General features: G+C 37.6%; 2 protein-coding genes across 5 annotated transcripts; both read left to right on the top strand.

The window, feature by feature from the left end:
* Nucleotides 1–5,347: 5,347 nt before the first annotated feature.
* uimc1 (ubiquitin interaction motif containing 1) lies at nt 5,348–26,682 on the top strand. The gene is made up of 23 exons (XM_067608907.1): nt 5,348–5,465; nt 5,590–5,629; nt 7,878–7,990; nt 8,193–8,277; nt 8,636–8,754; nt 9,290–9,431; nt 9,582–9,748; nt 11,383–12,174; nt 12,977–13,040; nt 13,145–13,254; nt 14,122–14,243; nt 14,642–14,888; nt 16,941–17,045; nt 17,446–17,501; nt 18,827–18,996; nt 20,687–20,751; nt 21,279–21,393; nt 21,483–21,776; nt 22,184–22,256; nt 22,339–22,441; nt 22,594–22,642; nt 23,515–23,548; nt 25,333–26,682. The coding sequence occupies exons 1-23, from the start codon at nt 5,445–5,447 to the stop codon at nt 25,514–25,516; spliced, it is 3,270 nt and encodes a 1,089-aa protein (XP_067465008.1). The 5' UTR covers nt 5,348–5,444; the 3' UTR covers nt 25,517–26,682.
* Nucleotides 26,683–31,425: 4,743 nt separating this feature from the next.
* On the top strand, nt 31,426–64,841 carry LOC137196092 (hexokinase-2-like). 4 transcript variants are annotated; one of them, XM_067608903.1, is made up of 11 exons: nt 31,426–31,583; nt 38,805–38,921; nt 48,327–48,489; nt 50,515–50,663; nt 51,320–51,439; nt 51,527–51,622; nt 53,234–53,333; nt 55,993–56,176; nt 57,237–57,392; nt 58,821–59,054; nt 61,506–64,841. In XM_067608903.1, the coding sequence occupies exons 2-11, from the start codon at nt 38,805–38,807 to the stop codon at nt 61,699–61,701; spliced, it is 1,515 nt and encodes a 504-aa protein (XP_067465004.1). In that variant the 5' UTR covers nt 31,426–31,583; the 3' UTR covers nt 61,702–64,841. The 4 variants fall into 4 exon arrangements, with proteins under 4 accessions (XP_067465004.1, XP_067465006.1, XP_067465005.1 ...); XM_067608905.1 differs by lacking the exon at nt 31,426–31,583 and adding an exon at nt 32,311–32,331; XM_067608904.1 differs by lacking the exon at nt 31,426–31,583 and adding an exon at nt 36,160–36,258.
* Nucleotides 64,842–72,089: the final 7,248 nt, after the last annotated feature.

Genomic DNA, 72,089 nt, shown 5'->3' with positions numbered 1-72,089 from the left:
CTAAAATTGAACTGAAACTAGAAGCTGAACTCAAACTATGTTGTTCTTTAACTTTAAGGATAGTGCTTGGTAATAAGTCCCATAGATTCTGTACTGATATTTTAAGATGCTTCACTGGAATTACAACCAAGTGAGAAACTGTACGATGAATCGACATAAACATGATTAACTCAGGGATTATTACCTCACCTTTGCTTTTAATATGACTGTTAGTACAACTACTCCTGCTGCTACACAGGATGTCATGCTTCCTGCTACATAGATGTTGCCTAGCAACACAAATGTCAGGACGGTCTGAGGTTTAGGAGCTATATTTTAATTATGTTTAATACAGAAAAGACAGATTGAGTTGTCAAGACACTTTGATATATGTTGGATAATTATATCCTCCAAGTTTGTAGATTCATGATTTTAATTGATTATCCTTTATGTAAAATACAGTTATATATTTGCAGGTATGTAATATACAGTTATGTATGTGCACATTTATAATGTAAAATGATATACATACATATAAAACAGGTACAGGTGTATAATATACACATGAGCCACTTTTTACATTTGATGATTTTATTGCAAAATAAAAGTGTATTTGTTTCAAATAATAGTTACTATACATACCTCAGCTTGTTGTGTACCCAAGGAAATGAAAACAAGTTATCTAATTATTATGGTTTTAGAACAATGACCCATCAAAAAAAGTTAGTCTATGTGTGCCTATGGCACAACTTACCCCATGGTAGGGGTAAAATGAGCACTCTAGGGATAATTAGTGCTACCATTAAATACTGCTATAAAAATGACACAAAATCAAACAGTTTTGAGATAATTTTGAACTTTATTAATGCCATCAGATTAACAAAGGCAAAAACTCATCATACTTTTCAGTAAAATCATATGTTTGTGTCCTGTTGTTCAATATGTTATCTCAACATTTTCAGTAAAGATTAAAGTGTTAACAACAGAAAGAATGTGTGTGTAAATGTGCTTTTGTGTAAACAGACAGGTGACAAATTAAAGAAAAAACTGGTCCAGGTCTGAATGTTTGACCCCTACAGTGAGGGGGTCTGGGGGCTCTGTTATGCTTTGGGGAGCATTTTTGCTGGCATGGTTTGGCTCCACTTGACCCCTTAGAGGGAAGAATCACTGCTAAGCAATACAAAGTTGTTCTGAGTGATCAGCTTTATCCTATGATGAAACATTTCTATCCTGATGGGAGTGGTCTCTTCCAGTATGACAATGTCACAATTCACAGGACACGAGGGGTCACTGGATGGTTTGATGAGTATGAAAATGATGTGAATCATATGTTATGGCCTTCACAGTCACCAGATCTCAACTCAACTGAACATCTATGGGAGATTTTGAACTTATGTGTTAGACAGAGCTCTCCACCACCATCATCTAAATGAAGGAATATCTTTTGGAAGAACGGTGTTCATCCCTCCAGAAGAGTTCAGAGACTGTAGAATCAATGTCAAGGCACATTGAAGCTGTTCTGGTGGTCCAACACCTTACTAAAACACATTATGTTGGCTTTTCCCTTAATTTGTCACCTGTCTGTATGTACAGCATGTTTGTGTTTGGCTTAAACTTAACATTAGTCAACAATTAGGTATTTATTCATCAACATTGTAACGTGTAATAGTGATTAAACATTATCATGAACAGTGTCTCTAGTCTCTAAAATATAAAAATAAGAAAATCATTTTGGGGGGTAAATTGAACCATTAACTCAACTTGCCCCAACACCACTGGCACGTTTTACCCCACAACCTCCATTTTGACAAAACTGTTTCACACAGTGGCTCAAATCCACAGTTATGCTAAGTTTATGACCTTGTTTTGTAGCTTTAACTGACTTAAATTAACATGTAATAATGCCCAAAACATATTTGTTAATTAAGATACAAGACTGATAACTTTAGTAACATGATGAATTCACTTGGCATGACAAAAATCTTCTTTTTTTTTTCGCTCTCTTTTGCTGACCACTCTCTCCATGTGACTGAGTCCAAGATGGATTGAGTGATGTGAACTATACTTTCTTAATTTGTGGTCACATGATTACTTTTGTTTAGGGTTACCTAGATAAAGGGGGTGGCTCATTTTACCCACTGGCTCGATTTACCCCGTTCTCCCCTATATAATATAGAGCTATACTGAAATATCAGATAATAAAAACAATAATAACAATAATATGTTTGGGGGATTTTATTCTGTTTGTGTGATACTGTGTTTGGAAAAGATTTCAGTTCATTGAAGATGAGAGATATTCAGAGAAATTAAAGCAATAAAAATCAATATGAAATAAATTCTTCCATCAGCTGGATGATGTGAAGATGATCAGCAGGAATGTGAGCTGTAGTGAATAAATATTTGGGAAATTAAAGATTATGTTTGTCAAAGAGAAGGAGAGATGTGGAGAGAGGGAGGCGCTCTGGATCTCTAAACTGGGCACTGAGAGGGTTAGATGAGGAACTAGAGGCCATTTGCTTTCATTTACAAAGGATTACATTAAAGTCGTACAAAAGCCCAACTTTAATTATATTAAGTGTAACTGACTGTATTAAAATGGAACTGTTTTAAGTATACTTAGTAAAAAGCTGCTTTTTTCACCTCATATTGTCTCTCTTTCTTTTCATCCATCTGCCAAAGTTTCTCCAACTCAAGCTGCTTCAGAAACACTCAGATATCATTCATCAGCAGCATAAGGTTCATCATTGTGCATTAATATGTAGTATGTGAAAAAATATTATTTTATGCTCCAATTTTGCAACCAAAATAAAATGATTACTGTGAAAAATCATATGGGACAAATAAAACATTAATTTGCAGGCTGGATGTAAAAATAAAGTATCATCATCATCATCAACATGTTTTATGCAGCAGCGACACCTGCTGGACAAAACACTCAGTCACACCTACAGTCACTACAGGAACAAATACACAAACTACATGTAGTACTACAGCGTAGAAATACTTCTTTCACAGTAGTTGATGTTGCAGCTGAGTTACAGTACTGCAGTGTGTGACTGTGGAGGAAAGAAGGACGCAGCCAGGAAGAAAATAAAGAAGTCAAACTCAAGTGTAAATCAGGATTTAGATGCTTTTCTTCTATTTTAAATTAAATCTATAATCAGTGAAGTTTTAATTGGATTTCACGTTAATTGTTTTTCATTTCATCAAAACGAATCTTCCATTGATTATCATAAAGGTGAAACTATTCAAATGTTGTGTTTCTAGCTTGTTGTCTGTTGTCTCTGTGTGTCTGTTAATCAGTTAAAGGACCAGTATGTCGAATTTAGATGGAATTTATTGGCAGAAATGGAATATAATATTCATAATTATGCTTTCATTAGTGTATTATCATCTGAAACTAAGGGTCATTGTATTTTAATTAGCTTTGAATGAGCCCTTTGTATCTACATAAGGAGAAGGTCCTCATTCACAAAGCCTTGTTGCACCGCCATGTTTCTACAGTAGCCCAGAATGGACAAATCAAACACTTTTCACATTTTCTCAAGTTTTGTGGCCCGGAGGTTCTCTACATGCTCAGAAGGGGGTGGGGTATTCAGTTGGTTGCAATCTGTAACCTCACCACTAGATGGCACTAAATCTCACACACTGGTCTTTTAATGCAGCTTTAAGGTTTTGAGTTCACATGAAAATCAGATGACATTTTTAAGTTAATGTGGAAACATTTGCAGTATTTAAGTATACATTTATTTATTCAACCAGAAGTAACAAACATTCCCATTTTCAACAAAAGTGGACAAAGTTCTGATTTATGACAAAGTGAAAGCAAACTTTTAACACAGAGAAAAGACAGGGGGCCCTTTTCTTCTTTAAATGACACTTAAACTGAAAAAGTCAAACACATATTCAGGGATTGGACAAAATGCTTAAAGCATTAGGCAGGCATAGAGGCAAGAGAAAGATAATTCCGCACTGGATGAAACATACAACAGATGGTTGAAGTTATCGACGGCCCTTTACAACACAAAGGCACCCCCTTCCAACCTCATCATTCAGGAAAGGGAGGCTGTGATGTCACTGAGCAAGGACCAAAACATTACCATCCTACTGGCTGACAAAGGAAGATGGTCCTAAACACAGCGGACTACCATGCCAGGGTCACCACACTATTCAGTGACACTAATACATATGAAACACTGAGGTGAGATCCCACCAGTGAATACGAGAAAAAGGCCATAGAATGTTTAGGGCAGATACAGAAAGAGAAAACCATCAATCATGAACAATGTCATCTCTTGTATCCTGGAGAAGCCGTCCCATGCGTGTATGGGCTCTTCAAGATACACAACGAAGGAGCCCCCCTCAGGCCCATTATCAGCAGCATCAACTCAGTGACTTCCAATGTTGCCAAACATATAGTATCTACGATCTTAGCTCCCTTGGTTGGTAACACTCTTCACCATCTTCAAAACTCCATGGACTTTGTGAACAAGGTTTGAGGATTGACACCAGACCCAGATGAAATCATGGTGTCCAACCCAACTGGTCAAGGCAGATGGCTGCCCGCCAAGAGCCCGGTTCTGCTTGAGGTTTCTTCCCGTTAAAGGGGAGTTTTTCCTTACCGCTGTCACCAAGTGCTTGCTCATGGGGGAATTGTTGGGTCTCTGTGAATTAAAGAGTGCAGTCTAGACCTGCTCTATGTGAAAAGTGCCCTGAGATGACTTTTGTTGTGATTTGGCGCTATATAAATAAAATTGAATTGAAATGAATTGAATGATGTGACCTCATTGTTTACATGCATCCCAACTATGGAGGCAGTGGAAACCATAAGGAAACCACTGTCACATGACAACACCCTGAACAATAGAGCCAACCTCAGCCCAGACCAGATTTGTGAACTGCTGAACAACACTTATTTCCAGTACAACAAGGGGGTTTACAGACAAAAGCGTGGCTGTGCTATGGGCTCACCAGTACCTCCCATTAAGGCCAATCTCTTCCTAGAGGAAGTAGAAAGCAGAGCCCTGAACTCCTTCAGAGGAACTTTACCAAGCCACTGGTTTAGATATGTGGATGACACATGGGTTAAAACCCAGGAAGTCCAATGTCCTTGTAACGGAGTATATTTACATTTCTGTATTGGTACTTTTACTTGAGTAGAGGACATGAATACTTCTTTCATCAGTGATAAACGTTTGGTTAAAAACAGTCCGTGAAGGCAGCGTCCAGACATTCTGACAGTCCATTAAGGCATCGTCAAATACGCGCCTTACGTAGCAGTCACGTGATTGCGTCAACAGAAACAAACATGGCGCCGCGAAAGTGAGGAAAACTCCGCTGTGAGTGTTTTAAACTGACATTTGTTCGGTTAATTGTTGTGTTCGGTAGCACTTGAGCATAAAAACAAACAAAAAAATAGCCGCTGTGTTTTTTAATCATACGGTTAATCACACAGGCGACCGGAAATGCGACTTATTGACAGTTTGGTCAGTTTGTTTCCATATCAACCGATGTTCTCGTGCTGTGACCGTTAAATTTCAGCTGATTGATTTAATGTGTTTCCAGTGACTTCTGTTTTCTGATTCAACTGTCTCTAAAACTTTAATGTAGACGTTAGTTAGAGGAAGAGGAGGACACTCTTCATCGTCAGGTAAATACTGCTGAGAGTGGGAAGCTCAGTTTAAAGGACGGGTTCACAATTTTCCAAGTCTGTCTTAAAACAACAGTCAGGAGCTCAAATGAACAGTGAAACCTGTTTTTCTTGCTGTAATCATTCCTCCTGTTCATACTGACCATTAGAAGATCCCTTCATAATGCACTTACAATGGAAGTGATGGAGGACAAAATCCACAGTCCTCCTTCTGTGTAAAAATGTATTTAAAAGTTTATATGAAGCTGATATGAAGCTTCAGCGTCCAGATGAGTCAAATCAAGTAGATATCTTTCAACGTTACAGTCTTTTTAGTGCTAAAGTCCCTCTTTTTGTTACTACATTGAAAGCCTATTTGAAGGGGATCTCTGGGGTCTTAATGAAGTTTATCTGATATGCTTTGGTCAAAATACCACAAGGATCGAGCACCACAGCAGCCTTCTTATCTTGTCCAAACAGCCCTATTCAGAGAGTGTAAATAAACTTAGATTTTGCTGTGATTTAATTGCAATAAAGGGATCAAAAGGATGCTGAAATAACTACGTCATTATGTCTGTTTGTAAAAAGCCTGAATTCATCCTTGGTCAGGTTTTTCAGCAAGACGATAAGCAACAACTTTTAAAATGCTTGTTTTCTGAATGGAGTTCAGATCAATCAGAGCTATGCTAACAATGTAGCTGCTCCATCCACACTCAAAATAACGTCTAACGTCATCTCCGGCATTTAATATGTTTATTATTGATGACAGCAGCTGAAGTGGTGTGTGATTCTGGTGTTAACTTAGCTCTAGCTAGGTTGACAAGCGAGATCGAAGATAAATCCACTCAATCCAAAAAGTTTAAAAAGCAAACTCCTCCCGCCTGTAAACTGCACCGGATCAAAGCAGAATTAGGTGTTTATTCCTTCAGAAGATGAGACAGCAGCAGCCCTTAGCTTAGCTTCCCCCCATGTGACATAAGAAGAGGCATCAAATCTGAATGGCTTGTTGTTGGGTTGTCTTATTCCACAGCTTGTGTGATAGTAGAACATCAGAGACCCAAATACATACTGACAAGCACTAAAAAAGTGAGTTTTTCGTGATATAGCCCCTTTAATAGTCAGTATGAAGAGCACGAATGATTACAGCGAGGAAAACCTCTTTCACTGCTCATATGGACACTTGACTGCTGGTTTAAACAGACTTGAAAAATTGTGAATTTGTCCTTTAAGTTGGAAAATGATTGAGCCTGAGATTTTTTTTCTCCTTTAAAAACTGGAGACTAGATCTGCAACGATTAGTTGATGAATCAATTAGTCAATCAACAGGAGGTCGACATTTTTCACCATTTCCTGACATTTTATAGACCAAACAATTAATCAATAATGAAAATAATATTCAGTATAATAATACCGAAGACCAAACTTTAAACTGTTTCTGTCAACATGTTATTAAGTTCAGTACTGTTGGTTGTTGCCATTTCACTTTATCTGTGTCTTACTGCTCTGCATGACTAATGTCTGCAAAGTTTCTGCTTCATGTGCTGAATATTGGATCTGGTCTTTGTGCTGCTGCATCAGTGTTTGTCTGATGTTTATATTTCCTAATTTATCACTTCATTGATTCCAGAATAGAGCTGCAATTATTGATTTATGAGGTGATCCACATAAAATTAATAGGCAACTTATTTTGATGATTGAATAAACGTTTTAGTCATTTTTTTATTCAAAAATGCCAAGAATTTGCTGGTTTTAGCTTCTCAAATGTGGAAATTTTGTTCTTTTCTTGTCATACATGATGACAAACTGAACGTCTTTGGGTTTTGACTGTTGGTTGGACAAAACAAGACATTTGAAGATGGAACCTTTGACTCTGGGATATTACAACAGGCATTTTTCACTATTTACTGACATTTTATAGACTAAGAAACAAATCAATGAATTGAGAAAATAATCAGCAGATGAATCAATAATGAAAATAATCGTTGCAGCCCTGTTTCACAACATATTGCCAAAGAACTGCCACTGAACATGAGCCAGCTGGCTAACGCTGGCACGTTTACAGATATGTTGCACGTTGTCCTTTTAAATCAAGAAATTAAGTCATTTCCCAACAGTCATGAATTTACTGATACTCCCCAAATCCATCTGACGCTGGCAGGATACAAAACATGCAAGAATCTGAGTGTTGTGAATCTGGATTGAAAGCTTCTGTTATAGGCGGTTTTGAAATGTAACACTGTGAATCTTTTTTTGTGTCTCTGTTGGTCAGTTACTCCGGAGCAGAGCAGGATGGCTCTGAGGAAGCAAATCAACAAGGACGTTCCCTCTGAAAGCCAACAGATGGACGAAGACACTCAGGAGGACGAAGATCTTGACGACAAGGTGAAGAAATGTGAACGTTAGTGAAAATCAGCTGAGAGCAGATTTGATGATTCAACTGTAGCTGATAGTGAATTATTAGGAACATAGTTTGTTGAAGTGTTGTTAATATTTGTGTGTTTATATGCATTTGCTACAAATGGACCAAAAAGATCACTGTCTGGGAAATAACTGCATCTAAACTCACTTTTCTTTGTTTATCCAGGATGAGCTCTCGTCATCTCTTCTGTCATCAGTATCAGCAAGAGGAAAACGCAGGAAGGAGAGAGAACACAAGACAAAATCCAAAGGTTTGTTCACCAGCTAGCCTACAGCTGACTGTGTCTGTTTGCCGTTTGGTGCTGAGCAGGTAGTGTACAGCGGCTTTTTAGAGCTTTCTTTTGAGCTTTCGTTTTCAGCCACAGCTGCCTGCTGTGGCTGAAAACGACGCTATGAGAGCACTGACAGTGAACCAAAACAGTAAAGTTGCAGCCAGACGGATAAACAAGGAGCTGAAGCCCGCTATAAAGCTCCGTAAAGCCTTTAATAAACTTGTACTAATGAAATCACTGAATTATCTAACAAGCAGGATTTTTGTGAATCTGTAATAATAAGTTTGAAACCTGACCTTTGGTTTCTGTTTTGGTTCTGTGTCTGTGTTGTTGTCAGACATGACAGAGGAGGAGATGATGGACTTGGCTCTGCGTCTGAGCGAACAGGAAGCCAGCGTCTCTGCACTCAGGCAGCAGCAAGAGGAAGAGGCCATGATGAAAGCCATCCAAGAGAGTGTGAGTACAGAGTTTTTTCTTTCTTTTCTAGAGGACATGTTGGCTTTTGTGTCAACCAACAACAGTGAACACAACAGAGTTTTAAGGTTATTTTGTTTGTTTTTTACCCCCTTTAGCTTTTAGCAGAGTCACAAATGTCTCAGCATGTCCTACAATAATAGTATCAGGATTTATTAGGAAACTCAGCCTCATTAAACATGTTCTAGGACAGCTTTTATTTTAAAAAATCCAATTTTTTTTAAAGTTTATTGTGTCATTAATGCCAAAAAATATTTACTGATTGTGCAAAACAAAAAAACTTTCTGTGTGTTCTGAGTTTTGAAACTACAGTTCCCATAATACTTTGCGGTGTTGTGGAACTCAACAGCTTGTGAAAGACAAGTCTCTGTCAAAGACACTGACTCATTCTGCTGAGTTTCATCTCCTTTGTGTTTGCTCAGCTGGCTGTTGTGAAGCGTGAGGAGCTGCTGGACCCCGACGTGTTTTCCCTCGTTCTGTGTTCCTGTTTCTGACGTCGTGGTTTTTTCTCTCTCAGATGGTGAGTCAGACACAACCGTGCCCTCCTTCCCAGAGTCACAGCCTGCTCCCTGAAGCCGAGGCCTCGCTCAGACTCTGCTCTCGACGGAAACTCTCGTACTCGAACGGGGAGACGGCGTCCGCATCAGAGGAGAGATCAGGTGAGACGGCGACAAGTAGAATATGATTCTGCTGAAGTATCACAGCAGGAAAAGAAATATTTACTGAAAAGGAAAAAGAATGTGAACTATTTGACTCTTAATCAGATCAACTGAAATTTTGACAACATGCTTTTTTTTAAATATTTGCAGGAACAAAAGGACCAGGAGATGAAAACAATAACAGGAATAAAAAGCGTAAAAGGAAAGAAGGAAGTCCTCTGCTGGAGATGCCGGACTTGTCTCAGACTCAGAATATCTGCTCTCAGGCTTCACCCTGCAGCTCCGAGTCTCCGTCTGTGCTTCTGGACTCACCGCAGGTCAGTCCGACAGATTCCTGACGTCTTACATGACGTTTTACATACAGGTCTACAATTAACGATTGTTGTCAGAGAACAGTACTGGTCATAGTTTATTAGAGTCTAAAGTGGTTCAGTTTAGGGCAAGCTGTTGAAAAATGGGCAATCACCTTTCTCAGAGCCTAAAGTCATGTGTTTAAATCATTATTTTTTTGTGAGACCAACAGTTCAAAACAAAAACAGTGTCAAAATTACGATGATCTAAAACAGAAGAAATGAGCAGATCCTCTCATTCCCCCTTTCCACCAACTGGAACCCAGCGCTGGTGCTGGGATGGTGCCGTTTCGCAGTTGGTTCAAACTCACAAACCTTCGAAGAACCGGTTTGCTTTTTCCACGGGTTAAAGAGCCAAGTCGTTACATAACCGCAAACGTCTCTGGTTTCCTAGAAACACAACATAGTAGGTGGCGGTAATTCACCATAACGCTGGTTGCCACCCGCCTCAAAATGGGGAAAAAGGAGAAGAACTCCAAGCACAACAACAATGGAGGACTACAGAACCATCTATGTACATACGGCACACTGCCTGCTAAATGAACGATTAAGTGTGCCGTTACTAGCAGACTGATCACACTGAAGTATAGTCAAGCAAGACATGACCGTATCACATGACTGACGGCCGTCTCACCCGGTGTTACGCCATATTTGGTGACCCATCGATTTGTGTTACCTGCAGTGTTGGAAGAAGTACTCAGATCAGGCTGTGACTGATATATTAAAATGCTGCTCATGTATTATCTTTTATCTTCTTCCAACACTGCAGGTCACAGAATCTGATGGGTCACCAAATACGATGTAACACCATCCAGCGGCCCCTTCACATCTCTAATCTATCTAAACCTTAATAAAGTGACCTATTAACAGCTTTTAGCCTGACTTAAGATCTCTGCCACAATGGCGTCGATTTGTTTTTGGTTGGTCATGATAATCCCTGACGTAAGCAGTTCTTCCTTCTAGACCAGCAAAGAGTTGGTGCCGCTCTGGAACCAGTTTTCCTGGCTGAGAGCCGGTTCTTTGGCTGTCGAAATGCAAAGAACTGGTTCGAGATTAGGCACCGGCTCTGAACCGGCCCTCCAACTGCTTTGGGTGAAAAAGGGGGAACCGTGGAGAAGTTGGAACCAGCCCATTTTTTGCATTTTTCATAGTTTTTTTTTTTTCTCTTTCGACTGTTTGAGCGGTCGACTAATTTTTTCAGCTTTGATTCAATTTACAATCATATAAAATAGAAAAAAGTAACCAGAGAACGTTTGGCTTCTTGCTTGCTAAATTTATAATTTATTGATCATGAAAATAAGTTTTTATGTCTGTTAATTGAGTAATAATGTCAGCTCTAAAATGTTATTTACCGTGATGAGCCTGAATGAAACCTTACAGTTCACAACCCTGATCCTCCACTCCCCACAAAATAAACAAATTAATACATAATAGAAAAACTAAATAAAAAACCTTTAAAACCTTGGATATTCGTTCTTCTGGCGTTCTGATCGATGCTCCCATGACGATGGTCACCATCCTGTCCTGAAATCCTGTTTTCCAACAAGTATAAAGCTTTGTTGACACCTGTATGTATTCGTTTTCTCTCAACACTGAAACAGAGCTGCGACTCCACCCAGATCGACGACTGTCAGCTCCGTAAATCTCCCATCTTCCCGTCGACCGGCTGCAGAGCCGAGGTTCACGTCCCGCGGCTGAGCCAGAACCTGCTGGAGACCTGCAGAACTTCAGGGTTTGTGTTGTGCTCTCAGGACAGTTCAACCACGACCCAAAAGTCTCCGTCTGCTCAACACAAGAGTCCCACTTTTCCCAAAAGCTCCAGCGACCTCGCTTTGTCCGAGAGCACAGCGCGTCCTAAAAGTCCCGTCTTCTCAGAGACCGCTCAGGGAGACGACGGAGAGGTGGAACCGACTCCGGAGTTTTTTAAAAGTCCAGTATTTGGCAGGAATACTCAGCATGAGAAGCTTCCAAGTGCCTGCAAACCAACCAGTGAAAACTCAGGGTTCATGTTCTCCTCTCAGGAGAGTTTTTCCTCCTCTGGGATGCCCACATCCTGTCGGCCCAAGAGCCCGGTATTCTCAAGAAACACAGGCCTTCCTAAGAACGCCGCCCCCTCAGAGAGATCAGCATTCCCCAAAAGTCCTGTCCCCTCAGAGACTGAGCGAGGACAGGACGGACAGACTGAGCAGAGTCACGGACGCTCTACAAGCCCAGTGTTGTGCAGGACTGAAAGGAGACAAAACATTGATCCTGATGTGCAGGAGAAGTCTGTGACGTCTTCAGCAGCAGAGCTACGAGATTCAAGCAGTGATGAGAATCCATCGACTGGTTCACGTCATCGGTCCAGCAGCTCGAATGAAGGAACCGGAGATCCTGCTCTGTGTCTGAGGCAGGTCAGTCAACATGTGTGTTCTGCTAATTTATTTTGTCAGTTAATCATTTTTTCTATTGCTGCAAAATGTCTTCTTTTCAATCCAAAACCCAAAGATATTCATTTTACTACAGCGAATGACAAACAAAAGCAATAACAACAATTATCACAATAGAGAAGCTTAAACCAGCAAATGTTTTCTCATATTTGTTTAAAAATATAAAACGATTATTATCAGAATAGTTGCAGATTAATCTTGTCAATCAACTAGTTAATTGACTTAATTATTGTCAGGTCAGTGTTGAAGTCAAGCTGATGTTTATTTGTAAAGCCCAATATCACAAATCACAGATTTTTCTTCAGAGGACTTTACAATCTGTACAGAAATTCAACATCCTCTATCCTTAAATCCTCCATTCGAATAAAGAAAAACTCCCCAAAAAACCGTTTTAACAGGGAAAAAAATGGAAGAACTTGGAAGAGCAACAGAGGAGGACGGACAGATGGGATCAATCAATACACAGAGAAGGACGCTAGTTTCAGGCTCTTACTCCAGTTCACTGTGTGTCAAACCCTTCATTCATCATGTCCTTTGTCCACTGAGCTGCAACATGAATCATACGAGTCTTCTGCCTGTATGAGGAGAATGAAACCAAAGTGTCATTTACTGTCCAATATCACCGCTTCGGTGTTTGTCGTAGAAACAGAAGTTCTTGCAGTATTTCCCCTCCATCATCTTCCACGTCCTCACGCAGTCATAACATCCAGACACTTTGTGATTTTCCCTTTTATTTCTGTCTTCTTCTTCTGCTTTTTAAATGTAGGACAAAAAGATGGATCACAGTCAAGACGACAGGTTTAACAAAAGCACCATGAAGTTCAAGTCAGGTAGAGTGAAACATCACATCACACGTCGTCATGTGTTGATCTGTAGCAGATTGTAGTTGCTCAGTGAGTTTCTGTTCTTCACTGACGGTGTTTTCTGGTTTTAGTTGATTCAGAGGAGCTGAAAGAAGCCTCTGGAACGGGAAACCGGAACTCTGAAACCGAGCTGACCAGTGACATGACGCTGCACTGGTCTGACGAGGACGAAGATGTGACAGTAATGATGATGATTTTATTTGTTTTGCGCTTTTCAAGCTACGAGCCTAAATGGCTGTCCAGTGCAGAGAGAGACGACATAAAAGACAGCAAACAGCAAAATACAGTCACAACAGCTGAATATATGGTTACAAATAAAATCATTCAAAAGGTGAAACTGTTAATAACAAACGGTACCACAACAAATCTGTATTATGTGAACAAATAAGGCTAGTTGTCAGATGAGAAGGTGAGTGTATAAAAATGTGTTTTTAAGATGCGGCTTTTTCACCGTCTCATCACCAGAATACGCTCAGAGCTTCAGGGACGACAAGAATTTTAATTTTGCATTTGGACTGTTCAAGTTTATTTATTTTAAAGAATAAGTCTGGCGATATTCAGTATTTTTCTTATTGTCACTTAACCGTCCTGCTGCCAGAAATACTCACTACATACTCACACTGTGGATTCATCCACCGCTGAAAATAGTCCCCAATAAATGCACTATTTCCTCCTGTTTGTTTGGTAAAAACTACAGTGACGGTGTGGCTCACCAATGTTTTTGTTAATAGTTTTTGCACAACACAGAAGAATATCACACAATACTTGATACCAGATCAATTTATTGGGATTTAGAAATATCACCTGATTCATTCTGCAAGTGACACATTTCCCCAGTTATTCACATCATAAAATATAATAACTCAAATACTTCAATACTGTTAAAATATCTTGATGATAAATTTCTCCCTTCAACATCATCCAACCATTGTTATCATTTTATTTACAGTTCAAACAGTCAAATAAATGTGTTACATCACATTGACAGAAGTGTTTTTATCAGGAAGTATTACGCCGTCTTCACTGTTCTTCCCTGCATGTGTTGCAGCCGGTCGGCTCGCCCAGCCCGGTCTTCCCAGGGGAGAGACTCGTTCATGAGGCAGACGGCTCGGCGGCCTCCCTGATTCATGTGACTGCAGCCTCTCCGGGGACGAACGGACCAAACTGCAGGTCAGATCAAATGAACTTCATCACAAGCTGACAACACGCTCAGATAAAGACGTCTGCGTTCACACAGTCGTGTCAAATGAGGTTGAAAACATTTAAGGCGTCTCCGGAACTCTAGTATCGATATTAGGACGGCGTACTCAGGATTCAGAGTTGCACAAAGTTAAAGTTTGCTGCGTTTAGTTTTTGCTGAAATGCAGCTGGTTAATAATCTTTAAGATCTCAATACAGTTGTAACGAAAAAGTTTAGTTTGCCGTATGATTTTCAATATGTGTTACTGTTTGATTTATAAATATATTATTAGCTCTTGTGACAGAACTTGATATATTTGACCAATTAAACTGTTCAATTCATCTGTTCTGTTTTCTCACTGTGACTCTCTGTGTGTGTGTGTTTCCAGCCTGAATCCTCACAGGTGTGTCGACGCGTTCGCTGAGGATCACAGCAGCTCCAACAAACGCATCTCACTCAGACCTTCTACCTCTTCCACATCCGCCTGCCAGCAGCAAGAACCACAGCCAATCAGCAGTCAGGGAGTCAGCAGCGCGTCGTCCCCGCCTGGAGAGCCCGCGGGCCGACCGACAGTTCACTACTACTGGGGGGTTCCCTTCTGTCCACGAGGCCTCGACCCAGACAGCTACACACAGGTGAAGATGTGTTTCACCTCAACACTTATTCTCATAAGAGCTACAAAGTTCTCTGAAGGCTCGCTCTCAAGATTATTAATAATTTATTTGGTTGGAGGGAAAAACAATTTGTAAATCAATCAAGCCAGTTTTCTTGGGTTTCAGCTTCTTGAATATGAGGATTATGTGTTTTATATAATTGTAAACTGAACATCTTTAAATCTTGGCCTGTTATTCACGCAAAAAAAGATATATTTTCAGTGTTTTATAGATTAAAAAAACTCTCCGCACACCTGAATATGTGAGAAAATTAGAAAACATGGTTAGTTATTTAAAAGAAGACAACACATTTTGGATATTTTCTTTACAGACTCCCAAGGGAATGAAATATGATGAATTTAATATTATAATTTAAGATTTTAGGGCTAATTAAGATATTTGTTTGCTAGATTTTGGTCATTCTGGAGCTCAATATCATAAAACTAATCCTTAAATTACACTCCCTTGTTCTGGTGTGCTTGTATCATTAGCATATTTTGTTTTTTTACCTATATTTAATTTATTCCTTGGATAATGTGGTTTTTGGATGATAAATATCTGCAGCTGTTGTGCCCATAAGTTTACATACTCTGGTAGAATTTGTGAAATATCGGCCATATTTTAGAAAAAAAATGACTGATCATGCTGAAAATGTTTGTTTTATTTAGGGATTGTAGTCAGGTGAAGCCATTTATTTTCACATAATTGTGTTTGCCTTCTTTAAATCATAATGATAACTGAAATCACCAAAATGGTCCTGATCAAAATTTTACATCCCTTGAATGTTTGACCTGATAATATACACACACGTTTAAACGGCTGTGAAAGGTAAGTTTCCACACCTGTGACTTGTCTGATTGTAATTAGTGTCTGTGTATAAATAGTTAACGAGTTTCTCAGCTCTTGAGAGACTCCTGCACATTTCATCCAGGGCTACTCTGACTATACTGGATACTGAGCCATGAGGAAAGCAAAACAAAAGGGAGTTGAACTTTATAAACTAGTAAAAGGATATAAAAAGATATCCAAAGATTTGAAAATGCCAATCAGTAGTGTTCAAGCTCTAGTGGAAAATGAAGGATTGTGTTGATACCAAACCATGGACAGGTAGAACAACAAAGATTTCAGCCACAAGTGCCAGGAAAATTCAGGTTGCAAAGAAAAAAACACATGCAAGTTCAGCTGAAAGTTGCATGTTTGGCTGTTTCAAGATGAACAATAAGGAAGTACTTGAACAAAAATACCAAAGAAAAAAGGCGTTACTGTGCCAACGCCACAAAACAGCCCACTTACAATCTGCCAAACAGCAACTACACAAGCCTCTAAACTTCTGGAACAAAGTTATTTGGAGTGATGAGACCAAAATTGAACTTTATGGTCACAACTATAGACACTATGAATGATACATATCTTACAGATTCTGCTAGGGTATGTAAACTAACCCTAACCCTAAACTTATGAGCACAACTGTATGTTCAGATTAGTGCTTCTTTGAACTCATCTACTAGTCTTTTCTATCATTTTTATCCTTCTAAGTGATGTGATGTTACTGCAAAGATTTCTGATAAATTGGCATCTTTTCCCTTTATTTACTTTTTGTCATTTTCTATTTTTGACCTTTGGATAGTTTAGTGTTTATACAGAAGTTGTTGTAACATTTTATGTATAATAACATTGTAAGATTTATAACTAATTATTGTTTTGCCTTTGTTGTCATTTTCTAATCCTTCTTTAGTCTTTATTAAGATGTTTTCTTCACTTTATAGCCTGGATGGTGACGTCGAACACACCGAGATGTAACTAGTAAATATTCCAGACGTTTTCTCACTTTTATTCGTTGTTTTATAGACTAATGGATGATTTTTTAAATAAAGCAGATAACCATGTTTAGTTGCAGCCCTGCAGGAGACAGTAAAATAATCACTGTATTAATTTTGTTTAAATGAGTCTTTTCACTCTTCTTTCACCAAGCGTGTAAATAAGACAAATATAAAATCTAATTTCTCATTTTTCATCCGTCTGTCTGTCCGTCAGGTGATCCTGGCTCAGATGGAGGTGTATGAGAAGAGTCTGAAGCAAGCTCAGAGGTGTCTGCTGAGGAAGGCTGAGTGGGGGGAGGCCGTCCTGCCAGAGCCGGAGGTACGATGATGATGATGATGATCTTCACAATTTAGATGCTGAACCTCTAACAATGTATTTATGGGCTGGGATATCGGACGTTGAATCAGAAGAATCAGGCAAAGTTTCAACTGTGACTTTTTGTAAATCCATCAGTCTCAAACATTTACCAGGAAGTGTCCACTTAGATATTTGTACACACTATGTTTCTCTGTTGTTTTCATACAGAAAAACTTTTAGGTTGATAGTTTGACTCAGTTATGGTGAGATTTTCTTCTCTTAGAAAATGAAATTACATGTTGAGGTTGCTGTGAGCTGAAGACACCAGCGGACGTTAAAGCTGCTTCACGCCTGATGTTAAAAACTGAATCAGTTAAATACAAAGCAAGTCATTTAACAAACATGATTTATTTTCTTCTAGAAATCTCCTTCACCAGAGTCGCCTGCTGAATCACCTCAACAGCTCGTCCCTCGACGGTAAAATATTGGGGTTTTTCTTTTTGTTTTTGTTGCTTAATTGACCACAGTTATTTCAGTCTGTTAGCAGCTGCTGTCAGTTAATATTGTCAAACGAAAAGTCAAGTGGTTTTTATTTTAGCATTCTGGCAGGTTTATTTTCACCAACAAGACGATTCAAAGAGCTTTACATGAAACATAAAAGGCATTAAGAAAAGCAATGCAATATAAAAAGGAGCTGATGATAAAATAAGGTAAAATATAATAAAACATATTAACCCAAAAGAACCCTTTCAATGTTCTGGAAAGTTCCTTATAGCAGCTTTTATCCTTGATTTTAAGTCATGAAGTGACATCTACTGAACATCCCGCTGCAGTCATGTGACAAGGTGTGAATGACATCACTTCCAAAATGGTGGTGTGCCTGGTCAGTACTAGCTAACTAGCTAATTTTAAAAAAGCTTGTTTTTTTGTTACTTAAGGTAAGTTTGCTTTAATAAGACGTCCTGTATTACATTGAACCTGTTCTGATCACATTTCTTGAACAAATTGATATAAAACAAGTTATGACATATATGTTACATTACAGAAATGTGTTCCTCGTGGTTCATTTGCTCTGATTTATATTCCCCATAATTTTCCTTTTAAGGAGAAACAGGTTCTTATGGGTTAAACAGGAGAATAAAAACTATGTTGCAGTGTCAGATAAATAATAACAGTCCTTTAATTTAATAAAAGACAAACATGTCTTTGTTGTTATTTTCCTCTTTGAACACATTTCAGAAACAGATGTCAGTGTAAACTTACTTTATATAACAAGGGTTTTGTCTGCATTAACTGCGCAGTTCTGTGTTTGTGCCACTAGGTGTCGCCAGTTAATCTGAGTATAAAACCAGTCAATCGGACTGAACTACATAGTTCTGAGTTATTAGATAATTTAGAACAGGAGGCTGTTATTCAGAAATAGAAAGTTGTGTTTGTGCATATTTTTGATAATTGAGATTAACAGAATAATTTACTTCATATAGATAATCAGACTGAATCGGGACTTGGTTTAATTAGAGATGTTCGTGGTGATTTATGTCTGAAACCAAACTAAATCTCCTTTCAAACTAAATCACATTTTGTGTGTTTTACGGACAAACAGTTTTCTCCCAGTTTGCTTGACCGTGTCCACACCAGCTGAAGGAGCAGCTTCATGATAAAATATTCACATTTAACAGAAATGAGCATCATTTGAATATGATAAATGTTGTGTCATTAAATTAGATGTTGCAGGTATGTTAAACATCATCTGTGCAGCATCTGAAACGTGATAAACTGTTTTTATTTAATACATTTTTCAGACGAGGTCTCAGACTGAGAGGCAGAAAACTCAGTGAGACAGCTGATTCTCCTCCAGCTGAGACGGAGGAGGAAGACAAGAAGGAAGAGGAAGAGGAGGAAAGAGGAAAAGAAGAGAGGGCTGTAAGAAAAGAAGGAAAGGTGGATACTGATGACTGCGAGGTTTGTCCAGGTACTGAAGCTACTCTCTAATATATTTATTACTTTAAACTTACACATTATGAACTCCAGGAGACATTCTGAGTGTTTATTTATTCCACTTTTCTACAGCTAAGTACTACATTTCCCAGAATGCCTGAGACAGCCTTCAGAGAATGAGGTGAATTAGCTGTAGCTACAATAGAAGACTTTGAGGTCATGTTCTCTGTATTTCAGGGGATGTGGAGGGTTTTAGACGCCATGTTTGTAATTGTTTAATTACAAGTAATTAGTCTGTCAGGATAATTATCAATGACTGTTAGCTTGTGTTTGAAATATCTTGCTTTATGTCAGATAATGTGGCATAAAGAGCCTCAAATAACCTCGTCGCTCTTGTGTGTGTTTAAAGACAGTAGTCACATTCAGTTAAACAAACTAAAGCTGCAGCGATTAGTCGATTGATTGTTTTAGTGGCCAACTTTGAATTGATTGGTTGCCGATATTTAAACTAATCTTCAGCTATTTTTATAATCAATTCATCATTGTTGTTTACTTTTATAGGAAACTTCAAAATTCTCTGATTCCAGCTCCTCAAGTGTATTATTTCTGGTTTCTGGTCTCTGTGACAGTAAACTGAATATCTTTGAGTTGTGGACAAAACAAGACATTTGTCGTCTTGAGTTTTAGGAAACACTGATCGACATGTTTCACCGTATTCTGACATTTAGACGTAGATCAAACAATTAATCAAGAAAAATAATCGACAGATTAATCAAAAATGAAAATAATCTAAATAAAGTTAACGTTGTTTATTGTACATCAGCCCATACGCACATTTTCTTCACGTCTGTTTACATTTTTTGCAACGTTTCTGTGTCTGGACGTTACTGTTTATTCATTTTCTCAACTAAACCAGACAAAGAAAATCCATAGAGTTTATTTTTAAAAAAAAGGATTAAAATCAATGCAGCAGAAGTAGAAATACATTCTTCTTCCTTGTCATAAGTGGCACCTACATTACCCACAATGCAACTCTATCACTGACAGTTTGGTGGGAGATTGGGGTGAGTTATACTGGTGACAGCTGCAGAGGTTTGATAACATCACTTCTTTCTAACTCCTCACCCACAGATTTTATCACTTTTCAAACTTTTCTCGTCTTCAGTCTCGACCAACGTCGACTCAAGTGACATCACCTGAGGCCGTTCATCAGATTTCACACAGCCGCCTCTGTGGACACAAAATACTTCGTAAACAGAAGTTCACCAGTTCAAGAGTTCACCTTTAAATATAAGATCATTAGAGAGAAAGTTGACACTGTGTTATTTGCTCCAGATGTTTCACCATTTAACCACAGCAACGAAAAAATACACTAACAAACAACCAAACAGAGGAACAGCACATTATTTTTTAGTAATTTGTTGTTTTTTGACATTTTATTCTGCATTTTTACTCTTTAGTTTTCCTCTAACTGCTGTTTCATGTTCTGACAGGTGTTTGTTTTTTTACACACATGATGTCTGATAAGATGTTTAAAGTCTTTACATATGATTAACCCCGAGCAGACTTTTATAATTTTACTGTCATGATGGGATGTAGAGCTGTATATGTTCATAATAATAATAATATAATAATGTGCTGTAGTTTCATGTTGAAGTGAAATCCTTCTAACTTTTAACACTTTATTAAAACGGCTGCTCTTGTTTTGTTTTTTTTTACAACAGAGACTCAACTGAGTGACAACGACAGCACGCAAGATCTGCTGATCGCCACCGATGACGGAGCGCTGGTGAGATTTTTTTATTTTTTTATTGAAATTTATTTTGGTCTTTAAATTACACAACTTGAGATACAAGGAAAAGGAAAAAAAAAGGGGAAATTACTCAACATTTCTGTAGAAAACAGAATAAAATGACAAAGATTTTCTACATAAAACAACTTTGCCAGGAATAATAATTTGTGTCTAATATGTTCATATGTCTGAAACCAAACTAAAACTACTTTAAACGAGAGATCTATGATATCAGTCTCATACTGACTCAAACAGCTGCGTCTGGTATTTTAATAAATTACAATTCAGTTCATTTATATCTATGTATTTATTTGTTACATTTTGTTTTACAAAGTTATGAAAGTAGAGATGAAGTGAAGCCTGATCCATGACTGCAAAGAGCGTCATATAAAATACATCTTCAATGAATTTCACACTCTTATCATCTTCTCCTCCTTTTATTTTGAAAACATAACCTCCAGTTTGGATTTCAGTCCGACTGCAGAAAAGAATCAGATGTAAAAACGTCTCCACATGTTGATCAGATTTCCCCACAGCTGCAGCCTAAAAGTCCCGAGCAACCGGAAGTGGAGATGATTCTCCCAGTCGATGCTCCAGCCAGGAATGAGGCACAGGAAGAGGAGGAGATGGAGGTGGATGGTAAGGCCTCATGAATAGAACTGAAAACTTTTTTTTTTATTTTAAAATATATAAATCTAAAAGACGAGTGTATGTTTCTGTGTTTGCAGCTCCAGCGGCCGCAGAGATGGAGGGAAACAAACCTGTCAGCAGCCAAAACATGACGGAGGAGAAGGAGGACAGAGGGGATCCAGATGTGGAGGAGATAAAGGACAGACGGCTTCCAAGGTCGAAGTCTCCTGAACTGGAGCCGGTCGTCGTCCCTCAGAGCACCAAAACCAACGTCGACTGTCCCATCTGTCAGAGATCCTTCCCCGCAACAGAGATAGAGATGCACGCGGCGTACTGCGACGGAGAGGTGGCCGTCATGGACGAGAAGAGACCCGAGGCCGACTGTTACCGAGGTGAAAAACTTTATTTTCCTTAAGTACAAGACACTTAAGCTGTGAACTGCACAGGCGCAGGTTTGGCTCTGTAATTGATATGGACGTCTTTGGTCATACAGACACATAAAGAGATGATCCTGTTAAAATGTTTTATTCATTCAACATGTATTTACTCTTATAACTTAGCCATAACTCATGTGAAATGGATTTTTCTATAGTTAGATAGTTAGCAGAGCTGGTAACCACTTCCAACGTGCTGCACTTTATTCTGTAAATGTATTAATGAAGCAGCTTCAACCTGCATCACTAAAAACAAAATACAGCTGATTCTGGTAGGAATTAAGGGTGTAAACGAGCACATTATTCCGATATCACCCCGTGTTGTGTTAAAGCTTTAAAATGACGCCCTTCTTTCCACTTTCTAGTGTCTTTGAAGCCTCGTAGGAAGAGAACAAGGAGAGCAGCCGAGGAGCCGACTGACCCGTCTGACGCTGGCGGGTGAATATGTTCGACCTTCTCAGATTTAACTGCAGCAGCTCAGTGTTTGTCAGTCTGATTTCATTACATTTATTTTTCACAGGAACCAAGAGAAATGTTTCATCTGTCAGAAAGCCGTTCCTCTGAGAGACTACGGCCGACACACTGAGCTCTGCATCCAACAGCAGGCGCCAAAGACTGCAGCGGTGAGTCTTGTTACACGCTGAACAACAACTGAGCTTTTATCCTGAAACCAGAGAGAAACTAAAGCACAGAATGACACGACTCAAAACTCCTTCCACATGATTTTATCCCCTTTTTAATAATAACTTTGTTTTCTGTATTTCTGACCTTCCAGAAGGGAAATCTGCTGTCGGCTCTGCAGAAAACAGAGAGAGGAGATTCAGGTGAGACTGAAAGCAGCGCCAACATTACAGCTGCAACTGTTAATCGATTAGCGGATTGGCAGAAAATTAATCAGCAACTATTTTCATAATTGAATAAATGTTTTAGTCCCCAAAAACTGTCAGAACCACAGAGACTTTTTAGCTCCAAGACAAAGTATCACAAAGATAAATTTAAAAAAAAAAAATAAACTCACCACTTTGTGAGAAATTTGGGTCTGTTAATAGATGAATAATCACTACGGGAGGATGTTTCCTTCTTCTGTTCTACTGTGAAATCTTGTTTTTGTGTCTGACATTGAGGAGAAACCTGCTGCTGTCTGGAGATGAGCTGCAGGAACAAACGAACCTAAGAAACGTTGATCTGACTACAAATCACATAATAATAACAATAAAAACACCCAGAACATGACCAACAGTCATCTGACAGCATTACTGACAGAAGATAAAGTCAGACGCACTGACAGGGCAGAGCTGCACATTTAAAATGACCGATCACAGGAGATTTTCATTAGATCTTATCTATTTACTGTCAAATTAGAAATGCTAATCGTTTAGAGCTGAAACTAACAATTATTTTCTTGATTTATCAGTTAATTGTTCGGTGTATAAAACATCTGAAAACTAAAAAAGATACAAGTTGACATCTTGTCTGGTTTGATATTGAATTTACTATCAAATAAGAAAAGCAGTATATCCTCATGAATGACTGCTGGAACTGAGAAACACGAGTTTGACATTCTTGATTTAAAAATGACTGAAATGATTGACGCGATCAGATCAACGTCCAGACGTTTCACAACCTCCGAATAAAAGGTTTCAAACTGTCGTCTGATTGATGTTTTACTGACATGTTGTTGTTCTGTTGTTCACAGAGGCCGGTCCGTCTGGATCCAGACTCCAGCCGGGGTGAGTACGCTAAAGCTTCAGCATCAATCATTAAACTATAGCTGTGTTTTGTTTTAGGGTTGTTGTTTTTTTGTTTGTTTTTAACAGAAAATTTTTGAATCCAAACTTCATTGACTTCTTCAGTAGAAATGCACATTAAAAAAAAAACATAACTTCAAAACATTAGGGCTGTAGTCTGCTGGTCGACTAGTTGGTCGATATCATAGACTGTATAAAAATATGGACGTAGTTACCGTGACGTCACCCGTTGGTTTCTGAAGAGCGGTTTTGAAGCTCAAAGTGAGCCTCTCCGGCCGTCGCCATCTTGGCAGTGCGTGACGCTGCCTAACTCCCAGCCAATCAAAAATGGGCAAAGAGGCGGGCCAAATGGCTGAAACAAGCCACCTAGCGGCTGGCGGACCTGTCACTCAAAGCAGCCATGTCCTTTATTATGCAGAACTTTACAGCTTAATGAAATTTAAACGGGTGAGTTATAAAAAAAATCACCCCCCGTACAGTTGTCATGAAAGAGGAAAGAGACCTAAACCGTTTTTTGTACCAGGCTGTAAACATGTTTATTTCTGCTGTAAAGTTGGGCATTTTAACATGGAGGTCTATGGGGAATGACTCGCTTTTGATGCCTCAAGTGGCCATTCAAGGAACTTCCACATTGGCTTCATTTTACAGCCTCAGAGGTTGCCGCTTGGTCGATATGCTCTCGTCCGAAACCAAATTCTCATTGGTCGAATAATCTCCGTGTTATTTTCATAAGGAGAAAAGTGCTACATCAACAGCTTTCCAGGATTAATCCATTATTTCCTGCGGCGGGAGGGACAGACTAACAAATTACCTGTGAAAACAACGGGGGTGTATTCAAGATGAAAAGGTTAGTAGTAAGTTGTCAGTCTGGCAGTAAATGTACAGTACAGACTACAGTGTGTCAGTTAATAAATGCTAAAAAGTCACGTCTGTTGTTTCCCCAAATGCTGGAAAAGTAAAGGGGGTTAGCTCCAAAGTTAGCAACAATGGGTTAGCATAACCTGAAGATGCTAAACAGCGAAATACAGAACAGAGAAATGTGTGGCTGCCGAGTTTACTTTACTCACACACACACACACACTTACACACACACCTGCGCGCGCGGCTAATCGATTAATTGAAGATTATGTACGATTTTAGTCGACCAAGATTTTCTTTGGTTGACTACAGCCCTACAAAACACAAATCACTCAAAAAATACCAAATTTAAACATTTTTTAACAAGTGTAAATCATTTTTCTTTCTTTCATGTCACTGTGAATTAAATACTTTTGGTTTCTTGGTTTAAAGACGTTTATTTATTTTTTGACATTTTACATACTTGATGATTAATTGATCATGAAAGTAGTCATTAGTTGCAGCCCTCAATCAATCTGTTGTTGATTTTAAAAAATTAATCATATCGTCTAAAATGTCAGCAAGTAGTCAAAAATGTTGTAAGTTGCAAGAGCTCAAAGTGACGTCTTCAAATTACTCATTCAGTCAAAAACCCCAAAATATTCAGTTTACATTGATGATAAACAGAGAAAAGCAGCAATTTGAGAAACTGCAATCAAAGAATATTTTGTATGCTGCTTATTAAATTACTTAAAATCATTCGACTAAAGCCCTTTTTAAAGATGCACCTCGTTATGTTAATATAACTTTTATTTGTATACAAGAAAACTCAGAGCACCAAAGGAGCTTTCATTTAATTCCAGTTTGGTTGAGTTCTTTCAGTTTTAACTGTTGTGGATTTGTGTTCTCGTACGTTTGTTTACTTTTAGAGATGTCATTGATCTGCGGGATGACGATGATGATGAGGAGGAGGAGGGTGGAGGTACAGGATCACGGTTCAGGATCAGCAACTCTCCCATCAGATCCTTCACTCCGATCTCAGAGGCCACCGGCTGCCTTATCGACTTCAAAAAACAGCAGCAAGCCAAGAAGCCGAGCCAAAGACGAAGATGAGGACGGTTTTCTGACGAGAGCTGGAAAAAAAAAAAACTGGAACCCAGAGCCTTAAAAAACTGCAGAACTATCAGAAAGAACTTGATGTCACATTTTGAATATTCATGCAGGTAAACTAACAAACTGTACTTAAAGCGCAGAGGAAACATCATTACGCCACTAAATATTTTCTGTATTTATGTTTGTCGATGTTGAAGGTGTTTCCGACTACCTCCTCATGTGTTGAAACGTTTCCTTTTTGTTACTGTTACGTTTATTTAATGTCTGTCTGACAGAATGATTTGACTCCACAGTTAAAATACAGCGATACGTCTCAACCCGTCATCACATCCATACAAAGTTCACTGACACGTCAGCTGTGAATATGAGAAGTAAAGTTATTGTTTACTCTTCGGTCCAGACCAGATGGACTCCTGATCCCCAAAGGATGAATCCTACCGAGCTCGATGATCCTGACTCTTCCTTTAGCGCCACCTTCAGGTCAAAAATGTACCTTTGTACGACACTAGTGAACTAATATGAAGAATACTAATGTTTAGCATTAAATGTAAACAATCAACATTAAAATGTTGTATAAACATCCTAAAAATGGAATTTTGCCTTGCTAACAATACATGTTTACACGCTGATTTATGTAATGCTAAATGCTAACTCTCAGATTTTTTTCAATGATTCAAATAGTTCAGATGTTTCGCTCGTTGACTGAAAAACTAACGAGCCAATCAGAGTTTTGTAGGCGGGATTAAGAATGTTAACTTCCTGTTCCAAAGCCGGAAGAACAAAAACGTGCAAGAATTGGACGCAGAAGTAGATTTACAGACAAAATGACAACAAAAATAACCTTCAGCGGACATCAGATTGAATTATTAATTATTATATTTGCATGTGAACATTTATTCAACGGTTTTAATCGTAATTAGTGTTAAAGCCTCAACGGTGCTGCAAGTTCAGGCTTATAAATCAGGAAAAATTAAAAATTCGATTTTCTTTCCAGATTATTAACATGAAACACAAACAACAGTTGAAAGAGCGAGCATGAGAGGAGCTACAACAAACTAAACGGGTTGGAAAGTTAACTAAAGGTCCGTCTGTTCAGCACAAATCTGTCCGGATTACAGAAAACTCAGAATATAACTTTCTAATCAAAGCCTCCATCTGAAACACTGTTGTCATCCTTTGTCTTGTTTCCTGACAAATATTAACATTTATCAGCACTTAAAGAGTAAACAAAACCATTCCCCTTTAAGATCTGTTGGTGTTTTTCAGGCACCACATCTCTTGTTCTTAGTTCTACTTGAGCACATAGTATGTGGAAGGAAGTGTGACACATTCAAAGCCTGAAAACTGGAAACTTCCCCATTTTAACATCATGATCATTGCAGCACATTGAGAAAGAGTTCTGCTTTGTCCCACTGAAAGTGAACGTCGCAGAGAATATCGCAGCTTTAACATGTTTTAGGGATGTGAGTTTGTAAAATCCTGTATGAAAACTTCATCATAGACCGTTTTTATGACCATTTGACCAAAAAAACACACACACTGGGAGATGCACTGTAAAAAAAAAAAAATGAAATAAAATAATTTCTTGCAAAGTTAATGGAGATACAATAGAGTTGTTTTGAGTGTATGCTCAGAATATCATCCTTGAATACTGAATCAGCACCTTAAATTTAAATGTGTCTTGTTTTCACAGCTGAAACAATGAACTTCAGTTTGACATTATTTTGTCCCTTTTTTAACCTGTTGATGGATACATAAAAGTGTTTATATGTCATATCTTTAGCATTGGTGCAACAGGTTGGTATTATTACATTTTTCTGTCAAATAGACAGCCTGAGGTTTGTATTTCCACTGAAACTTAAGCAATGCAGCGATGAGCCCACTTTTGTTTTGTAAGATTGTGACACAATATTTAGTTACACCATAGGAGGAAAAACTGTCACTAGGGTCAAGTTTAAATGAAGCTGTTTATCCAGCTGTCGGCTATATATTATATATATTCTGCAGCATGATGAGTTTGAGGTACTTGTACTTTCCTTGAGTATTTCCATGTGATGCTACTTTATACTTCCACTCCACTACATTTCAGAGGGAAATATTGTACTTTCTACTCCACTACATTTATTTGACAGCTTTAGTTACTTTTCAGATGAAGATTTGACACAATGGATAATATAACAAGCTTTTAAAATACAACACATTGTTAAGATGAAAAAGCAGTGTGTAGTCGGGGCAAGCGGCAACATCTGGGGCTGAAATATGAAGCCGATGCTGAAGTGCCAAAAACTGCAGTTCTTCAAATGGCCACATGAGGCTCCAAAAGTGAGTCAATCCCCAGAGACCCCCATGTTAACCTTACAGCAGAAATAAACATGTTTATAGCCTGGTGCAAAAAACAGTTTTAGCTAATTTCCTTGTTCATGACAACTGCACGGGGGGTGAATTTTTATATAACGCATCCATTTAAGCCGTAAAGTTATGCATGGTCGTGGACGTGGCCGCTTTGCGTGACAGGTCTCCAGCTGCTAGGTAGCTTGTCTCACCTGCAAGGCCTCATTCTGCCGCCTCAGCTCCACTTCTTTGCCCATTTTGGATTAGCTGGGTGTCAGACACTTACAGGCCAAAGTTAAACCTTCAAATTGCTGGATTCAAACAACAGTTCACAACCAGAGATATTCACTATCCTATCATAAGACAAAGGAAACCAACATATCCTCCACTGAGAAGCCAGAATTATGTAATGTTTGGCATGTTTATCATCCAAATGAGTCAAATCAAGTAGATATCTTTCAACGTTACAGTCTTTTTAGTGCCAAAGTTCCTCTTTTTATTATTATACTTCCACCACAGCTCAACAGGGAAACACAAAGAGGGAATTTGATGCTAAAAAGACTGTAAATGTGTCAGATATCCACTTGATATGACTAATTCAGACTGCTGAAGTCTCATATAAGCTTCACATCAACTTTTAAATGACTGTGTGGACACACTGTGGATTTTGGCCTCCATCACTTCCATTGAAAGCACATTTGAAGGATCTTTTAATATCCAGTATGAACAGGAGGAATGATTACAGCGAGGAAAACCTATTTCACTGTTCATATGGACAAAGATGAGCTCTCAGACTCTTTCTTGCTCAGTAAGGAAGTTGACTTTCAGGTACGAGGCTTCATTCTGCCTCCTCAGCTCCACTTCTTTGCCTGTTTTGGATTAGCCGGGAGTCAGACACTGCCAAGATGGCGACGGCCAGAGCTGCCCACTTTGAACTTCAAAACCACTCTTCAGAAACCAATGTGTGACGTCACAGTGGCTTTGTCCATATATTTACAGTCTATGAGTCGGGGTCATGTTTCAGATGTCTATGAGTTGTTAACAGCTCCACCAAATAGTGTTTTTTCCCTCTAAACTTCTCACATGCTTTCATTTCAATAAATGTTCAAATGATCCAATATTTCACCAAAAATCAAAGATTAGAGAAAAAGTCCAAAAACTGAAAACAGATTTGTGTATCAGAACTTTGTTTTTTTCTTCTTTCCTCTCCCATTAATCATCTCACGACCGCTCAGATTTATCTGCTGACCCTTTGGAGGGCCCCAACCCCTAGGTTGGGAACCACTGGACTAAACTAGCTAACTGTATATAAAGTAGTGTAAACTAGCTCCACCTCCAGCAGCTACAACAGTAACATGCTGCTCTAACACTGATGCTTCACTATTAATGATATAATAATATATCAGTCAGAGGGAACAAACCATTACTTTTACTGCAATACTTTAACTACATCAAGCTCATAATACTTATGTACTTTTACTGCAATACTTTAACTACATCAAGCTCATAATACTTATGTACTTTTACTGCAATACTTTAACTACATCAAGCTCATAATACTTATGTACTTTTACTTAAGCAGGATGGAAAAAAAAGTATAATGTTGCAATGAGAAGACATTCTGAATCTTGTGATATCGCGTACTGTCCTCCCTTTCTTATCGTACCTGTAGGAGGGAGGTGCGGCTGCAACTTTCAGCCTGGAAATACCAAAGCGCCTGGATGACCCCCCCTTAGTGACCTTGGTGTCTGTCAGTTCCACCACAGTTTTTGTTAACCATGTAACTGACCAAATAATGGAAAGAAAGACAGCATTTGAAATGTTATTGGTGATTCCTTAGGCGTAGACATACTACAAAATTCTCTGTACATTCCTCTGTTGTTCGGAAATCCCTTCATGTATTCACTTGTGATGTTGTGTGTTTTCTCCAGAGCTCTGTACTTTAGCTCAAGGTGATCTTTATGATCCATAAGGGGCGATTTGTTGCACAGCCAGCAGTAAATAAATACAATCAACAACACACACCAACCTACACTCAAACAAATTACACAAAAAAACACAAAAGATTTACATAATACAGTTCAAAAAGCCAATGACAGCAGGGACAAATGAGTGTTTAAGTCTATTGGACGTGAATCTTAATAAATTTAACCTTTAAGTCTGCTCCAACGCCTCTGATCCCTGCAGGTTGCAGAATCATAGAGATCAATATGGGTACTTTTACTTAAGTAAAGGATCTAGATACTTATTCCACTACTGTTACTAATTAAACTTAAAGATATACAGCGTCTGAACAGCAGTGATGCTGTGTGACTGAAGTCAGAGGGTGAAGATAATAAAGTGACTAAAGCCTTTACCCACCTGTAACTCCGTCCACACTATTTCCTGTCTCAGCTGCTTCACACCACAGTATCTGATTAAAATGTACCTCTTCAATTCTAATCTGATCTGAAATTTTGTTGTCATGTTTAGTGGAGAAAGGCACTGCACCCCGACAGATAAACAGCAACATGTTGATTTTACTCTTCAGCCTTTGTGTGGAAGAAACAAACATTATTAAATTAGGTTAATTAGTGAGTTATATTTGGGCAGAGAGCCAGGCTAACTGTTTCCCCTTGTCTCATTTTGTCATTCCAGTCAGAAGACATGCATCTCTGAGGTCATGAAAATATGTTTAAAGACTTAAAGGACGGGTTCACAAATTTTCAAGTGTGTCTTAAAACAACAGTCAGGAGCCCAAATGAACAGTGAAACGTGTTTTTCTTGCTGTAATCATTCCTCCTGTTCATACTGACCATTAGAAGATCCCTTCATAATGCACTTACAATGGAAGTGATGGAGGACAAAATCCACAGTCCTCCTTCTGTGCAAAAATGCATTTAAAAGTTTATCTGAAGCTAATATGAAGCTTCAGCGTCCAAATGAGTCAAATCAAGTAGATATCTTTCAACGTTACAGTCTTTTTAGTGCCAAAGTTCCTCTTTTTGTTACTAAATCCACCACAGCTCAACAGGGAAACACAAAGAGTGAATTTGATGCTAAAAAGACTGTAAATGTGTCAGATATCCACTTGATATGAATAACTCAGACTGCTGAAGCCTCATATAAGCTTCATATCAACTTTAAAATGACTGTGTGGACACACTGTGGATTTTGGCCTCCATCACTTCCATTGAAGCACATTTGAAGGATCTTTTAATATCCAGTATGAACAGGAGGAATGATTACAGCGAGGAAAACCTCTTTCAGTGTTCATATGGACACCTGACTGCTGTTTTAAGACATGCTTGAAAAACGGTTCTTTAAGGTGACAACAATGTGGGTGAACTGATCCAGGACAGAAACGCTCCGCACGCGTCTTTTACGCGCAGAGAGTCACCTGCTTCCGCTAAACCGGCTCTAAACCACTCATGTTTATTCTAAGAACTCCATCATGACCACTGTGTCCGAGTCGTCTCAGTTTCTGTTTATTACATGCTGTTGGTTTAACTGTCCGTTTGTTTCGTGGAATCAGCTGTTTCGGTACGTGCCGCCGCGCGCGAACCTGACAACTGCCTCCGACATCCTGTCAGCTCAGATAAGAGAAACGGAGTGCGTGTCTCCTGCTGTTGCGACATCAACACTACCATCTGCAGATGAAGTGGGTGTAAACATTTTCCCAAAGTGAGCTCTCAGACTCTTTCTTGCTCAGTAAGGAAGTTGACTTCTCTCAGTTCGAGCGGTGCAGGACGCAAAGGTGAGTTTACGTCTCTTCACTGTTGCTGTTTTCACACCAGAAAACAGGCTTTTACATGTCAGATGAGCTGTTTAAAGCGCTTCAGTGCAGATGTTTGATCACGGTGATGGTGGTGAGTTTTTAATGAAAAAATGAAGCCAAAGCTCAGAATTCCTGTTTAATGATGTTTTGTCCTGTCAGAGAAGATTTAATACAGTTTTTTTAATCAAACTTTAAATATCAGCTCCTTCATTTTGCTCTGGGACCCTCTACCTCTATTTTAAAGGACACCAGACTGAACCTCACGTTTGAAACCGGAGCTGTAGTCCCATGTGTGTGGCTGTTTTACATGAAGGAGTGCCTTTAGCTGTAATGTTGTCCCGTCAGTGTCTCGTCATCTGAAGCTCTTTTGTCAGCTCATGACTGAACTGGTCCAGTGTGTTTTCTCTGTCGTCTGTCAGCTCAGATAATAAATGCTCTTTAAAACTCTTTTTAAACGGGTCATATTAGTCTGAAAAGTCTCCTTACTGTCCGTGTAGGTGCACAGTGGAACACAGATTAGATTTTGGATCCTGTAAATACAAGTTATTTAAAAGCTACTGATGTAAAATGTCACTCTCACCAGACTTTCTGTTAAATTTGCTTAAAAAAGTAACAGACAGCAGCTGTAAAGAGCTAAAGACAGATTTGTTTTACAGTCTGTTCTTGCTCACCTTCAGTCAGGTAAGGGGCGTAGCTGAAATAAAACCTGCCTCCAGGTGGAAGAAGAGTGAGTGTTACAGGTTTTTTTCATTCATGCTAACAGAGACGGTAACCTTCTCTGTAGGTGGAGTTTTTCGTTAAATGTCAGACAGAGTGTGATGTGTGCGGTTTTAGTCTCAGAGACAAAAAAAATCATCTTCTCGGTGGAGTTAAACTTCAACAGGTGGAGTGAAAGAGACACAGTTTGTCCTGTAATGTGATCTTAAAGAAACACTCCACCCAGAAACACAACAGAACCAGATCATCAGGGAGTTACCCCTCAGGTCACAGAGGTCATAACCTCTGTTTCTTCAGGGCATTTTGGGCTGTGGTTTACAGTTTACACATGAAAGTTAAACTCAGAGCTGTAAAACCAAATCGTCACTATTCCAGGTCACTTTCTCTGTCATTAACTCACTCAGGCAACAGTGACTGTAGCTACATTCGTTTATTTCTGTAGCCATGATAGCAGCGTGGCTCTATAGATAGTGATGTCCACCAAACTGAAATATCTCAACGACTATCTGATGGATCGCCATGAAATCTGCTTCAGACATTCATGTCCTCCGAGAAGATGAACCCTTCTGACTTTTCCTCTGGTGCCACTGAGTGAAATATCTCTGTTGGATGGATTGTCCCAACTCTATAACTCAATTCAGACACTTCATTGAACTGATCCCGATCTTGTTGAGTTCAGTAGTTCTGAGCTCATTATACAGGAACGTTTTTCTGTCCTTGATGTTTTCTAACACAGCAGTATCCCGAGATAGCAGCTTCCTTTAAATGTTATACGTGCTCTTTCTCAGGTGTGTTTTGTTGGCACTCAGCCACTTTATATGGTAGGATGTACTAATCTGCAGGGTTTACTTTGGTTTGTGTATTTATATTTGCACCCATTAGATATAATACAGTGTCTTTGAACCAGTCTGATGATGAACAGAAGGTGGATGTGAAATAAGGGTTTGTTCACCTTCTTTGTGTTACTGGACCTTCCAGTATGTGGACTTTAAATCAGCATTTAATACTAATATAAAGCCACATCATTATGTAAAAAAAGGATTACTAAGTGATTTTGGTATTTATTCATATATACAGCAGTTATTGTCATTTCCCTTCAAGATGAGAATTATTTGCAGTACTTTAAGCTCTGAAATCTGAACCTTGACAGTTGGTTAGATTCAAACAGTAATAGAGTTGAAAAGTAATAAAGTTCTGATAAGGAAAGTTTTTCCCCAGTCACCATGAAGAAGAAGAAGAAGTACTTTATTTATCCCTGTGGGGAAATTGATCCTGTGCATTTGACCCATCCTATAAACACACACTCACTAGGAACAGTGGGCAGTTGAAGTTGCAGCGCCCAGGGACCGACTCCAGTTCTTTTTGCCAGTGCCTTAATGATGGGAGGAAACTGGAGCACCAAGCAGAAACCCACGCAAATATTCAGGGAGCATACAAACTCCCCACAGAAAGAATTTTATATGTAGGACCTTCTTGTTATGAGGCAACAGTGCAGCCCAAATCAAGGGTTAAATGCACCATCTCAGCCAATTTTTCAAACAATCCACATTTTAAACTGCACCTTCATGTGGACTTTAAATTTACAAAGAATGTGTTGTTTTGGGAAATAGTTAATTGCTGCATTCCTTTTCGTATGTTCAGTAAAAGTTCACACAAGGTCAAGCTGCTTCTCCACTGATGGCTTAACAAATACTGCACACTCTCAGAAGTGTGTTTTGGTTCTTCTAACTTCTATATTTCATAAACCCGCAATATATCAGTAAAGATGTTTCATTGACAAGAGTCGACAGACGTGTTAGCGGCTCTGTGAGGCTTCACTCAGACACACCGGTGCTTCGAGCTAAATGCTAACGTATCGTTAAAATACATCTTAAACAATGACTGTTGGACGACTGTTAATATATTTTCTCTTGTCTCATGTTTTTTATTTCCTTTTGTTGTAGCTTTCCCATCTCTTGTTATTTTTATTCAATATAATTCTGTTTATCTTGTCTGGAACCTTTAGGAGAGGTCTTTGCATATTGATTTATTTATTATTATTATATATTCATTTATTATATATAAGTATTTGTTTCCTTTAAATTCACGAATAGCTGAGTAAATGTAGGTAAAAGGATGTTTGTATATATGCAAATGTTTCTGTGTACATATAAAATCTTTAAATCTTTTATTGTTTATACCACATTTTAAGCATATATTACTCAAAAAAGTCTGTAATACTCATTTAACTACAAACTTACTGTACAATACTATGAAGTTTGCTTGGAGTAATAATTAGTTTAGTTCGTGGTTGTAGGTCTTTATTGTGCCCCTACAAAAGATGAGAAAAAAAAAACCCAACATAGCCTCTACACTGGATTATTCTTTATCATTTAGTGGGATTCCCATTCGTCATTGCCTTGGGTTCTTGCGGTCCATATTCAATAAAATACATGTTGTATGCATTTATAAAAACTAAATTTTAATTCCAGGCTTCTTCAGGTCCCTGGACAGTTAGTTAGTCCCACCATGACTGCTAATTAGTACCATACGAAGTAGGCAACAGCTGATGGAAATTTCAATAGCTGTGCAGGTGTTTGTCCAAAGTATTGGACAAATTAAAATTGTAACCTGATGATGGCACTAGATGAAAACTTAGAGATCACCAAAGTTATTATAATTTATCCTGTTGGACCATGAATTTTTGTGCCACATTTCGTAGCAATCCATCTAGTAATTGTTGAGATATTTCAACCTGCTGGTGGCGCTAGAGGAAAAGTTGAAGGCTCACCAAAGTCAGTAGGATTCATCCTCTTTGGAACATGAACATCTGTGCCAAATTTCATGCCAATCCATCCAATATTTGTAGAGATATGTTAGTCTGAACCAAAGTGGTGGACAGACTGACCCAAAGACCAACAAACTTCTTAGTTTGCTAAAGGACAGTGAAGTAGAATAAAGTCTAGTTCTGCAGGTTCAGGCCTCATTTTCAACACTCAGAAAACGAAAGAAATCCATACAGCTGGTGAAGCATTAGCAAATATTTGAGCATTATGTTAGACCACAATTAGTGTGCATCTAAAAGAAGAGGAAGTTGAGCTCTTTATTACTGTGAATACCACGTCATATTGTTTTATAGGTTTACTGAAAGAAGTGTTACTTGTAGTGTGTGTTGGATTGCCAGAAGGTCATTTTAAGGACAGTCAGTGCGTCTGGTAAGTTGATCAAACACAAGAAATGTTAGCCTTCTTAAATGGAGCAAGTGGTAATATAGTGTTTTTCGTTTTTAATGTGTTAATTCATTGGTTCTTTTAAAGATTATTTTTCACTTGATGATAAAAATGGGATGTAGATGAGTGGGAGAAGGCAGATTCAGTCACGTCTTATTTTAATTTAGTCTGCTTTTTCTGATGGTTGTTTCTTTTATTTGTTGGGTCAATTCCTGAAAGATGATATCTTTAATCTTGTGTCCACTAGAGCTGCAACTAATGATTATTTTCTTATTGATTAAACTGTTGATTATTTTCTCGATTAATAGATTAGTCGTTTGATCTGTAAAATGTCAGAAAATTGTGTAAAATGTCAATCACTGTTTCCCAAAGCCCAAGATGACGTCCTCAAATGACTTGTTAAGTCCACAACCCAAAAATATTCAGTTTACTGTCATAGAGGACTAAAGAACCAGAAAATATCCACATTGAAGAAGATGGAATCAGAAAATTTAGACTTTTTTCTCTCAAAAAAAGACTCAAAACAATTAATGAATTATCAAAATAGTTGGCAATTAATTTAATAGTTGGCCACTAATCGATTAATCGACTAATCGTTGCAGCTCTAGTGTCCACAAGATAGAAAATAAAACCTTTCGGGACTTTAGAGGCTCCAGAGTTTGCTGTTAGAGCAACAAAAATTTAGCAACCCCTTCACCAACACTGAAGACAGAAATGTTCACACTGAGGTCTGTGGAATATTTTAGCAGCCAAAATACATCACACTAAGCTTAACCTCAGCAGAAGACGGATATTACTACCGCTAGAGAAACTTTATTTTCTGTTTTGGTTTTCTCATGTCTCTAACTAAAAGTGTTTATGTCTAAAAAGTTATAAAGATTAGCTATTAAGCCTAGCAGATCTTCACAGTTCAAATTTGACATACTAGCTTACAGCTATCTAAGCTAGTTAGCAACTTGTTTACCAACTGAAATCCACAATCTTGAATTAATTAGCTTGTAGCTATTTCTTTTATGTGAGCCCAGTTCCTTTTCTGTCTCCAGTTTGTCAGTTGGCAGCTAAGTTACACGTTATGAGGTTTTGATAGCATGTCTATGCCTAAGACCGTAGGCTAACTGTTGAATGCTAGCTAAATGTATTTGTTACAATGCTAACTTGCCGACTTTTGCCAGCAGTTAAGTACAGAAGTGGATACCAGTTTATTTTAGAACATAAACAGAAAACCCCAATATCATGTGTCAATTTTTTTTGGCCTTTTTTTTGGCCTCCATCATTGACACTGAAAGCACATTTGAAGGATCTTTTAATATCCAGTATGAACAGGAGGAATGATTACAGCGAGGAAAACCTCTTTCACTGTTCATATGGACGCCTGACTGCTGTTTTAAGACATGCTTGAAAAACGGTCCTTTAAGGGGACAACAATTTGGGTGAACTGATCCAGGACAGAAACGCTCCGCATGTGTCTTTTACGCGCAGAGAGTCACCTGCTTCCGCTAAACCGGCTCTAAACCATTCATGTTTCTTTTAAGAACTCCATCATGACCACTGTGTCCGAGTCGTCTCAGTTTCTGTTTATTACATGCTGTGGGTTTAACTGTCAGTTTGTTTCGTGGAATCAGCTGTTTCGGTACGTGCCGCCACGCGCAAACCTGACAACTGCCTCTGACATCCTGTGCGCCTGTCAGCTCAGATAAGAAAGTTGAAATGCTCTTTTAAACTCTTTTTAAACAGGTCAAATTAGTCTGAAAAGTCTCCATACTGTCCGTGTAGGTGCACAGTGGTCTGAGTTTGTCAGCTGGCAGCTAAGTTACACCTCATGAGGTTTCAATAGCATGTCTATGCCTAAGACCGTAGGCTAACTGTTGAATGCTAGCTAAATGTATTTGTTACAATGCTAACTTGCCGACTTTTGCCAGCAGTTAAGTACAGAAGTGGATACCAGTTTATTTTAGAACATAAACAGAAAACCCCAATATCATGTGTCAATAAAAAAACGCTTATCTATGAAATTATGAGCTCAAAACCAACATTAGTGTCTCACAACACAAGCTACAAGCTAATCAGTGTTCTGTATTTAGCTACGTTTTGTCAAAACTATCACTGATTGAGCATACAGATCAGTAGAGAAGTACTGCAGGAGTGGTTCAAGACATTTTGACGAATATGCTTTTTCCACTTGGAAAAACTTCAAACCTCCCTTTACTTCCAGTGAAAACAGTCCACATTGAGGATTCTGTAAAGATACATCACTGTTGAGTTTTCATCTGCTGCTACGTTATGAACCATCCAGACCTCTGAGGTCGTCTAAGATAGGTCTGCTTTCTGTCCTCAGAGTCAAAACTAAACATGGAGAAGCAGCGTTCAGTTTTTATGCTCCACATATTTCGAACAAACTCCCAGAAAACTGCAGGTCTGCTGCAACTCTCAGTTCTTTCAAATCAAGGCTGAAGACTTTTCTGTTTGCAGCTGCCTTTTATTAAATCAAATTCAAGGCTTTTAAATAATATCTTGCACTGCACTGTAACTTTTATTCTCCTGTTCTATCTGTCTTATTCTATTTTAGATTTTTATTTTCTATTCAACTCTTTTTAATTGTATTTATGCTATTTTGGCTTAACCGCAGCGGGGCCAGCCCTATAAACGTGAAAGTTCCAAATCGCGTGCTTCTACTTTTTACTTTTAGTACGTACTGCAGCTGCCCTTACAAAGTGCGTACTTCTTGCATGCAGTATACATACAATTGGGACATACAACTTAATCTGCCATTGCGGAACCTGTCATTGCACCGGCTTCCATCATTGCATTTTCAACATACTGTCAACTGTCTGTGCTCAGTCAATGTCAGAATAACCAGAAGAGCATGCTGGCTTGCATACTGCAAAATGTGACCGGATGTAGTAGGACATCCTGGTACTTTTGGCATACTGCATTTGACATACTATGTACTGGGACATACTAAATAATTTTATGGCATACTGAATAGTATGGTAGTATGGGTATCGGATGAAGTGATGAAGTTACACCATTGGTCGGTCAAATGCCGCCACTTCCTGCATCTGTTTTAAACTAAAAGCCCTCTAGCGTTTCATACACAGTCCAGCCATATACAAGGTTTTGACCTAGTCTTGTTATATTGCCTTATGTTGTTTTTACATTGTGTCTTGATGTCTTTTATGTTTTATGTAAAGCACTTTGAAATGCCTTGTTGAAATGTGCTATACAAATAAACTTGCCTTGCCTTGAATTGACCCTCTTAACCTCCTCTGTGCAGATGAGCAGCCCAAAGGCAAATGGCGAGAGCAGCACACAGATTTCTAAAAAGGCCAAAATGAGTGGAGACACCTCGACCCAATACCTGGACGGCATTCCTCCAGACACGCTTAGTAAGGTATGTGTCACCTGAGAACAAAATATGTTTTATTGTTGTTGTAGATGAGTCACGGTCATTGTTAGATGAGACACCACAGGATCACTATATGTGGAAAACATGATGGAAATATGATATTTCTGTTTGTTTCATGTATTCATTTGAGGAACGTTAAAGTCATCGCTCTACACAGATCCGATGTTTTCGTCTCTTCAGTGGAAGTTTGGGTGACGTTTCAGTCACATGCTTCATGTACGACATCATTTATTCACCAAGTCGGTTTACATCTCATGTTGCTTTTATTGATGCACCAACTTTTTACCAAGAGTAAAAGCTTTCTGGCAATATTTCAAGATTCTTTCAAATTTTCAGTATTTCCAATTACCTGTTTTTAAGCGCATTTTCAATTTGCGCATAAAAAACGAATGGCAAGAGGTCAGATTTTATCCAAAAATGCTGAACATTGAAGGTCATCACTGCAGCAATGTCAACACAGACAAAAGCCAATCAAAATCACAAATTCTGTTACAATGATTGAACAGCAATTTGAAGCAAGATGTCTGGAAATCAGCCAACCACAACGACACAAAGTTCTGTTAAAAAACAATAAACAACATAAACAATTACTACATTTAAGCATTATATTTAAAAAGTTATATAAACTTATAAATGAACTGAAAGTTATGTTAAAGCCAAAGGTTACAATAAATACAGACAATACAGCCGCTGGCAGACAACTTTTATGCACAACTATGTTTTATTTTGCAGCCTGTAAAGACATAACATGTAATCACTTAATTCCAAGAAAACCGAGTGTAAATAAACACAAAAATGTAGAGCACAACAGCTTTCAGCTGTGTTTTCACCTTGGAAACTATGGTAAACTTTCTGACAGAACTTACTGCAGAGTTCACAGAGATAGCAAAGTGATTACATAAGTGTGATTGTGTAAAACCTTAATCTTGGCGACATTCATAACTTTCCGTTTCTGTGAACTATGTCTTGTTGCAAACTGCGGCAAGAAACTGGCTCAGGGAGTCAGTGCTGCTGGAGGAGGAGTCTCAGATTAGGAAATCACACACAGAGTTTATAGTCTGAGTCATGGGGCCATTCAGGGATACAGGAATAGTAAAAACTTGAATCATGACTATTCCATTAATTTTTTACAACAGAGGAGTTCCCATTTTCTGAGATTTTTACGACAGTTTGAATCAGAGGAGACATACAGCCTCATGATCACACCTAATACGCCTCTTTATTCCCAGAAGACCTGCTCAAGATTTTTCTTAGTCAGCTGTGATGTCTGGACATTTTTGAAAGATCTTTCACGCCTTCAGTCAATGTGATGAGCTGAATCATGCAAATGTGTGAAATACATTCCGAGAAATTGTCTTCTAAAAACAGATTTTGGGTGAGGCTCGGATATGACCTGCTCTAAAAGCTTCGTTTGCGATTTTTTTTTTTTTTTACCTCGCCAACAAGCTGACGTCATGTCCGTAAATGGCAGTCCGTTCTGTAGCCTTGGTTGCTAAGGTTGTTGCTAAGGTTTTTCCATGCGTTGTCAATTCTGAAATTTCGTATCAGATTTCGGCTCCAACGTGTACAGATGGATTTGAGAAGTTGACATTTCAAGAAAAGAAGGAGAGGAATTTATCACTGTAAATCATCCAAAGATATTCCAGTAGAGTCCCAGAATATAAATATAGACCTGGAAATGTGCAGAATATGTCCCCTTAAGTGACTCGAATGACGGGTCATTCGAAGACGAGTAAAAGTTCACAGCCTGCTAACAAAGTTACTCTGCAATACTCACTACAAACCAGAAAACAAAGAATGTTGAATTGATGGAAAATGTAGAGGAAACATCACTATTCTAACATACAATAAAATCTAAATTTGCCAAATGACTGGCACCAGAGGAGAGGCCGTGTTATTTAAATCACAAGTGTTTATTCTCTGTATGGTGGCTCAGCTCTACACCGTCAGACTTGGTTTAACTTTCATCAGTCTGTAGCTGCATTTGTGCTTGACACAAGAGTTAATGGGAGTCCTGCCGTAGACACTTGTGGCGTAGGTTGTGATAACGCCAGATTTCACCTGTTGATATCACCACGGCAACACTAAAGGGGTGTATCCATGATCAGGCTATATTGTGCTTTGTGGGTTTCCATCCACCTTTTTTTATGCAAATTTGACAGAAGTCTGCATATAAAAAAACCTGAGTGGAAACGTTGAAAAAAAAAAATTAATAATAATGTTGCAGTGGAAACAACAGAAATAGAATTTAAAAAGTGGAAATATCGCAAAAAGTGTTCCTGTTGTCTGAGGTGTAAAAGTTGGTGTATGGATAAAAACGAAAACGCAGCCTCAGCCAAGCGTTTTGTGATATTTTTATAAAAATTTGTGACATTTCCAATTCATTTTTTGATGGGCAAATTGAAAATGCGAATAAAAACGGACAGCGAAGGTTGCAATTAGCAGGTTTGTCCCATCAGAGATTCCAAATAATAAAAATAAAGATGAATTAGATCAAATGCTGTTGTAGCCTGATATGTATGAGGATCGTCTGTCATATTTAAACCAATTACAGAATGAGTGACATGGCGTGTTGGAGATTCATAGCAGACTGTTTATTTTTGCTCTGCATGTTTGCAGAGTTATGCGCTGCAGTGCGGGCTGGGCCAAGCCAATATAAAGTATGCCTTTTAATAGTCCCAACCATCGCAGTCATGATGGTGGAATGAAGTGAGCCAGCGCTCCGCTGATGAAAAGCAGGAACGAGCATGTAGGAACAAGAGAAGGAGGAGGGAATTATACAAGGCTGGGAGGGAAGGGCTGGAAGAGTTTAACGCTACAGAGAGAAAAAGTGAGACGAGGCCTGAGCAGACATGCCTCTGGAAAAGTACTGCAACTCATGAAAGAGAAGAAGAAGAAGAAGAAGAGAGAGACAAAGAGAGGAGTGGCGTATGTTTGTATCCACACTTAACCTTAACATCTGCAAACATTCAGGAACCAGATCCTGATCCTTATCCTTGTCCTGGTGCTGGAACCAGGTTCAATAATAAAAAATAATACTGCTACAATTAATAATAATAATAATGATAATAATAATAATAATAATAATTTTATTTATACAGTACATTTCATATTAAAAGATGCTACGTGGTTTCATGGCCGCTTAAAAATGCACAGAAAAAGACATGCAAAAAGGAAAAAAACTAAAAAAAAAAAAAAAAGCAGAAAAACATTATCAGATCAGAGATTTTTTAAAAGATAAGTAAGAAAACTTCAAGAAAATAATGTTGGAGCTAAATTAATGGATGATGGATCAAAGAGTACAAGTTTTATTCAAATATATAGAATCAGCTTTGCAAAAGCAGAAGAAATTCCCAGTTTTAATCCTGTGTCCCTTTGTTAATTGTTCATTTATCTCTTGTTATTTGTAAAATACATGTCAGAAAATCAGTATTTATGATATAATTTGATGACGTCACTTGTAAAAATGTGCCATCGTAAAACCCTCCTCGACCCGAATGATCTTCCATCATAGTTTAGCAACCGTAACAAGTCACGGCACGTCTGTGGACGTCTCCGCATGTTAAAGTGATGTACATGAGGGTGTAGTAAGAAAGATGATCCATATATAAAGAGTTTTAGCTTTTCCAAAACCAAAAATAAAAGAGCAAAAGTGTAAGGAATGCATTAAACAGAGTGTTTGTCTGCTATCGTTAACTAGCTTATTATTAGCTTCAGCAGCAACCTCATTACTTCCAAGACCAAGGAGCACATCATTAGCTAACAACATTTTCTGTAAATACAGTTTGCATTAGAAAAATAACTTCAGAAACGGGACATGGGACATATCAAAGTTTGTGCTAACGTTAGCCGTTCTGTCAGTTGTTTATTGGATTTGGGGAAGTTTACAGTTAACTCGTTACCTGAGATAATGTTACGTTAGCTAAACAGATCAGTTATTTCTCACCCTCAGTGCCTTTTCTCTTGTAGAAGTGAAACATACTGTCCAAAAATACAAACAATAACGCAAAACTTTTACCTTTACTTTTAACTTTACCTTAGAGCAAAATAACATTTTAAGCACATTTTTATTTATAATATTGTACTATAATACATGGGACACCTAGACCTACTGTGAAATACAAAAACAGCTCCTCTTAATGTCCTTGTTTTAGTGTTTGTTGACTCCAGATGGAAATTAGCTTGTAGCTAAATCTGGTACAATACATTTGTACTCTTATCTTTACTTGTGAAAAAAGGTAGTGGGGTGCTCGAGGACTGTCTTGATCATATAAAACTCATGAAAAACGCAGGTGCTCTTGAAGAGCAGGACTCCACATGAGTGCCTAAAGTTTGTTTTTCCTTCTATGTGATTATCTCTTATCTTTGTATGAGATTCTTTTGTACACAGTTCCTGACAAATAAATGTAAAAAACTATTAGAAAACCTTTATTTATTCTACATGGATCATCAACTGGTGAGAATACTAACTACTAAATACTTGCCAGGGACCTGTTAGCTTTAGCCTCAATATTTTAGCACATGTATGTTGACAATTTTATGTCTCATTTACTTCTACTTCAAGGTTCTCATTTAAAAATAATAATCCGGAAACATTAAAAAGTCAGCTCAGGAAGGTTTTCAACCTACTCACAGAGTTAGTGTTAACTCGCTAGTTAGTTAGCTACAGCTAATGAAATCTGCCGGTGCTAGAAATGCTACCTCTGTGTTAAATCAACATGTTGTTTTAAAAATTACTACAAATTTCGTGGTAAATCTGCCATTCTTACCATTATAAATTGTGCTTGAATGGAAAGCTTGATGCTAATCACGTTTGCTTTGTCTGATGCATTCATTCAGCCATGTGACAGGACAAGATGAAATGATAACTGTTAGCATTAATTTCATGCAGTTCCACCCTGATATCATCCTGATATGACCCGCTCTGCCAGGGAGTCGTATTTTTCGGGGATTGTAGCAGCAGCAGCAGGACTGTTGAAACTTGTCAGAAGTATTTCAGACTCTTACAGTCAAGGACGTGTGTGAGAAAAAAAAAACGACCACGCTGCCAAGGAAAATATTCACCAACACTGACAGGCTCTGATGAAACTGGTCCTGTGTGTGATCCAGTCTGAACCAATAGATGTGGATGTACAGAAAATTTAACACTCCAAACACTTGACAGAAACACACACACACACAAAGACACACACCCTACATCTTACAAAGAAACTCACCTACAAAGCTTTGGTATTTGGATTAAGGAGGGTTTAGTTTGGATCTGTGAGGACGTAAAACTAAAGTGAACAACAAAGTGACAAACAGAGAACAAAATCCAAACTGTATGAAGTCCAACTTTGGCCTTGAGACCCACATGACCACACCCAACACGCCTCTTTATTCCCAGAAGACGTGCTCAAGATTTTAGTCAGCTGTGATGCCGGGACATTTTTAAAGATGTTTCACGCCTCTAGTCAATGTGATGAGCTGAATCATGCAAATGTGTGAAATATATTCCGAGAAATTGTCTTTTAAAAACACATTTTGGGTGAGACTCAGATAAGATGGGTGATGGAGTGTCTGCCTTCAGCTTCATGTGTTCATGTTGGTTTTTAGGCTGAAGCAGCAAAATGATAGTAACCCAGCAACTTTTAAAATAATGCAAACCTTTTTTAAATCACCTATCTAACTCCACATTAACTTGATTTCAGGGGCCATATTATGCTTTTTCTGGCTTTGTGTTAATTATATCCTGTTATGATGTCGGATGTAAAACATGGTCAAAGGGCCAAAACTTGAGGTGAACGTATGTAGAAATGTTCCCTGCAAGTCAAAAGTCGGGGCTTCAACCTGCTTTGAACGCTTCGTTTGCAACGATTTTGACAAGCTGACGTCGGCTTGTCACACATGCCCGTGAACGGCCATCTGTTCCGTAGCCTTGGTTGCTAAGGTTGTTGCTAAGATTCTTCCATGTGTTGTGAATTCTCATATTTCGGATCAGATTTTGGCTTCAACGTGTATGGATGGATTTAAGAAGTTGACATTTCAAGTAAAGAAGGAGAAAAAGTAGAGAAATCCTACTACTATAGTTTGTTTACGTTTACGCTACGGGGAGCTGACCAATCAGAACAGAGTGGGCTCATTGGGAGGCAGGCCTTAAAGAGACAGGAGCTAAAACGGCCTGTTTGAGACAGTGGCTGAACTGAGGGGCTGAATAAAGGACCAGTATAAGATAAATAAGGAGTTTTTAACTGTAAAGTATGCAAAGATATTCCAGTAGAGCCCCAGAATGTAAATATAGAGCGGGAAATGTGCAGAATATGTCCCATTTAAGATTAAACCAAAAGTAATAAACATAAATGTGAACAGAAATGTAAAAATAATTCCACAACAATTTGGACCAAAGAAAGTGCTCTGCACAATAGGTGTGTTCACACCTCTACACCACACTGTACTGTACTTTACCTGTTCATGTTAATGGTATGTTACAGCTGCATCAGTGCTGCTTTTAAAAAACAAGGGAGTGTTTTTCCAGCTTCAAAGGAAACGGAAACAGGAAGAGAAATGTGAATTGTTGCTGCCATCTCCAGAGAATCATTATATGTTGTACAAGCCAGGCCTCTTCCTGCAGAATACCTCTCTGAAACATTTCATTTACAGAAACAGGAGCATAAACATTAAAGCTTTAAGACACATATAAGTCATACAGAGCAGTGACAAAATGTAACATTAGGTCATACATGTTACAAACTGGTTGGCACCACACTGAGCATGTTTTATTCATAGTAACACACATTTAATTATATTATTGTTTACATCCAGATATGTGTGTACAATGCTTTTATATATTTAAATGTGTATGACTGTAAGTTTACTTATGTGGGACTCAGTACCTGCGTTCACACGTATGCATGTTTTCCTTATTGAAATTATAAATAAATAATAAAATATAAATAAATAACATAACTTTATTTATATACCATGTAAAGACAAGCTGAGAAAACCAGTGTAAAGGGCAGATTTTGAACTTTCACACAACTTTCATTCATTCATTTATGTCTGCTGACACAAATATATTTTTAGTGATATAATTAACATGTAAACAGACTGTACTTTAGTTTCTTTTCTTACATTTTTCTGCTTGTGTATGAGTAGTAAAACAATATTTTTACAACCTTACAAACCTTATCACTAAAGATTTTATAGATTTCTTTAGGCACCTTTGTCATTTTTCTTTTAATTTTGGTTACTATTGACAAAATGATAAATCAGACTTAGCTGAGTTTGTGATTTAAAAAAGATACCGTGTGGGTTTAAAAGGTGCCAAACAAAGACAAAAATGAGTACATAGAAAGTCAGAAAAAATTAACCATCAACATATCAAAACATAAAAGGAGGGAAACATAACTTGGGGGTTTGAGGGTTTGTGTACAAGCTGTAAAGCAGCGGCTCTCAATCTGGGGTCCGGGGACCTACAGGGGTCCTTGATGGGGTTCCAGGGGGTCCCCAGAAAAATAGGGAATATTTTAATTTTACTATTATTTCATTGACTAGAAATTAGCTCAATGAGAGAAAGTATAAAAATGATTATTCTGTTAATAGGTTTCACGCTCTTCACTGTTAATCTGACCATCTACACTATAGACAGTTATGGAACAAATAAATATTTATCAGATGTGGATCCCTGAGACTGCATCTCATCAAATCTGTGTCCGTGGCCTGATGCGTATCAATTTGGGGTCCGTGACACCAAAAAGGTTGAGAACCTGCTGTTAAATGATGCAAAACCAATTACATTTAACAGTTTCTGAGAGTTGAGTCCCCCTCTTTCTTCTTTTCTTTCAGTTAAATGTACAAAAAATACAGAAAAATGACCAAAAATAATTGGGAAAAAAATCCTCCAGGCTTCTTCTTGCACAACTCTGCTTAGTGTTTTTACATGTAAAAAGAAGGAAATGAATCACATAATCCTGTCTTTTTAGTAACTTTCAACTGAGTGACCACAGATACATAAATATAGATACAGTATTTCTAAACGGCACAGTGGGAAAGTGAATGAAACTGGTTGGCAGGTTGGTGAGGGAGGCTGAAAATTGTTGATACACCTGATCAGATTGTTATCTATGTGGCCACAGATTCCTAGAAATACCATCTATACTTGTATTATTACTGGAACATCTTCAACATCTTTCATTTTTCCAGTTCATTCAGATTTACTGGTACCTACTTTTGTACAGGTGCGGCCGGCATGAAGCAGAATATTAAAATCTGGTAAAACTACCGTAGACATGTGAGTTAACACTATTTGAAGGAGAAATTGGGTCAGTGCGGCAGAAACTATCTGTGGTTTGACGTTGAAGATTTTGAGGAAATGCTGCCATCTTGTGAGTAAATAATGTTAAATCTGTTCTGATCCATCAATGTTTGGTTTTCTCTTGAGGATCAAATCAATGTTTACAATCTGCAACAAAAGTATGATGGTATTAAAAGTTTATATGTCAACTTTATGTATATCAGCGTTATAGATACTGTACTTATGTCTTTATTTAATACTTTATTCAAACAGGTTGTCTCATTGGGAGAGATCTATGTACAAGAATAAACATGAACAGACAGTTTCAAACACACGTTTGACATTATTTTCACATCAAGGAAAGCAATTGCAAATACTTAAGTATAGCCTTTTTAAAATAAAAATAAAAATTGAACTGAGAGAGTTTAGTTTCAAAGTTTTTTTGTGGCTCATTTCATCTGTATCGAGCATGAACCGTGTGGACTGTAAATGAATTTCTGGAGCTTTGAGACGCAGATGACCAGAGAGCAGATGTTCACGGAGACAACAATTAATTATCAATAGACAGAGATGAGTAGAAGAGAGCAGCTTCTGCCATCAAGGAGACTTTTCCACTGGAGAATTTCCTGTGTCGAGATAATGAGAAGGACTAGAAAGTGAGAGACAACTGGAAAAAAAACTGTTGTGGAGTGGCTGTAGTAAAAGTAAATGGTCTGGTAAAGCTCCCCAATGACAATCATTTAAGTGTCTTTAACCTAACCATATCATGTATATTCTAGTTAGTGTTTGGCATATAATATGATCCATCAGTACGGAGCATGAACTGTGTGTATGAAGGTAAAAGTCATTCACACACATAAAAACTCTCTAAAATACAAATACAACAATGTAATAAAAGAGTTAAAAGGGTTAAGGGTTAAACTTCCTTCTCTTTAAACCTATAATTTGATATAAAATACATTCCTGATGTCATATAGGACACGTAATTATAACCTTATTTGCCTTTTTGAGGACTTCAGTCATAAGTTATTGAAGGGATCTCTGTGTTTTGCCAGTAATTTTAATGTTTCTCGTACTTTTCTCTCTCTCTCTCTCTCTCTCTCTCTCTCTCTCTGCAGGTGCAGAAGTATCTCGAGGGTTTCATTTTGACTCCGGAGAGGCTGATGGAGGTTTCTGCTCGGCTGAAGAGGGATCTGAACCGAGGTTTGGGGAAACACAGTCATCACAGGGCGCCCGTTAAGATGCTGCCCACCTTCGTCAGGGCCACACCGGACGGGACGGGTAAGGACGTTCACATTTTAGTTAGAGAATGTTTTAATATCAAAGGAGTTGTTAGTAGTTACTTGATTTTTGTTTGGACCCCCTAGCAACCGCTCTGTGGAAGCTGATGGGGATCCGAATAAAAAAATAAAGAATAAACAAACGACTTACAGCCAGTTTCCACTGTGGATGATGGGAAATGATGGCACATATATTGTTGTTATTCAGTTAATTCAAGTACATGTTTAAAATAGGATATTTAGAACTTACACACATGTGTATGAGGAGTATAAATACAAACTAAAGCAAACTAGACAATTTCTAAGAACTTCCTGTATAAGCAACACCAACTAGAACCCGACCGATATGTATCAGCCCATATCAGCCCATTGCAGATATACTGGTATCAGACATACTGATATCAGACATATTGGTATCAGACATATTGGTATCAGATATTTTGGTATCAGATATTTTGGTATCAGATATATTGGTATCAGATATATTGGTATCAGATATACTGGTATCAGACATATTGGTATCAGATATTTTGGTATCAGACATATTGGTATCAGAAATATTGGTATCAGATATTTTGGTATCAGATATATTGGTATCAGATATATTGGTATCAGATATACTGGTATCAGACATATTGGTATCAGATATTTTGGTATCAGACATGTTGGTATCAGATATATTGGTATCAGATATATTGGTATCAGACATGTTGGTATCAGACATATTGGTATCAGCCATATTGGTATCAGCCATATTAGTATCAGATATATTGCTATCAGACATGTTGGTATCAGACATATTGGTATCAGTTTGTCTTACGGAATTAATGACTTCTTTTAAATCACTTCTTAAAACTTACCCTTGTATTAATCTGAGCTCCAAGTTTTATGTTTCCAGTTCGGCAATGTTTTATGTGTTTATTTTCACTGTTTTTATCTTATTTTATTATATTTTTTTGGTATTTTATTCTATTTAATTCTCTTGCTGGATTTAACTTTTGTTTTTTCCTTTGTAAAGCACTTTGTAATGCTGTTTTGTTCTGTATAAATAAAGTGCATTATTATTATTATTATTATTATTATTATTATTATTATTATTATTATTATTATTATTAAAGTAAGTAAAATTTATTTATATAGTGCTTTTCACAGATAGTCATCACATGAGCATGATGCCATGAAGAAATACAGAGAAATACACAATCTGTAATAAAAGTAAAAAACATAGAAAAAGTGAGCAGAAAAATACACAATAAAACATGGAAATATAAAATGTCAACTTCTTACAGGATTACTCAAATGGATTACTAAAAAGGTGTGTTTTCAGTTACTTATTATTATTATTATTATTATTATTATTATTATTATTATTATTATTATTGTTTAAATGTTACTATTTATTATTATTATTTAAATTTAATTTAAATTAAATTGAAGTACAGAAATGCCACATATATGTTTTGAAACAGTGTCACATGTAGTTTATTTTACACTGTAAAACACATTTCTTGGTTGCAGTTTTTAAAAAACACAACTCTAAGGGAAGCTTATCAAAATGTTTATTTATGTTATGTGTTATATAATATCAGGGATTATTAAAAACTATCAATTATCAATATCAGTATTGGCCTCAATAATCCTGCATCATTAGGATATAATGGCTACTTCTGATATAAATCCAAATCCAGATAATTTCGTGTTGCGCCCCTAATCTGCACATATACATACAAGTCTAAAGGATTATTATTATTTTTCTTTTTAGAATTACAATTAGAATTTATTTTCTGGTCTGCATATACAAATTTATTTTTTATACGTACATAAACACACGAGAAAAGAGACAGATGCTTAAATAGAGCAGCTCAAAACACACAACGTTATGTTTGATCTCAAAAGGTAACTTCAAACAACAAAAATAAAACCATCAGAAAATATAAATAATATAAATAAAATATAAATATAAAGTGATAGATGTGTATGGATAGATGACAGATTGAGGATAATAATCCGTCGTTCCTGCCTGCAGAGAAAGGTGACTTCCTGGCGTTGGATCTGGGAGGAACAAACTTCAGGGTACTTCATGTCCGAGTGATGGAAGAGGAGCAGAGAGTGCTGAAGATGGACAGTCAGATCTGTGCCATCCCACAGGAAATCATGCTGGGAACCGGAGATCAGGTAAAATACAGAAATATTAAGTGCAAACAGAAAAAACAGTTCAGTAGAGCTGCAATGATCAGGTGATCAATTGATCAGTCGGTCGACAGAGAATTAATCTAAACTATTTTGATGATTGAATAAATGTTTTAATCATTTTTTAATCAAGAATACCAAATATTTGCTGCATTCAGCTTCTTAAATTTGAACATTTGAAGCTTTTCTGTGTCAGAAATGATAATAAACTGAATTTCTTTAGATTTTGAACTGTTGATTGGGAAAAAAAACAAGACATTTGATGACATCACAGCGATTTTAATGGAAATTCTGTTACATTTTACCGACAACACGACTAATCAGTTCATCAAAAAAATAATCTTAAAATAATTTTTCATCGTCTACTGACAGAATATTAAATTGGAATCGTTAACTACTAAATGAAGCTGCATCATCTTCACTGTTTTATTAAATGCACAACTTAAATCTGAATTTAATTAATCACTTTTTTAAATATATATGTTTGAACAGTGAAATACAAAAAGATGCAACAGCAAAAATAATCCTAGACTTTTACTGTAACTGTCATCTTTATACACATCTGCGTCTGTGTATACATCTCTGTATCTTTGAGGTGTTCAACATGTCACAGTTGATCATCTGTGTTTCTGTCTGTCCAGCTGTTCGACCACATCGCTACTTGTCTCAGCGAATTCCTCGACTCTCAGAACCTGAAGGAACAAACTCTTCCTCTCGGCTTCACCTTCTCCTTCCCCTGCGAACAGAAAGAAATCGACAAGGTCTCACACACACAAACAACCAAAACAACGGTCATTTATAGAAAAAACATTTATGTCTTTTATATTAAATGTTCTCTCTTTTCACAGAGCATCCTGATCCGCTGGACCAAAGGCTTCAACTGCTCTGGAGTGGAGGGACAAGACGTGGTGAAGCTACTGAAAGAAGCCATTCACAGGAGAGGGGTGAGTGGAAAATATTGATTTTTAAAAAAGATGTTTAGCTAAATGAAATGTTGTGTCTTTTATCATTTTAAACACAAAGAACTGATTAAAATCCTGGGACTGGGGTCTTTTTCCAGACAAGATAAATTCTCTAATCTCTATCAATATATTTGAAAATACTAGCAGGGATGTTTAATGAGATATAATAATTTAGGAGTGATACCTGTTTTTATCAACTCTCCTCCACTCCTCTCCTCCTCCAGTTAATAATTCATAAACCAAATAAAGCCTCACAGACATCCGACTATGAAAGAGCAAAAATATTCTACACACTAAAATTCATTTCATTTTACCTGATGGGGATCAATGATATGTTTGATGTTTTGGTTCTTTCACAAAAACCTCAAAACTGTCCAAAACTTTAAACAAGCAAACTTTTGTTTGTGGTGTTTTTAGTGTTTTTTTAATGTTAGTTCATTTGCAGGATGATTTTATAACATTTCACTGTTCAGTTTGTTCAATTTGATTAAATCCAAGGTGATCATGGTGTGAAGTAATTTAACTGTACACACTAAAAATCACTGGGTTACAATTGTACCCAGTTTGGGTCCAAACAGAACCAACATAATATTGGATTAATGTTACCCAGAAAGCCACTCAAGAGGTTGTTTTGACCCAGTTTTTTTATTTTACTGTTGGGTTATTTATCTAAACTAAAGTTTGTTGTAATCTACTCTGTTTAAACTTACAATGTCACAGTTTGTTATTGATTGTTAATAACTTGTGTGTCTTTTAAACGTCATCTGCACATCGTTTTGTACAAGAAACAACACATTTGTGACAGTTTTCAGCTAAACCTTGTTGCGTGTGTAACACTGAGTCAAAATAACAGATTGCTAACGTTAACACATTGGTGCTGTATTGATCCACACTGGGTAAAATATGAACCCAGTGATTTTTAGTGTGTATTTTAGCACTAATAGTTTGACAATTAAAAGTTAAAAGTTAAAAGTTGATGTGAAGCTTATATGAGGCTTCATCAGTCTGAGTTAGTCATATCAAGTGGATATCTGACACATTTACAGTCTTTTTAGCATCAAATTCCCTCTTTGTGTTTCCTCGGACAGTGTTTTTCCCTGTTGAGCTGCGGTGGAAGTGTAGTAACAAAAAGAGGAACTTTGGCACTAAAAAGACTGTAATGTTGAAAGATATCTAAACATAGCACAAAAAGTAAGGAAATATGTGTTTGGTAGATTATTTCTTTGTTGTAACAATGGTTCTTGGCAATAAATCTTATACTGTTGGGAAGCCTGTTTATTTCCCAAATCAGAGAAGATTTGGCAAATTCTTCATGGGCGCAACCCACATACTCAGGTCTGCTGCTCATAGTACAAATGCCTGTTCCTTTCAAATGTGGCACCATTTAAAAGGGAAATAAACAACTTTCCAACTGTAAAAGATGTATTGTTTGTGCAGGTTTTTTCCCCACTTGTCTGTTTTTCTGCTCTCTCTCTTAATGCTGCTCACCTCTTTGTGGGACAGAGATTCAGCATAATGTATTTACAGGCAGGTTATTTGGCATAGAGATTACAAATAAGAGGGAAATAAACACACCTCTCTCTCTCCCTCCAGGACTATGATATCGGCTCCGTTGCCATGGTGAACGACACCGTTGGCACGATGATGAGCTGCGGCTACAGGGACCAGAGCTGTGAGATCGGCATGATCATCGGTAAACATACATTTAATGAATAAACAACTTCAGGACTTGAGGATGAACTGGATTTGGGGATTATATCTGTGATTTTTCTGACATATATACATAGTAAATGCACATTTATGTAGTATTAAACATCTAGTCAGCATAATTATGAACTTATTTTGTAACTTTGTGTTAATATCGTGCAGCTGGGTGTTGTTGCTTGTTGTTTTTGACACCGTTCTTCACTGGTTCTGCTTTTACAAACAGCCTTAAACCCTGTTTGGATGCGATTATTCAGTGGTGGGAAGTAACTAAGTACATTTACTCAAGTACTGAAGTATAATTTTGAGGTACTTGTACTCTACTTGAATATTTAATTAGAAAATAACTTTAAACTTGATACCTTAAGTCCCCCCTTCACTCAGAAACATGTTTTTCTTTCTTGTGCCTTCAGTTGAATGTTGAAAGTTTCTCTGAGCTCATTGAAAATCTGATTTTAAGGAGCCAACCCTACGAGCAGGATTTATGACATCACAACCAGTTTGGAAACCAGTATGAAACTTACACAAGTGTGATGTGGAAACTTGAAGCCTCTAGTGCACAAACAGTGAAGCAGGAGACATCTGATGTCCAGCAGTTAAACTTCTGCAATGAAATATATTTACATATTCACAGATTCTGGGATTTTTTAATGAGGGAGAAGGAATAGATGTAATTTTAAGGATTTTAACCAGATAATTGAACTTTTGTTGTGGACAAACCATATCAGACACACATTATTATTCAAAGTAGAGTATTTTATATACATCTTAAAACATGTCTGGAGGGGATCTTTAAGTCTTTCAACCCTGTAACATTGGAAACCCACATTACCCAGGAGGCTGTTCTTCACTCTAACAGCTAATCATGGAGAAGAGTGTCCTCTCAGGTATTACAGAACATATTATTTCTCATCTAACAGACATAATAAGTTTTACCTGATGAGCAGGAAAGGCTCCTATACAGCATGATGACATTAGATATAATGAGGGTCGTACTGGAGGAGTGAAATGTCATCTTTCCCTGCTATAATTAGTTTGAGAGCTCACTGGAATATGAAGCAAACGGCGTCCCTTTGGAAATGATTACAGCGCTACCTTATACACATCTGTGTGTGTGTGTGTGTGTGTGTTGGAGAGAAGAGAGAAGAAATAAAGGTGTGGGAGAGCGAACAGGAAGGTTTGATTTGATGAGCAGCAGTGTAGTAAACATAAATCACAGGGGCAGAGCCTGATGTACGCCTGAATTTCATCAACATTTCATTATCTGTAAATATTATAGATTACAGCTTATATTAGTGGAGACTGTTTGCAGCCACTAGTCAGGTTTCCATCCAAGTATAGTGCAAATTATAAGCAAATTTAATGCTTGTTTCTTTGCTGGTGGTGCTAATCAGGGTCAGAGCCATTAAAGAGCAGCAAAGTTGGGAAATCATGTGGAAAACATGATGGAAAGATGACATTTCTGTTTGTTTCATGTATTCATTTGAGGAAGGTTACAGCCTCTTCAGATCTGATGTTTTCTGCTCTTCAGTGACATTTAAGCCAAATGCTTTATGTACGTCATCATTTATTCAGATCTTTTTTTTTTTTTTGAAGTTTCAGCCTTTCCACTCAAGTTTTTTTAGGCTCCATTTTATCCCAAAATGTTGAACGTTGAAGGTCGTCGCTGCAGGAATGTAAACGCTGTTGTTCACTCTGAAGAAGAAAGTCAATTAAAATCACAAATTCTGCCTCAATGATTTAACAGAAGCTTGAAAGATTTGTCAGAGAAAATGTGTAGAAATCAGACGAACACACACACAAAGTACTTCTTTAAAAATAATTAAGAACAACGTAAACAATACTACTCAGGTATTATTTGTAAAAAAGAAAAAAAAAAGGACATTTATTATTAAAATGGAAAACAAAAATTTAAAAAATAAAAAATAAAAATTTAGGAGCGTTATATTAAAGCCAACAAACAAAACAAAAACTTTGTCACTTTTTTTTTTTTTTTAACCAATACACCAACTTTTCCACCTCAGGCTACCATACAACTTTTTTGCGACATTTCTGTATGTTTTATGGCAAAAAATGCCGTTTCAACTCAGTTTTTTTATGTGCAAATTAAGAATGCGGATAAAAACAAGGATGGAAACTCACCTAATGACACAAGCAGGACTGTAGGGTTTTATAAGCACCGTTTTCTGAACTTTATCGAGAAAATAACCAGCAAATTAAATGATATTGAAAATAATTGTTAGCTGCAGCCCAAGGGAGAGACATCTGTCCATCAAGACTTTCATAGAACTAAACCTTTATTTATTTTACTGAGAGGAAGCTTCTCTTTTGTGGGAACGCCCTGATCACATTCACACCTGGAAGCTGCCCAGTACAACCACAGTCTGACCTGCTGCCACTGGTGCAGTTGGGGTAGAGGGCCTTGCTCAAGGACACCTCAGTAGTGGTAATGATTTATCCTGCTGGCCCAGGGATTGGAAGAAGAATGAAGAGGAAGCATTTTATATGCTTCAAACTTGCTGACAATCATAAGACAGCATGACATTTATAAGTTGGACTTTAGGACTAGATGGTAGCTGAGCCTAACGTTCATCTGCTCCTCCCCTGCTGTTCCCTGATCCTTCATCCCGTTTGTCTTCCTCTAAAAGGTACAGGAACCAACGCCTGCTACATGGAGGAGATGAAGAACGTGAAGCGTGTGGAGGGCGAGGACGGACGGATGTGCATCAACACAGAGTGGGGCGGCTTCGGAGACGACGGCTCCCTGAAACACATCCAGACGGAGTTTGACGTAGAAGTGGACAAGACGTCCATCAACCCTGGCGTCCACACGTATGTATGACGACAGTTTGGAAAATTAGACACAATTAGGCAATTGACAGGAAACTGACAAGAAATTTAATATTAAATTGATTGTTTAAAGTCATTTACCACTAGTCCAACAGTCATTTAACACTCTCTGGTTCCAGCTTGTGATGATTTGCTGCTTTTCACTGTTTTGTATCAATGTAAATCAAATGTTTTTGAGTTTTGGACCAAACCGGCAAAATATTTTATAGACTAAGCAATCAATTAATTAAAAAAAGATCAATTAATGATAGAAATAATCACTGTTGGTCACTTGGTCCTGATTTTATGCTCTTGTATATCCAAAATTGGGGGCCTCTTGTGATGAGGACCGCTGATAAAAATGCTTCCAGTTGTAGAAAATTGAGAGAAAGAAAATGCAAATGTTGTTAAGTTACATGCCTAACATGTACCAGCCTCCAGTCTTATTATATAATATTTCCAATTACTAAAATCATGTGTGCACATGCTCAAATATCCCCCCTTTTTAAGGCAAAGTTGAGTGTTTTTCATCATAATTAATAGGAATAAGGAGAAAAAACAATACCACTTTCATCTTTTTAAGCACATTTTTCTTTAAAGAGGACATATCATGCAAATTTCCAGGTGTATATTTATATTCTGGGGCTCTACTGGAATATCTTTGCATGATTTACAGTTTAAAAACTCCTTATTAATTATATGCTGGCTCTTTATGCAGCCCTTCAGTTCAGCCTCTTCTCAAATCCATCTGTACATGTTGGAGCTGAATCAGAGCTGAAATATGTAAGCGGACAACGAGAACAACCCGTGAAACAACCTTAGCAACCACCTTAGCAACAACGGCTATGGATGGATGACGCCCTGGCTTTTGTCTTGCATTTTTACATCTGACATCATAACAGTATAAAAGTAACAGAAATTTACAAAAAGCATGTCATGTCCCCTTTAAGAAACTTAAAGCTGCACTAGCTGATTTTTGGCCACTAGGGGGCAGGAGAACTCAAAAACAAGCTAACGTATTTTGGATATTTTATTTCCTTCCTGTGCTTGGTTTCTCCCGCAGGTTTGAGAAGATGATCAGCGGCATGTATCTGGGAGAAATCGTGCGGCTGCTGCTGGTGAAGCTGACGGGGGACAAGCTGCTGTTTAAGGGACAAGCGTCGGAGGCGCTGCTGATGCCGGGGAGTTTCGAGACGAAATTCATCTCTGAGATCGAGGAGTGAGTGTCAGACAGCGTCTTTTTAAATTCTTGTCTTGTCTTTTGTTCTATTGTGTCATGAAGCTGTTGATCAGTGATTCAGAGACGTAAACTTTCTAATTGGACACTGACAAGTAATCCGATTCAGTATTCCTTCAAATGATCAAATACTGTAGACAAGGTATTTATCAGTTAGTTGTTATTATTTATTATTTTAAATGTCCCCTTTTTGTTGTGTTAATTTTCTAGTTGTTTCTGTTTGTTGTTGACAACACTTCACATTAAAAGCCCTCCAGTGGTTCAGTTGGGTGGATTCCCTTCACCTCCTTGTGAAACATCTGCAGGAAATATTTTTTTTGACAGTTTTATTATCAACAACATGATTAAAGACCAAAGTATAATCTATCAGAATGAAACATTGAGTGAGTCTTTTCCAGGCTTTAAACAGATCGTTTTAATTTCTTGGACTTTATTTTAGACCTATAGATCTATATTTTTAAAACAGACTTTTTGTAATTTGAGAGTAAACAGAATGGAGACACTTAATACAGGTGGTAAACAATATTTAAAGGTGGAAAAAATCATGTCATACGGTGAGTTGAGGTGTTTCCAAAGTCAACAATTAACTTTTAAACTTAATATTTAAAGGACGAGTTCACAATTTTTCAAGTGTGTCTTAAAACAACAGTCAGGAGCCCAAATGAACATTGAAACAGGTTTTTCTTGCTGTAATCATTCCTCCTGGTCATACTGACCGTTAGAAGATCCCTTCATAATGCACTTACAATGTAAATGATGGGGGACAAAATCTACAGTCCTCCTTCTGCGCAAAAATGTATTTAAAAGTTTATCTGAAGCTAATATGAAGCTTCAGCGTCCAAATGAGTCAAATCAAGTAGATATCTTTCAACGTTACAGCCTTTTTAGTGCCAAAGTTCCTCTTTTTGTTACTACACCACCGCAGCTCAACAGGGAAACACAAAGAGGGAATTTGATGCTAAAAAGACTGTAAATGTGTCAGATATCCACTTGATATGAATAACTCAGACTGATGAAGCCTCATATAAGCTTCACATCAACTTTTAAATGACTGTGTGGACACACTGTGGATTTTGGCCTCCATCACTTACATTGAAAGCACATTTGAAGGATCTTTTAATATCCAGTATGAACAGGAGGATGATTACAGCAAGGAAAACCTCTTTCAGTGTTCATATGGACACCTGACTGTTCTTTTAAGACACACTAGAAAAATTGTGAACTCGTCCTTTAAAGCCACTTTGTGTAGAAACTTTCCCACTCTGGCGCCCCCCCCCAGGCGTCGCTACAAAGAAGTAAACATTTTTAACACATTTATACTAGTTACTAGTTACTATTATTAGTCTCTCTTGAACTTATTTTGTTTTATTCCTAAATCCTGCCTCCATGTTGTCTGTGTCTGTGCTTCAGGCAGGACCACGGTCTGGAAAACGCCGAGAAGATTCTGACCAAGTTGGGTTTGAATTGGGATTCAGTCGACATCCGCGTGGTGCATCTGGTCTGTGACACAATCTCCTCACGCTCCGCCCGCCTCTGCGCCGCTGCCCTGGCGACCATCGCCAACCGTATACGTACCAACCGCGGGCAGAGCCACCTGAAGACCACCGTAGGGGTCGATGGGACGGTCTACAGGAAACACCCCAAGTAAGACCCACATGTCTCAGCTCACGAGGGCTCTCACATCTAGTAGAAAGTAAAATGTTTTATAAAAAATGTTTTGACTTGACAGATAATAGTTTAATTATAAATTTAATGTTTGGTTTCAGTTTAAGAAGTTTTTGAATAGTTTTTTAAAGTACCGTCCTTGTAAAAACATGTGGAGAGAACAACACAACAAACTGTTGAGGAAGGTTCTTGTTCCTGGATTTTTAGTCATTTACGTTTCCACAAATGTCAGTGTGACTTAGTGGAAGAGAACCTGGAAGATCTGGACTCGTATTTATCAAACTTCTCAGAATCACCCCTAGGTATCTCTCTGAAAGTGAACTTAGGACTAAAAACACTCTTAAGACTCATTTATGAAGCGCCCTACTCTTACTCTCAGCGAGGAGGAAGACTTCTCGGAGAGAGCTTGACGCCGCTGTTTTTAGGACACTGAGATCCACAAAGTAGAAACTATGATGATGTGTTGCAGTTCTCTTACGCAGATACTGTGTATACATACCATTCAGCCTTCATAGACTGTAAACAAACAACTAATTTGACTCAGCTGTGTTCAACCACATCGTTACATGTGGGGGAATTATTGTTTCTGTGATGTCACACAGTCTTGGGAAATGCACCGTGTGAACAGCCTCTCTAGCCTAAATAAATAATACAATTTAAGACCTTATAAAGATATTTTAACTGTTGTAATGAAGTTGAGATTCATAACCCTTCAGCCAAGGAGACATGACTGTGTTCATACAAGTTTTAGTCCAATCTGCACGATTTAACTGTTGATCTTTCAATACGTTTATTTTCAACAAGCTTTCATAAAACATCTCACCTCTCATGAAATATATCTGCCTGAACGCGTCTCCTGGAAACTCCTAACAGGCAGAGATAGCACTAATCTCTTAAGTTAAGAAATTTGATGAAATGCTTTTACACCTAGTGCTAAAAGTAGGACCAAAAATTAGCATTTTTGGCCTGTTAGGAGTGATTTTCTACTCTGAGAAGTTTGATAAATTTGGCCCCTGGTTTCAGTTTGACTGTTTGTGTTAAAACAAATTCTAACATGTTTATTTTGTGGATTTCTATAAAGAGCCAAACTCCCTTTTAGCCGTGCAGGGATTCCTGGTTGATAGTTGTTGGGTTTTTTTGCGCAGTTTAGTCAAGATATAAGAATGTGTTTTCCTCTCTGTGTGAGCAGGAGGAGACGCTGGGTGTTCACATATTAAAGGACAAGTTCACAGTTTTTCTAGTGTGTCTTAAACCAGCAGTCAGGTGTCCATATGAACGCTGAAAGAGGTTTTCCTTGCTGTAATCATTCCTCCTGTTCATACTGGATATTAGATCCAGTATGAACAGCATCAAATGTGCTTGTGATGGAGGCCAAAATCCACAGTGTGTCCACAGTCATTTAGTGCAAAAATGCATTTAAAAGTTTATCTTAAGATTATATTGAGTAATTTCTTTTTATCAGAAACTGTCACTTTTATTGGTTAGAATAATATTTTACGCACTAATTCTTGAGATATTGTAATCTATCAAATGGTGGACGAGGCCTTTACAAGTCATTAGTTATTATTTCCTTGTTTCCTTGAGTTTTATTATCAAGAATTTAACATTATTAAAGACTTTAGTATAATCTGTCAGAATAAAACACTGAGTGAGTCTGTTGTCATGACATTGTAGATATTTGTTGGCTTAAAAGTTACCTCCAAAAGTTCATTCTTCATCTTGGAAACTTGGAAAAATAATCTCACCTGAAGGTTCCTTTGAAGAGTTTTTGGTTGTATATCAGCAGAATCTGGTGCGGAAGATGTCATATGGAAGGTGTCATATACTGAATATTATATGAGGCTTCATCAGTCTGAGTTATTCATATCAAGTGGATATCTGACACATTTACAGTCTTTTTAGCATCAAATTCCCTCTTTGTGTTTCCCTGTTGAGCTGCGGTGGAAGTATAGTAACAAAAACAGGAACTTTGGCACTAAAAAGACTGTAACGTTGAAAGATATCTACTTGATTTGACTCATTTGGACGCTGAAGCTTCATATTAGCTTCAGATAAACTTTTAAATACATTTTTGCGCAGAAGGAGGACTGTGGATTTTGTCCCCCATCACTTCCATTGAAAGTGCATTATGAAGGGATCTTCTAATGGTCAGTATGAACAGGAGGAATGATCACAGCAAGAAAAGCATGTTTCAGTGTTTATTCAGGCTCCTAACTGTTGTTTTAAGACACACTTGAAATACCATGGATTATAAACCAAGCCGCTGTTTATAAGTCTGTCACCTCTTTCATGTGTGACAACAGAAAACACATTTCTGCAGCTGATGTTGCATTTAAACTGTTTTCTCAGATATTTATCTTTCTTTCTCTTGTCTCTCGTTTCTTCCTCGTCTATCTTTCTGTTCTCTTTCTCTCTCTTCCCCCTCCGTAGTTTCAGCGCGGAGCTCCAGATGTGGGTGCGCCGCCTTGCCCCCGAGTGTGACATCACCTTCCTCGTCTCGGAGGACGGCAGCGGGAAGGGTGCCGCCATGGTAACGGCCGTGGCTCAGCGGCTGGCTCTCCAGTCGCGGCTGCTGGAGGACAGCGACGGTGAGGACGAGGAGGAGGAGGAGGACGACGAAGATTAATAAAAGTAGAGAGAGGACGCAGAACGCTATGCAAAAAACTTCTAGCTCAGAGCAGATGGATGTTGAGCCTCCGGACGAGGAGTTTGAAATCTTTCTGTTTTTAAAGTGTTTCACCGTGTTTGGTTGGTGACCCATCAGATTCTGTGACCTGCACTGATGTTCTTCCTCCAACTACGACCACCTCGCTCCTCACGCCTAAACCCGACCAACGCCGCGGGTCACAGAATCTGACGGGTCACCAAAATACGGTGAATCACTGGCAACATTTACACACAGCAAAGTTTGTGAATATTATGTAAAGTTTTGAGTCAAAGTTCAGTTCGTTTTCTGTTACAAACTATAAACTCATGTTTTGGGTTTAGAAACAATAGGCCAGTGAAAGATGCCGCCGTGACCTCTGGGAAATGCAGTGCACACACCGCACCAAACAGACTAAATATAAAAAGAAAATGATTTAATTTGCAGATGATGTGTCGGATTTTATAACTCAACCAAAACCAGGACTCACACTTTTTTATTTCTGAGTCTTGCAGGTAAAACATGAGACTCATGTAGCTGTTATATCAGTTTTATTCACGGCAGGTGCGCTTGATTGTTCTATAACTGCGGTGACCGGGCGGAGACATGAATAATATTTCTCATTGGAGGCTTTGTTGAAGAGAGAAACAAAAAGTGATAAAGTTGTTTAGTTTTATATTCATTTATTTTGGTATTTTATGCCTGTTCAGCACTTTGGTCAACTATGGTTGTTTTAAAAGGTGCCATAAAAATAAATTTTAACTTGACTTGACTTGACTAGTGTGTCGGCCTTTAAGAACTAAATATATGTGACGGGATCGACTGTGAATGTCCTGAGTCGGGGACAGAGAAAGCAAAACCGACCACCTTTATCCTACAAGCTACAAACACCAGAAATGTTAGCATGCTAATGTTAGCAAGCAGTTGAGACTAAGTTGAGCTGATAAGCTGAGTCTGAAATGTCCTAAAACAGCCACCGTACAGAGGATACAGCCTTTTGATCGCTGTAACAACATGGCCTCTCCTCTGGCGCCACCCTCAGGACAAACTTTACATTTCTTGCCCCTGTAGTGGTAAGGAAGAAACAGGTTTTGTTTTCTGTGGTGTGAACAAAACAAACCAACACTGACTGATGTGTTGATGCTTCTCTGCAGTTTTAATTACAGTTTGCTGCTTTTTTCTAAGAGTTTTGTCCATTTAAATGATCTTAAAACTCTTCCTGTTATATAAGATAAGAAATGAATTAGAGATGAAGAGCAGATGACCAACTGGAAACACTTTTATTACTTGAAATCAAATCAAAACCCTAAAATAGTTTTCTTAAAGGTGCAATATGTAAGAATGAGAAATTTCTTCTCATTAATGACACTGGTGGCTGTTAAGTGGCTAACATTCGCCAGCTAAAACCACAATATCACATTTCACATGCTTTGCAGTAATGTTAGCTTACCTGTCCAAGAGGAAGAAAGCCAGCTTTGGGCCAGACATTAGCGGACTCCATTTCTAAGCTAACGTTAGCTAGTGTTGCACCCTGTAGGTGCTGTACGGGGACGGGAGCGTCCTGAACATCTCTTCCTTTGGATTTTCCCGGCAAATCCGTCCACAGGCTGTTATAGGCAACCAAGAAAGTCGGGAACGGTCTCATTTTATTATTTCTTCGCACTCTGTTGATAATTTTAGTTCATTTTTTTAATGTTTTAAACCAAAATTCTTACATATTGCACCTTTAAGGTGCCAAAAATCTCTGCTGTTTCTCTTTCTAATGAGAAATGAAGGGAAACGTCCAGTGTTTCTAACATAAGGTGGTATGAGTTGGTTGTCAGTAGTGTCATCAATATTTTTATGAGATTTTATGAGAGATTAGAGTCAAGTAGATTAACAGAAGAAGAGCTGAATATCTCATTTCAATGTGATTTATTTTCATTGATTTGTTCACATTCCAATCTTACTGCATGAATATTTAAGCCACAACACAACATACAAGTAAGTTATGAAATAAATTAATAAAGTACGGAGTCCAGGAGGAGTCCACGGAGAAAAAAAACAACTAGTTTGTGTTCTCGATTTAATAATTCATGCTTTTGAATGAACTATTTTGCCAGTCAGCCAGAAGTTTGAAGAAAAAGTGATGAAGGAGACATTTTGTCTGTAAAGTCAGTTACTGATATGATCTGGATCCAAAGCATAATAAACAGTATATATGATATAATACATCAAAAACTGAATGACATCTGCAGAAGTCTGTTTTATTTTAAAAGATCTCAGAGATAACACAGTGTTCTGCTTAAAGTATATCTATATATCTTATCTAAGATCAAAATAAAACCTTATTAAATCTAAGTGATCCACAGTGAGGGTGTACATTACACCGGAGGAGAAAATGGCATGAGGGTGAAATCTGTTAAATCGAAAGCACAAATTATTAAATCCAGAGCACAAATAATTAACTCCAGAGCACAAATAATTAAATCCGGAGCACAAATTATTAAAGCCAGAGCATGATTTATTAAATCCAGGGCAGGAATTATTAAGTCGGGAGCACAAATTATTTTTTCTCTGTGGCCTCTTCTGGACTCCGTAATAAAGAAAGAAAGACGTTCAGGAAAAATGATGAACCGTCCAATCAGATTATAGCCTCCATGGACTTCCAGTGCTATAGATCTACATTAGTTTTAAGTTTTCCATAGAGTACTTGTAAGTTGTCTCAGTACTGCTTGAGTTTTTGTCTTTTTTTCAGTCACTCGCTGATCTCTCACCACCTGAGAAAATCTCAACCTGCTGGAGAATAAATGCCAAACACTGAAGTTTATAATCGCACTTCCATGACTTTTACTGCTGGGTTTGTTGTTTTTTTTTGCACAGCAGCAAATTGTTAATGTACGTAGTACAAGTACGTTGTTGTTTACAGAAGATTTTCAGGAATTCTGCTTCCATCTGGTTGAGATCAAAATATTATTGTACATTAAAATGTACCGTGTTGTACTGATGTTTTCTTGCTCACATTGTACCGACAGTAACCAGTCACACTTTTATTCCTGTCAGTGTCGATGCTTTTATGCTCTGATTCCATCACTGCAGCTCAGAATTACATGATGCGACTTGAAAATAAAAACTAAACCCTCTGTTGTCTTTTTATTGTAGAAAAATAACCCACAGACTGTTTAAAGGTATAATATGTAATTGTTGCAGCCCTTGGTACCAATTAACAGACGTTGAGTTCAACTGGTATGATGACTTTTATTCTTCGAGTGCCATGAAACTACAAAACACATAGCAAAAAAAAACAACCATCAAAAAACGTAGTCTCCATACATCAAAAGCATACATCACAACTACAATAATATTTAAAAACATTACATTTACCACGTTTAACACAGCATAACTATAATTCATTACTACAATTAAAAACACACATAACCTGTGTTTTTAATTGTAGTAATGAATTATAGTTATTATTTATTACATTTACTTAAAACCACACTACAAACGTTACAAAAAAAAAAAAACCCTAATAACGATACCATGAACATAACACGCCAAACCACATACCTCTTTCCGCCAACCAAGGGTGCAAATATTGTGGACCCCACAAACAGGATTATATTTTTAATTTAAATTTTACTCGGTAAACTTACTTTGTATCTGCTCTCTCGACACCCTGTGTCGACAACCTGCAACCTGTGGCAAACTGGCGTGTGACGTCACTATTCACCTTTTTTCTCTTTTAAACTTTATTGGGGGTGCGCCAACCCACCCAGGAACATGAATAAAGACACAATCGGCTCCGCTGGCCACTTACAGTAATTATTCCACATTAAAATGTCTAAAAACAACTAGACCTATGTTATATATTTTGTTGAGTTGTGTACTTACATTATCCCAAATGTTTCCAACAATTTTCAAACCCAGAGAAATCTGTCATTTAACCAAAGTAACGGACCGTTTCATTTGGTCGCATGTCAATGGCGTCATACCTCCTCTACCAAAGAGTAAACACGCACAAGATGCATACGGCGGCGCTGTGTTTGTCCGCTACAATGGCGTCTACCAAAGAGTAACTTACACACATACAAGATAATACATCTGCGTTGTGGTTGTTTCACACAAACTGTTATAAATTGACTTTTATTCAGTTTTAAGCCACATTTTCATGATAAATTTTAACTATATCTTTTAGTCGGAAGAAGGATTTTAGTCATTGGACGTCTGGATCTTAAGTTATCTGAGAAATAAACTGGACAAACGTTAGCAGCAGCTCGGCTAACAGCCCCTCCAGGAAGTCCGGTGGTCACCAAACATCGTCCGAGAAATATTAATTTTTTAGGTGAAACAGCTTTAATTAGTATTTTTAACGATTTTAATCTGCGTGTACGTTTGTTTTTGGAGAGGAGGAGACCTCTGCGGATAATTCGGCTCCCGGTTGAAACCGACCGAACGTCTGGATCTAAAGTTATAAGAGAAATAAACCGAACAAGTGTTAGCAGCAGCTCGACTAACAGCCCGTACCGGACGTCCGGTGGTCGCCGTACATCGTCGGAGAAACACTGATTTTTTTTAGGTGAAACAGCTTTATTCAGTGTTTTTACCTGTAATCTCCGGGTCCGTTTGTTCTGGAGAGGATGAGACCTCTGCGGGTAAAAACATCCCGAATGATTAACACTGGAGTAATCCTATCCCGGTGAGGCTGGTTATTTAACAACGAAGACAACAACTCCCATGATCCCTTGCTACTTCACACCATCGTCACACTCCGTCTTCTGTTATTGTTTTGATTGAGACCCCCAGCGGCTGAAATTACATTTTGTGCGTTTAACTCTTTTTATGTGCATCACATATTCAGAACTCAATTCTGGGTATTGAAATCAATTTCTATCATGCTGCCATTTTGGAGGTAACAAAGTTTGACAAAGTCCTGAAACGTGATACATTTTTTATCTTGTGCGAACAAGTTTTCATGTTGTGAACACAAGATAATTTGCTATACATTCATATGTGTGAAACATTTAACCTTTTATTAATGATTCATAATCATTATTAACCGCAGGACTGATGACTTATCAGTGACTGTGACTATTAAGCAATTATCTACTATTTACCACACCCACAAACTTATTAAATCTCCTTTTGGATGAAGCTTGAAGACAAAAAGGCAAAATAGCACAATGAATGTTTCAGTAGGATAAAGTAAAACATCTGTAATAGTTCCGGTTTAGTACCACAACAGCAATTACAAAGCATTTTTCTTCAAAGAGCAAAATGTTGAGACTGCATTTAACCTGGAGGCTTTGTGTTTATCCCTGAACAAACGACCACATAGAGTATCAGGATGTTCAGAGCTGAGCCAGGCTGAACAAGTATCACCTTTTGGGACTTCAGGGCCTCCGTAGACGTTACCTGTTTATGCTTTAAGATTTTACCCCAAATAAAGATCATGATGAAAATGGTTAAATGAAAGACGGGGAAACAATTTCTTGGCATACTTGCCTCTCCGTCTTCTTTAGTTAAATATATATTTCATGTAGCGAGCGTGAGAGGAAACATTAATTTACCAGCCTGTAAATCCACCTTAATAACAGTTGACAACATGAGTCCCTGTTGAATTTGACCTTGAGATTTCACCAAATCAAAACAAGTGGTGGAAGAACTCAGGTTCTTTACTGAAAAATATTCCATTACAAGTAAAAGTCTTGTATTTGAAATTCTACTTATAAAAAAGTGAAAATTCATATTAAAATAGAAGTACTTGGCCTCTGTTACTGACATATTAAATACATTTAATAAAGTACATTATTAATACTGCAGCATCAGTGTTAGAGCAGCATGTTACTGTTGTAGCTGCTGGAGGTGGAGCTAGTTTCAACTACTTTATATACAGTTAGCTAGTTTAGTCCAGTGGTTCCCAACCTAGGGGTTGGGGCCCCTCCAAAGGGTCAGCAGATAAATCTGAGGGGTCGTGAGATGATTAATGGGAGAGGAAAGAAGAAAAAACAAAGTTCTGATACACAAATCTGTTTTCAGTTTTTGGACTTTTTCTCTAATCTTTGATTTTTGGTGAAATATTGGATCATTTGAACATTTATTGAAATGAAAGCATGTGAGAAGTTTAGTGGGGAAAATCACTATTTGGTGGAGCTGTTAACAACTCATAGACATGTGAAATGAAAGCTTGTTATATTATCCATTGTGTCAAATCTTCATCTGAAAAGGAACTAAAGCTGTCAAATAAATGTAGTGGAGTAGAAAGTACAATATTTCCCTCTGAAATGTAGTGGAGTAGAAGTATAAAGTAAATGTACTCAGTTACTTCCCACCACGAATCACAACAAGTTTGATATGTGAAACAAAGTAGAGCAGTGAGTCCACGAGACTGGAATAATTAGAGAAGTAGCTGCTGGTTTTCATAACCCTGATGTGAGTGAGGCCTGCCGCTACATGAATGTAATGCTGGAGCCGCATGAGGAGGAAGTTCCACTTCAGCTACAGACACGTGCTTCCTCCCCCTGCTGGACACAAGTGGTAACAGCAGCTTATATATACTCACATCAGGAGTCCTCTGTGTGTGTGTGTGTGTGTGTGTGTGTGTGTGTGTGTGTGTGTGTGTGATCACGTTTTTCTACAAAATCAGCCAGCCAGGTTGTTAATCACATCAGCTAACCACCTTGAGACGCTGCACCTTCCTCTGAAGTCCAGTGAAGTGTATCTACACTGATAATAAATATATATATTTTTTTATTTCTCCTGAACCAGAATCGTAATATTTTAACCCTTAAATTTTGCTTAAAATTAACTAGGCTGGATAACTTAGCCTCTTCCTTTTTTAAAAATTATTTCATTATGTATTTTATTATCTTTTTTTTTAAATCATTATTACTTTTCAATCACCCCAAATCTACTCATAATAATTACCTTTATTTTTGTCCCTTCTCCTTTTTATCTATCATACCTCCTTTTTTTGTCTGCAATCCTGCATGTTGATGTATATTCTATTTATCTATCTGCCCCCTCCTCTCTTTATTTATTTATTTATTTAATATCTCCACCCTCCCAGATCAGTACTAATTATGCTTACTGATACATGTGAATATGCTTAGTCGACAGTGGGTGCTTGTTTGTGTCGTGTTTGTTTGTCTGTTCAGTTTAGCTTAAAGTATCAGACAATCACTTATAAACAGAAAGTAGCCTGAAGGCATGATCCAAGTGTAACGCAAATGATGTAAAACCAAACTTCAAATACACTCTGATATCTACAGTGTTCGCTCCACTCCTGCAACAATACAGTCTGCAAAGCAGTATCATAAACAAAAATAAATATAACACTCACACTTTATCTATTTAAAGAAAGTGACGAATCCCACCCTGCAAATAGCTCCTGCATTTCTCTCAGCTGATAAGTGTGATGAATTTTTCTTTTTTAAAAATAAAATTAACAGTATCAGACTTGAGATGAGCTCAAGCCTGAAACAAACCTTCAACTTCCCAATTACACCTACAAGGAAACCAGTCCTGATGTCAGAGTTCAGCCCCGTCAACAGAGATACCTTATTAGAAGTGCTGCAGTACCTTCATTTATCTATTTGTTGTCTTGACAGTTTGCCCATTAACTTTTAAAAAAAAATGTTTTAACTCCGTAGAGAAAGGCAACCGAGATACCTCTACCTTCAGCAACTTCTGAACCATCTAAAACTCACCCTTTTTAGGCAAAATTATGCAGAAATCAGTTTTTAATCAACATTTCTTAGTTTTAAATGACTATTTTGATACATTTCAATCAGGTTTTCGTGCCAGACACAGCAGAGAGTCAGCTCTTTTAAAGGCTTTTAATGATATTTGTTTTCATAATGATTCAGGCAAGACATCAATTTAAGTGCTTTTAGATCTTAATGCAACCTTTGATATCGTCGATCACAGTATATTTTTAAATAGACTGGAAAACTGAGTTGGTTTTTCCGGAACAATCTTAAAATGGCTGAGATCATACTTGGAGGGCAGGGATTATTTTGTTGCCATTGGGAGCCATGATTTAAAACGCATGTCCTTGTCCTGTGGCGTACTTCAAGGGTCAATCCTCGGCCCACTTCTGCTTAACCTGTACATGCTCCCACTTGGCCACATCCTTCAGAACAGTGACCTTGCTTATCATAATTATGCTGATGACACTCATATTTACATAGCTCTCTCATCAGATGACTACAGTCCTATGCAAATTATGCAAATGCACTGTGTAAATAAATAACTGGATGTCTCAATGACGGAGGTAATTTGTTTTGCAGCAAAGATGAGAGGCTCAGTGTTGCCGCTCACTTAAAGGACAAAAAGGACTAAAAACAAAAGAGCAGGTTAAGATCTTTGGTGTTTTAATTGACCTAAGTTTTAACGGTCATGCAAAAACAATAAGAAAATCAACATTTTATCACCTGAAAAACAAAGTCAGGGACCTTATGACAAAAAAATAAAATAAAAATGCTTTTATCTCCGGCTAAATGAATTACTGCAAGACCATGAGGCACCTGCAACTTATTCAAAATTCAGCTGCAAGAGTTCTGACCAAAACCAAAAGGATGGACCACATCAACCCAGTCTCCCTACACTGGCTGCCAGTAAGCCACAGATTTGATTTTAAAGTCTTATTACTTATTTATAAATCTCTACGTTGAGTTGACCCTGAATATATGACTGAAACGCTTGAGCAATATAACCTTATTGATCTCAAGAGACTTTAACTAAATGTCTTTAAAACTCAAGGTCTTATTATTTATTTTTATTATTTTACTCTTATATTTTATCTCTTAATTATTATTATTATTATTATTTTACATCTATATAGATTTTATCTATTTTTATTTTCTATTTCTTTTCCAATTTTGTTGTTTTAAAGGACCAGTGTGTAGAATTTAGTGGCATCTAGCAGAACGGACCTGACAGAAATGGAATATAATATTCACAAGTATGTTTTAATTATTGTATAATCACCTGAAAATAAGAATCATTGTATTTACAGACACTGTATATACAGTCGCCCAGAACGGACAAACCAAACACTGGCTCTAGAGAGGAACTTTTGTGTTTTTCGTGAGTTTTGCAGCCACCAAAGATTCTCTTACATGCTTGGAAGGGCGTCTGGGGAGGGAGAGAGGGGTGTTCAGTTGGTTGCAATCTCACCACTAGATGTCACTAAATCTTTAACACTGGTTCTTTAACTTTGTATTGTGTTGCTTTAACTTCTCTGTGCAGCACCATGAATCTACCTCTGCATATGAAACGTGCTTTATAAATAAAACTGCCTTGCTTTGCCTTAAGCTTTTCATATCAATGGCTGAAGAGCAAAACCTCTTATCTGAAAAATGCACTTTTTTGAGAAAACTAAAAAAAAAAAAACTTGTTGTTTTCTTGCAGAATGCTATTTGTTATAGATACCCAATATATAATACACTGTGTTTGGACTATATTACTATATTATGTGTTAACAATACTGTAATAAGGCAAGGCAAGTTTATTTGTATAGCACATTTCAACAACAAGGCAATTCAAAGTGCTTTACATAGAGCATAAAGGGTATTAAAACAGAATATAAAAGCAACACATGTAAAAAGACATATAAAAACTAACCCTAACCCTAATTAAAAAGTGTTAAATTTGGAAATAAAAAGAAGCTAAAAAGGGAATAAGACAGATAAAACCAGAGAATAAAAGTAAGAGTGCAGTGTAACCATACAAACCATACAAAGGTACCGTAAACAACACCACATAATATAGTAATATAGTCCAAAAACAGTGTGTTATGTGTTGAGTATCCTTGACAAATAGCATTCTGCAAGAAAACAACAAGTTTTTTTTAAACAAGTTTTCTCAAAAAAGTGCATTTTTCAGATAGGAGGTTTTGCTCTTCAGCCATTGATATAGAAAGAAAATGTGGATGAAATGAATGTAAAGTTAGTGTGAAGCCTCACAGTCTTATGTCTTATACTGCTCCTCAGTCTTATACTAATGATTAAAGGGTTTAACTACTGTATGAATATAAAAGGTGTTTTAAGCAACACTCCCTGACTTTGTTATAGCGCTCTTAAAATCCCTGAACATCATCTCAGCTCACAGTGCGTGTCTTGAAACTAAAATATGAGCTTTTTCGAGTTTTTAAACATCAATATTGCAGGTAATTTGGGGTGGTGCGGTGCTAAGAGGGTCCATGGTTTGAGTCCATTTTTTGCATGGTCTTCCTCAGTCTGTGTGGGTTCTGAATGGTGTTACAGACAACTTGGACCCTTTATTTATCAAACTATCAAAAGCAATTTGGACTTAAGGGAAGGATAAATGTTTAATGTTCCACTGATAAATGTTTAAATGATAAATCCTTCACTTGTACTCACAAACAT

This window comes from Thunnus thynnus, chromosome 13, assembly GCF_963924715.1.
Source record: "Thunnus thynnus chromosome 13, fThuThy2.1, whole genome shotgun sequence".
Classification (NCBI taxonomy): Eukaryota; Metazoa; Chordata; class Actinopteri; order Scombriformes; family Scombridae; genus Thunnus; species Thunnus thynnus.
Note: the sequence above shows the minus strand (reverse complement) of the source record. Positions and strands in the feature narration are given on the sequence as shown.

Coding starts and splice junctions, on each gene's coding strand:
- uimc1 (XM_067608907.1), top strand. CDS start 5,445: ATGCGACTTATTGACAGTTTG. Junction 7,991..8,192: donor ACGAAGATCTTGACGACAAG/GTGAAGAAATGT, acceptor TTGTTTATCCAG/GATGAGCTCTCGTCATCTCT. Junction 9,749..11,382: donor TGCTTCTGGACTCACCGCAG/GTCAGTCCGACA, acceptor ACACTGAAACAG/AGCTGCGACTCCACCCAGAT.
- LOC137196092 (XM_067608903.1), top strand. CDS start 38,805: ATGAGCAGCCCAAAGGCAAATGGCGAGAGCAGCACACAGATTTCTAAA. Junction 38,922..48,326: donor CTCCAGACACGCTTAGTAAG/GTATGTGTCACC, acceptor CTCTCTCTGCAG/GTGCAGAAGTATCTCGAGGG. Junction 51,623..53,233: donor AAGCCATTCACAGGAGAGGG/GTGAGTGGAAAA, acceptor CTCTCCCTCCAG/GACTATGATATCGGCTCCGT.